Source organism: Triticum aestivum, chromosome 3B (genome assembly GCF_018294505.1).
Source record: "Triticum aestivum cultivar Chinese Spring chromosome 3B, IWGSC CS RefSeq v2.1, whole genome shotgun sequence".
Classification (NCBI taxonomy): domain Eukaryota; kingdom Viridiplantae; phylum Streptophyta; class Magnoliopsida; order Poales; family Poaceae; genus Triticum; species Triticum aestivum.
Window position 1 is genome coordinate 77,740,046 of NC_057801.1, and position 72,089 is coordinate 77,812,134.

Below are 72,089 nucleotides of genomic sequence, written 5' to 3' on the forward strand. Positions count from 1 at the left end.
TCTAACCATTTGTCGGAATTTGGGCCCACCATCGCTTCTCCATAGCTCGTAGGTTCATTGTTGTCTAGCAACATGACCTTCAAGACAGGATTACTGTGCCACTCTGAAGTGGTACGCATCCTTGTCACCCTACGAGGTACGGCAGTGACTTTATCCAAAACTTCATGATCACTATCATAAGCTTCTACTTCAATTGGTGTAGGTGCCACAGGAACAACTTCCTATGCCCTGCTACACACTAGTTGAAGTGACGGTTAAATAACCTCATCAAGTCTCCACCATCCTCCCATTCAATTCTTCGAGACAAACTTTTCCTCGAGAAAGGACCCGATTCAAGAAACAATCCCTATTGCTTTCGGATCTGAATTAGGAGGTATACCCAACTGTTTTGGGTGTCCTATGAAGATGCATTTTATCCGCTTTGGGTTCGAGCTTATCAACCTAAAACTTTTTCACATAAGCGTCGCAGCCCCACACTTTTAAGAAACGACAACTTAGGTTTCTCCAAACGGTGTCGTCTCAACGGAATTACGTGGTACCCTATTAAAGTGAGTGCGGTTGTCTCTAATGCCTAACCCATGAACGATAGTGGTAATTCGATAAGGGACATCATAGTACGCACCATATCCAATAGGGTGCAGCTATGATGTTCGGACACACCATCACACTATGGTGTTCCAGGCGGTATTAATTGTGAAATAATTTCCACAATGTCTTAATTGCGTGCCAAAGCTCGTAACTCAGATACTCATCTCTATGATCATATCATAGACATTTTATCCACTTGTCACGATGATCTTCAACTTCACTCTGAAATTACTTGAACCATTCAATAATTCAGACTTGTGTTTCATCAAGTAAATATACTCAACATCTACTCGAATCATCTGTGAAGTAAGAACATAACGATATTCACTACATGCCTCAGCACTCATTGGACTGCACACATCAAAATGTGTTACTTCCAACAAGTTGCTATCTTGTTCCATTTTACTGAAAAATGAGGCTTTTTAGTCATCTCACCCATGTGGTATGATTTGCATATCTCAAGTGATTCAAAATAAAGTGAGTCCAAAAGATCCATCTGCATGGAGTTTCTTCATGCGTATACACCAATAGACATGGTTCGCATGTCTCAAACTTTTCAAAAACGAGTGGGTCCAAAGATCCATCAACATGGAGCTTCTTCATGCGTTTTATTCCAATATGACTTACATGGCAGTGCCACAAGTAAGTGGTACTATCATTACTATCTTATATCTTTTGGCATGAAAATTTGTATCACTACTATTGAGATTCAATAAACCATTCCTTTAGGTGCAAGACCATTGAAGGTATTATTCAAATAAACAGAGTAACCATTATTCTCCTTAAATGAATAACTGTATTGCGATAGACATAATCCAATCATGTCTATGCTCAATGTAAACACCAAATGACAATTATTAAGGTTTAATACTAATCTTGATGGTAGAGGGAGCGTGCGATGTTTCATCACATCAAACTTGGAAACACTTCCAACACATATCGTCAGCTCACCTTTAGCTAGTCTCCGTTTATTCCGTAGCTTTTATTTCGAGTTACTAACACTTAGCAACTGAACCGGTATCTAATACCCTGGTGCTACTAGGAGTACTAGTAAAGTACACATTAACATAATGTATATCCAATATACTTCTATCGACTTTGCCAGCCTTCTCATCTACCAAGTATCTAGGGTAATTCTGCTCCGGTGGTTGTTCCCTTTATTACAGAAGCACTTAGTCTCGGGTTTGGGTTCAATCTTGGGTTTCTTCACTAGAGCAGCAGCTGATTTTTGCCGTTTCATGAAGTATCCCTTCTTGCCCTTGCCCTTCTTGAAACTAGTGGTTTCACCAACCATCAACAATTGATGCTCCTTCTTGATTTCTACTTTCACGGTGTCAAACATAGTGAATACCTCAAGGATCATCATATCTATCCTTGACTTTGGAGAAACATCACTATCTCATCTGGAAGATCAACTCCCACTCGATTCAAGTGATTGTTGCACTCAGACAATCTGATCACAAGCTCAACGATTGAGCTTTTCTCCCTTAGTTTGCAGGCTAAGAAAATTGTCGGAGGTCTTATACCTCTTGATGTGGGCACGAGCCTGAAATCCCAATTTCAGCCCTCGAAAACATCTCATATGTTCCGCGACGTTTCGAAAACGTCTTTGGTGCTTCAATTCTAAACCGTTTAACTAAACTATCACGTAGTTATCAAAACGTGTATGTCCGATGTTCGCAACATCCACAAACGACATTTGGGGTTCAGCACACTGAGCAGTGCATTAAGGACATAAGCTTTCTACTGTCCGCATAATCGCTACTGTCAACTTTCAACTATATTTTCTCTAGGAACATATCTAAACAGTGAAACTAAAGCGTGAGCTTACGACATAATTTGCAAAGATCTTTTTGACTATGTTCAGGATAATTAAGTTCATCTTATGAACTCCCACTCAGATAGACATCCCTCTAGTCATCTAAGTGATCACATGATCCGAGTCAACTAGGCCGTGTCCGATCATCACATGAGACGGACTAGTCATCATCGGTGAACATCTTCATGTTGATCGTATCTACTATACGACTCATGCTCGACCTTTCGGTCTCTGTGTTCCGAGGCCATGTCTGTACATGCTAGGCTCGTCAAGTTAACCCTAAGTGTTTCGCGTGTGTAAATCTGTCTTACACCCGTTGTATGTAAACGTAAGAATCCATCACACCCGATCATCACGTGGTGCTTAGAAGCGACGAACTTTAGCAACGGTGCACAGTTAGGGGAGAACACTTCTTGAAATTTTTGTAAGGGATCATCTTATTTACTACCGTCATTCTAAGTAAACAAGATGCATAAACATAATAAACATCACATGCAATTATATAGTAGTGACATGATATGGCCAATATCATATAGCTCCATTGATCTCCATCTTCGGGGCTCCATGATCATCTTGTCACCGGCATGACACCATGATCTCCATCATCATGATCTCCATCATCGTGTCTTCATGAAGTTGTCACGCCAACGACTACTTCTACTTCTATGGCTAACGCGTTTAGCAATAAAGTAAAGTAACTTACATGGCGTTCTTCAATGACACGCAGGTCATACAAAAATAAAGACAACTCCTATGGCTCCTGCCGGTTGTCATACTCATCGACATGCAAGTCATGATTCCTATTACAAGAACATGATCTCATACATCACATATCATTCATCACATTCTTCTTGGCCATATCACATCACATAGCAATTGCTGCAAAAACAAGTTAGACGTCCTCTAATTGTTGTTGCATCTTTTACGTGGCTGCAATTGGGTTCTAGCAAGAATGTTTTCTTACCTACGAATAACCACAACGTGATTTTTGTCAACTTCTATTTACCCTTCATAAGGACCCTTTTCATCGAATCCGCTCCAACTAAAGTGGGAGAGACAGACACCCGCCAGCCACCTTATGCAACTAGTGCATGTCAGTCGGTGGAACCGGTCTCACGTAAGCGTACGTGTAAGGTTGGTCCGGGCCGCTTCATCCCACAATACCGCTGAAGCAAGATAAGACTAGTAGCGGCAAGCAAGTTGACAAGATCTACGCCCACAACAAAATTGTGTTCTACTCATGCAATAGAGAACTACGCATAGACCTAGCTCATGATGCCACTGTTGGGGAACGTTGCAGAAAATTAAAAATTTTCCTATGGTTTCACCAAGGTCCATCTATGAGTTCATCTAAGCAACGAGTCAAGGGAGTGAGTTTGCATCTACATACCACTTGTAGATCGAGAGCGGAAGCATTCAAGGGGATGGTGATGATGGAGTCGTACTCGCCGTGATTCGGATCACCGATGACCAAGTGCTGAACGGACAGCACCTCCGCGTTCAACACACGTACGGGACGGGAGACGTCTCCTCCTTCTTGATCCAGCAAGGGGGAAGGAGATGTTGATGATGATCCAGCAGCACGACGGTGTGGTGGTGGATGCAGCAGAACTCCAGCAGGGCTTCGCCAAGCGACTACGGGAGGAGGACGAGGTGTAGTAGGGGGAGGGAGGCGCCAAGCACAAGGGTGCGGCTGCCCTCCCCCTTGCCCTCCTTTATATAGGCCCCCGGGGGGCGCCGGCCCTAGGAGATCTATTCTCCCAAGGGGGCGGCGGCCAGGGGGGTGGAGTGCCCCCCAAGGCATGTGGTGCGCCCCCTCCACCCTAGGGTTTCAACCCTAGGCGCAGGGGGTGGGCCTAGGGGGGCGCACCAGCCCACTATGGGCTGGTTCCCCTCCCACTTCAGCCCATGGGGCCCTCCAGGATGGGTGGCCCCACCCGGTGGACCCCCGGGACCCTTCCGGTGGTCCCGGTACAATACCGGGTGACCCCGAAACTTTCCCGATGGCCGAAATACCACTTCCTATATATAATTCTTTACCTCCGGACCATTCCGAAACTCCTCGTGGAGTCCGGGATCTCATCTGGGACTCCGAACAACATTCGGTATGCTGCATACTCATATTCATACAACCCTAGCGTCACCGAACCTTAAGTGTGTAGACCCTACGGGTTCGGGAGACATGCAGACATGACCGAGACGGCTCTCCGGTCTATAACCAACAGCGGGATCTGGATACCCATGTTGGCTCCCACATGCTCCTCGATGATGTCATCGGATGAACCACGATGTCAAGGACTCAATCAATCCCGTATACAATTCCCTTTGTCTAACGGTATTATACTTGCCCGAGATTCGATCGTCGATATACCGATACCTTGTTCAATCTCATTACCGGCAAGTCTCTTTACTCCTTCCGTAACACATCATCCCGTGATCAACCCCTTGGTCACATTGTGCACATTATGATGATGTCCTACCGAGTGGGCCCAGAGATACCTCTCCGTTTACACGGAGTGACAAATCCCAGTCTCGATTCGTGCCAACCCAACAGACACTTTCGGAGATACCTGTAGTGCACCTTTATAGCCACCCAGTTACGTTGTGACGTTTGGTACACCCAAAGCATTCCTACGGTATCCGGGAGTTGCACAATCTCATGGTCTAAGGAAAAGATACTTGACATTAGACAAGCTTTAGCATACGAACTACACGATCTCTATGCTAGGCTTAGGATTGGGTCTTGTCCATCACATCATTCTCCTAATGATGTGATCCCATTATCAATGACATCCAATGTCCATGGTCAGGAAACCGTAACCATCTATTGATCAACGAGCTAGTCAACTAGAGGCTTACTAGGGACATGGTGTTGTCTATGTATCCACACATGTATCTGAGTTTCCTATCAATACAATTATAGCATGGATAATAAATGATTATCATGAACAAGGAAATATAATAATAACTAATTTATTATTGCCTCTAGGGCCTATTTCCAACAGCTCCTAAGTCGGGGATGGCTCTGATTACCAACTTGTAACGCCCTCGATGCGGCTATATCTCCCACGTGTCGAAGCACGACTTAGAGGCATAACCGCATTGAAAGCAATGTCGCAAGTGAGGTAATCTTCGCACAACCCATGTAACACATAAGGGAAAAGATACATATTTGGCTTACAGTCGCCACTTCACACAATACATAAATAAACATCCATCATCCAGATTACACTCAAGGTCCGACTACGGAAAAAAAAAAGAAGACTACCCCAAATGCTACACAGATCCCCAATCGTCCCGACTGGGCACCTGTAACGCCCCGGATTCGATGCGCCAGGTATCCGCCAGTTTTTCGCCGTCGTTGCCATGTCATTTGTTTGCGTGTTGCATTTTGCCATGTCATCATCTGCATTTCATCTGCATGTTTTTCAAAACTTGCATCCGTTCAGGTTCCGCCGGTTCTCTCCGTTGGCTGTTCGGAGTCCAGACACACTCACACGCGCCCGCGGCACCTTCGAATATTAATTTTATAAGTGGCATAAAAATGTTCTCGGAATGGGGTGAAAGTTGGCGTGCGGTCTTATTATAGTGTAGACAGGCCGCCTGCCAAATTTCGTCGCGTTCGGAGTCCGTTTGACTGCCCAACCGTTAAACCTATAACCGCATTATAGTCGGTATATTCGTCGGGTGTTTTCGGTCTCCGAAAACCCGTTCCGGGCTGCTATCTCTTCTCTCCTTATAGCCTAGCCCATCTACACAGCCCACCAACCCCTCTTCTAGTCCCTCTCCGCTCCGGAGCCGTTCGATGGCGATCATACGCTCCGAAAAGCCCCCAAAACGCCCACAAACCCTCAAACCCTAGCTGTTTTGCTATTTATAGACCCCCCTCATGCCATTTTTGGCCTTCTCCCACCTTCCTCCTTGCTTTCCGCGCCCCAATCATCAGCGCCGTCGCCTCTGCCTCGTTTTCCGCACGGGCCAGACCCACCGCCGCCAAGTGGCGCGCCCCCACTGGCCGGCGCCGCCGCAGAAGCCTCTCTCGCCCTCTCCTCGCTCGCCACCTGTTCCCCCGCGCTCCCCCTCAGCGCCGCAGGGCCTGTTTGGCCCGAAGCCAGCCCGCCGAGCCCATCTGGGGCCCGGCCGGACCCGCGCGCACCGCCGCCCTCTGCGCGTCCCGCTTGCCGCCGCCGCTTGCCCGAGCGCCTCCCCGCGCGAGGCCCGTGCCGCCCCTCCACCGGACCTCGCCGCCCCGCCTCCGTGCCTTGACCCCGCCGCCGGCGAGTCGCGCTGCTGCCCCGCCAGGTCACGCGGCCACCCTGCCCTCCTTCTCTCCCTCTACTCTCCCTCTAATCCCTCTCTGCTGCAGGGATTCGTCACCACCGCCATGGATGACCGCCGCCGGTGTGGAGCTCTCCGTCGACCTCGCCTTCACGGGATCCACCGGATCCGTGCCTCCCCGACCTCCCCTCATCGACCCCACCTCATCGGAGTGCCGCGCCTCCATGGCCGGTCTCCTCGGCCTCCCTGTTCGTCTGCTCCTCTGTCCGCGCCGGACATGTCCGGAGGAGCCCGGACATGTCCGTCTAGCCAACCCCCCCTCGAGGTCTAAATTTTCCCTAAGTCCCTGTTTTCTAACATTATCATGCCATGTTCATCGCGTCGTATCTCTGCATGCGTAGCTCCGTTTTCTGCGCGTAATATGTCAAATTGTTCGTCTCAACAAGTACATCATTTCGTTCCATTGCATCATATTCATTTGAGCTCATCTTGATGCCCGAAATGCTGTGGGAAGAGTGCTAAGTGATGTTAATCTGCTGAAACTGTTATAACTTGCTCATTTGTCATTTTTGTCATGATTGATGTGTGCATCCTATGAGGTTGATGTCTACATGTGTTTTGATCTATGCCATGCCATCTTTCCAGAGATGCTATCCATGTATTTTTGTGATTTGTGTGCTGAGTGCATCGAGCTTGCTAAGTAGGGTACTTGCTGTTGCTGATTTTAGTCCCTGTTCTGTTGTTATTTTGATGCCATGTAAACTTGATGCTACAGAGAGATCCATGCATATTTTGAGATACTTCAGTAAGGGTGTTTTGAACATGTGGTTATGCTCTATCCATTCATGCCCTTTGTTGCAATTATGGAGTAGTCTAGCATGTCATTTTGGTGCTCTACTTTTGCTTCAAAATGTTTCCTGGCAGATTGTTTACATGTTATTCAATTTGGCCAAGCTTGCTATAGTTGATCCTTGCATGCTATGGACTTGTTCTTGACTTGGTTTGTTTAACAAACATGCCTTCTTGATGATGCTATGCTTATATTGTCATGCAATGACTTGTGGTGAGTGATTCAAGCTTGTTAAGTAGGGTTCATGATGTTGCTGTTTTGCTAGGCTGAATCTGTTATTTCGTGATGCTATATAAACATGTTGCTACTAGTCATTCTATGCATAATCTGGAGATGTTCTATAAATATGTTTTGATCTACATGTCATGTTCTATCCATCCATGCCCTTGGTTGCATTTATAGCTTGTTGTAGCTTATTGTTTTCATGCTCCAAAGTTGCTAAATAATGTTGCTGTCAGCCTGTTAACGTTAAGTTCACTTGTTCCCATGTGTTTTGTTAGTGATCCATGCACCCTATGAACTTGTTATTGCCATGCTTAACTTCACAAACATGCCTTCTTACTGTTGGGTGCCTTGCCATGCCATGTATTTCTCTGTAGTTAGTTGCACAAGCTCATCTACATGCCTTCATAATTCTGTTTCTGCCATGTATGAATCTGTCATATAACTTGATATGGTTACATGGATGCCATCATTTCTTCTGATCCTCTTTAGCTTATGGTTAGTAAGGGACTTTTGTTCTATGCAATTATTAGATTAATGCCATGCCTTTGTTTGCCATGTTAAGTTCCTATAACATGTTGTTTGATAGCTCTAAACATTGCAACCTGATGTTATTTTCTGCAAAGTCTGAACTGTTATTATTTGCAATCTTACCATGTGTGTTTGAGCATGTTCTAGTGATTTCTGGAGATAGCTCAGTGTTCATGTTTTGTTATGATTTACCATTACATCATGCCCATGCCTTTTGTTATTATGTTGAGGTCCTGTAGCATGTTGTTTTGATGCATGCAATATGCCTAGTTGCTGTTATGGACAGATTGTTGCTATGACTTGTATAGTGTGTGTGTGTGTTGAACCGTTGCTCCGTTTTGAGTGTGCTCAATATGAAACTTGCTTGATTTTGCATGTAGTTCCATATTATCATGTTGCATCCTTGTTTTGAGGTGTTTGCTTGATGTTTGGGTGCATTTTGCATCAATGCCATGTTTAACTTGTTTTGCTCATATCTTCTAGGCCGTAGCTCCGAACTAAATGAACTTTATATGTAACTTGACTAGAATCTCGTGTAGATCACCTTGGTGCATCTTAACTTGCTGTTTAACAACTCGAACATAAGGTTTATTCAGATCTGGGCCAATTTTGAAATTTGCATATGAGGACTTACCGGAGTTGTTATATGTTGTTCCCGGCCTCATTTAAACTTGCTTTGATGTGTTGTTCTTGTTTGCATCATCTCTTGCCATGAGTAGCTTCATATAGCCTTGTCATGCATCATACTTGTTTATGCATCATGTCTTGTTCTTGTGTGGTGTGTTTACTATGTTGTGTGCTTCTTCTTGATAGTTCCCGTTTCGTTGCGATCGTGAGGATTCTTTCGTCTTCGCTTGGTTCGTCTTCGTGGCTTCATCTTCTTCATGGACTCGTTCTTCTTCCTAGCGGGATTTCAGGCAAGATGACCGCTACCCTAGATCTCACTACTATCATTGCTATGCTAGTTGTTTCGTTCTATCGCTATGCTGTGCTACCTATCACCTATTTATCAAGCCTCCCATATTGCCATGAACCTCTAACCTTTGACACCTTTCCTATGCAAACCGTTGTTTGGCTATGTTACCGCTTTTGCTCAGCCCCTCTTATAGCGTTGCTAGTTGCAGGTGAAGTTGAAGATTTCTCCATGGTGGACAGGATTATGTTGGGATATCACAATATCTCTTATATTATTAATGCATCTATATATTTGGTAAAGGGTGGAAGGCTCGTCCTTTTGCCTGGTGTTTTGTTCCACTCTTGCTGCCCTAGTTTTCGTCATACCGGTGTTATGTTCCCGGATTTTGCTTTCCTTACGCGGTCGGGTGATTTATGGGACCCCCTTGACAGTTCACTTTGAATAAAACTCCTCCAGCAAGGCCCAACCTTGGTTTTACCATTTGCCTCACCACCACCTACCCTTTCCCTTGGGTCGGTCAACCCAAGGGTCATCTTTATTTTAGCCCCCCCGGGCCAGTGCTTGTCTAAGTGTTGGTCCGAACTAGAGCACCGTGCGTGGCCATCCCTTGGCAACTTGGGTTACGTCGGTTCCTGTACGCTTCGCTCATCCGGTGTTGCCCTGAGAACGAGATATGTGCAGCTCCTATCGGGATTGTCGGCGCATCGGGCGGCTTTGCTGGTCTTGTTTTACCATTGTCGAAATGTCTTGTAAACCGGGATTCCGAGTCTGATCCGGTCTTCTTGGGAGAAGGAATATCCTTCGTTGATCGCGAGAGCTTATCATGGGCTAAGTTGGGACACCCCTGCAGGGTTTAATCTTTCGAAAGCCGTGCCTGCGGATATTGGCAGATGGGAATTTGTTAATGTCCGGTTGTAGCTAACTTGACACCAGATCCGAATTAAAACGCATCAACCGCGTGTGTAGCCGTGATGGTCTCTTCTCGGCGGAGTCCTGGGAGTGAACACGGTTTCTGTGTTATGATTGATGTAAGTAGGTGTTCAGGATCACCTCTTGATCATTACTAGTTGACGACCGTTCCGCTTGATCTCTTCTCGCTCTTATTTGCGTATGTTAGCCACCATATCATGCTTAGTCGCTGTTGCAACCTCACCACTTTACCCCTTCCTTTCCTATTAAGCTTTGCTAGTCTTGATACCCATGGTAATGGGATTGCTGAGTCCTCGTGGCTCACAGATTCCTACAACAATAGTTGCAGGTAAAGGTTATGCGATGATCATGACGCGAGAGCGATGCTTGCTTGCGTTGAGTTCTTCTTCTGCTTCTTCGATCAGGGGATAGGTTCCAGGTCGGCAGCCTGGGCTAGCAGGGTGGATGTCGTTTGAGTTTCTGTTGGTGCTTCATCCGTAGTCGGATGTTGATCTTATGTATGATGTGATGTTGTATTCATGTGGCATTGTATGCCTCTTGTATGTATCCCCATCTATTATGTAATGTTGATGTAATGATATCCACCTTGCAAAAGCGTTTCCATATGCGGGTCTATCCTTGGTGGGACCTTAGAGTTCCTTTTGGATAGGATCGCATGTTGGGCGTGAGAAGTTGGTATCAGAGCCTCGACCGACCCTAGGAGCCCCCCTTGATTGATCGTGTAGTTTGGTCGTTGTTGAGTCTAGAAGAAAACTATTTTCGGAGTCTAGCTATATCGGAGAGTAGGAATTCTTTTTACTCCTCAGCTCCTTCGTCGCTCTGGTGAGGAATCTTGACGTAGGTGTTTTGAACTACTCCTCTTCCCTTTCAAATTTTTCTTTAGGTTCACGCGGTTAGTTTCATGAGTTGTCCATCCTCTTTTATCCGGTGCATTTCTCGTCAAGTTGACTCGAGCCTCTTCATCTTTGCGTTCAATCCTCAGTTGTTTTCTTTCCCACCCGCCCACCCTTCTTCTTCTCGAAGCCGGAGTCCGTAATCGAGTATGCTTTCTACTCGTGTGAAGTCTTTGCCTTCTTTCCTCAATGATTTCAACCGGTGTTTTCTCTTCAAGATATTCGTTGGTTCCCCTTCCAAGTTTCCTTTGTTTTTCCCGCCCTCCCACACCTTTTTCTTTCCGGAGCCTAAGTCTTTTTCGAGCATCAACTTCATTCGTGCGGAGCCTCATCAGTCTTTCGTTAATTATTTCAACCGGTGAATTCTCGTCTCGTTCGACATTCTTCATCTATTTTTTCTTCTCCGATGGACTCAATGCAAGTTTTTTTTCCGGTGTTGATCGTATTCTTTTCCTCGGCTCAAGTGTTATCCTTGCTCGTGTGCCTCTCGCCAGTTTATCCTTCCGGAGTGTTCAAGACATCTCAGGAGATTCGCCTGTGTTCGAATTAATTCGTGGTTGTCACCTCATTCAAATATTTCAATTGTTCCGGTGCTTCATTTATCTGTGCATCATCCTTTTCAACGGTGTTTTCTCTTCAGTGGGCCCTAACCCACAGGTCTTTTTCCAGGATCTTACCTGACTCTTCTAATTCCCCCGGAGTTATTCTCAAAATCTTTTCAAGTTTGACGTAAGGATGAATTTCATCGGTCAGATGCCTTTTCCAAGATCAATTTCAAATCATTTCATTGTTGGCTCAACCTCTCTGCTTTTTCATTATTCTGGAGTTTCTCAATAATTTTGGTGGTGTTTCTCGTCGTCATTTGAAGATCGAAGAAGAGTTTCCTCTAAATCATGTCCGTTCTTCCGAAGATTCATGGTTCTAGCTTCATGTTATCCTCGCGGATTATTCCATTTGTCAGATATTCTTTTCTTATCCATTCGGAGTTTGTCAGAAGTTGATTTCTGTTTCTTTTCACCGGAGGCCATCTTTCCATAAGAATTCTTCGTCCTCACATTTCAGTTACCGTTAATCAATTATCCCGGTGCTTCGTTCAAGTGTTCTTTAATCAGCTCATGATCTCTTTGTTCTTTTGTATCTAAATCCCCTCTAGCTTATTGGTTCTTCTAATACTTCCCGATGATTCTTTCTCTTTCATCAGTCATTTTCCAAATTCTTACGGTGGTTCATTCAGATTATTTTTCCTTTGTTATCATTTTAATCCATTCGTTCTTTCGAATCCTGCCGGTGGTTCATGAAGACCTTCTCAAGGTAGCGCTATATCTCTTCTCAATCATTTTTCAAGAAGAATAAGTAGTATGCGAAATCCATTGATTGTCATTAATTTAATTTGATGAAGGATAAGCATACAATAAATCTTATTCTCATTTCATCAGAGTGAGTAACCCCTTCCTTCGGAGTTTGTTCTTGTTGAATAAATTCTAGTTCCAAGTGTTTTCATCTTTTCTTTTCCGGAGTTCAATTTCCTCGGCCATCTCGTCGGAACCTCCATCTAAATCATCGCAAGTTTTAATCTTATTCTTTCATCCTTCATTTCTATCTCATCATCCTTTTGTTAACGGAGTTCTTCATGGTGGTTCTTCATGATTTAATTCATTCTTCAAGAGTTCATCAAGTATCATTCCATCCTCTCTAGCTCGTGTTCTAATCCTTCCATTTTCAGCCGGAGTGCTGCCTAATCCTTTCAGTCTTATTCGTTTCTTTTCTCATTCTAACCACTCCGGTTAGAACGAGTGGTTTCATAGTCTATCTGATTCCGTGAGCTTTCAATTCTCGTCATTCTCGTCGTTCCTCTCTTCTTCTCGTGTGCTCTCGATTCTTTGCTTCTTCTCTTGAGTTCTTGCTTCACCTCATCCCTTTTTCCCTTCCGTCTCGGTCCTAAGATCTCGGGACGAGATCTCTTGTTAGTGGAGGAGTGTTGTAACGCCCCGGATTCGATGCGCCAGGTGTCCGCCAGTTTTTCGCCATCGTTGCCATGTCATTTGTTTGCGTGTTGCATTTTGCCATGTCATCATCTGCATTTCATCTGCATGTTTTTCAAAACTTGCATCCGTTCAGGTTCCGCCGGTTCTCTCCGTTGGCTGTTCGGAGTCCAGACACACTCACACGCGCCCGCGGCACCTTCGAATATTAATTTTATAAGAGGCATAAAAATGTTCTCGGAATGGGGTGAAAGTTGGCGTGCGGTCTTATTATAGTGTAGACGGGCCGCCTGCCAAATTTCGTCGCGTTCGGAGTCCGTTTGACTGCCCAACCGTTAAACCTATAACCGCATTATAGTCGGTATATTCGTCGGGTGTTTTCGGTCTCCGAAAACCCGTGCCGGGCTGCTATCTCTTCTCTCCTTATAGCCTAGCCCATCTACACAGCCCACCAACCCCTCTTCTAGTCCCTCTCCGCTTCAGAGCCGTTCGATGGCGACCGTACGCTCCGAAAAGCCCCCAAAACGCCCCCAAACCCTCAAACCCTAGCTGTTTTGCTATTTATAGACCCCCCTCATGCCATTTTTGGCCTTCTCCCACCTTCCTACTTGCTTTCCGCGCCCCAATCATCAGCGCCGCTGCCTCTGCTTCATTTTCCGCACCGGCCAGACCCACCGCCGCCAAGTGGCGCGCCCCCACTGGCCGGCGCCGCCGCAGAAGCCTCTCTCGCCCTCTCCTCGCTCGCCACCTATTCCCCCGCGCTCCCCCTCAGTGCCGCAGGGCCCGTTTGGCCCGAAGCCAGCCCGCCGAGCCCATCTGGGGCCCGGCCGGACCCGCGCGCACCGCCGCCCTCTGCGCATCCCGCTTGCCCGAGCGCCTCCCCGCGCGAGGCCCGTGCCGCCCCTCCACCGGACCTCGCCACCCCGCCTCCGCGCCTTGACCCCGCCGCCGGCGAGTCGCGCTGCTGCCCCGCCAGGACACGCCGCCGCCCTGCCCTCCTTCTCTCCCTCTCCTCTCCCTCTAATCCCTCTCTTCTGCAGGGATCCGTCGCCGCCGCCATGGATGACCACCGCCGGCGTGGAGCTCTCCGTCGACCTCGCCTTCACGGGATCCACCGGACCCGTGCCTCCCCGATCTCCCCTCGTCGACCCCACCTCACCGGAGTGCCGCGTCGCCATGGCTGGTCTCCTCGGCCTCCCTGTTCGTCTGCTCCTCTGTCCACGTCGGACATGTCCGGAGGAGCCCGGACATGTCCGTCTAGCCAAACCCCCATCGACGTCTAAATTTGCCCTAAGTCCCTGTTTTCTAACATTATCATGCCATGTTCATCGCATCGTATCTCTGCATCTGTAGCTCCGTTTTGTGCGTGTAGTATGTCAAATTGTTCGTCTCAACGAGTACATCATTTCGTTCCATTGCATCATATTCATTTGAGCTCATATTTATGCCCGAAATGCTGTTGGAAGAGTGCTAAGTGATGTTAATCTGCTGAAACTGTTATAACTTGCTCATTTGTCATTTTTGTCATGATTGATGTGTGCATCCTATGAGGTTGATGTCTACATGTGTTTTGATCTATGCCATGCCATCTTTCCAGAGGTGATATCCATGTATTTTTATGATTTGTGTGCTGAGTGCATCGAGCTTGCTAAGTAGGGTACTTGCTTTTGCTGATTTTAGTCCCTGTTCTGCTGTTATTTTGATGCCATGTAAACTTGATGCTACAGAGAGATCCATGCATATTTTGAGATACTTCAGTAAGGGTGTTTTGAACATGTGGTTATGCTCTATCCATTCATGCCCTTTGTTGCAATTATGGAGTAGTCTAGCATGTCATTTTGGTGCTCTACTTTTGCTTCAAAATGTTTCCTGGCAGATTGTTTACATGTTATTCAATTTGGCCAAGCTTGCTATAGTTGATCCTTGCATGTTATGGACTTGTTCTTGACTTGGTTTGTTTAATAAACATGCCTTCTTGATGATGCTATGCTTATATTGTCATGCAATGACTTGTGGTGAGTGATTCAAGCTTGTTAAGTAGGGTTCATGATGTTGCTGTTTTGCTAGGCTGAATCTGTTATTTCGTGATGCTATATAAACATGTTGCTACTAGTCATTCTATGCATAATCTGGAGATGTTCTATAAATATGTTTTGATCTACATGTCATGTTATATCCATCCATGCCCTTGGTTGAATTTATAGCTTGCTGTAGCTTATTGTTTTCATGCTCCAAAGTTGCTAAATAATGTTGCTGTCAGCCTGTTAACGTTAAGTTCACTTGTTCCCATGTGTTTTGTTAGTGATCCATGCACCCTATGAACTTGTTATTGCCATGCTTAACTTCAAAAACATGCCTTTTTACTGTTGGGTGCCTTGCCATGCCATGTATTTCTCTGTAGTGAGTTGCACAAGCTCATCTACATGCCTTCATAATTCTGTTTCTGCCATGTATGAATCGGTCATATAACTTGCTATGGTTACATGGATGCCATCATTTCTTCTGATCCTCTTTAGCTTATGGTTAGTAAGGGACTTTTGTTCTATGCAATTATTAGATTAATGCCATGCCTTTGTTTGCCATGTTAAGTTCCTATAACATGTTGTTTGATAGCTCTAAACATTGCAACCTGATGTTATTTTCTGCAAAGTCTGAACTGTTATTATTTGCAATCTTACCATGTGTGTTTGAGCATGTTCTAGTGATTTCTGGAGATAGCTCAGTGTTCATGTTTTGTTATGCTTTACCATTACATCATGCCCATGCCTTTTGTTATTATGTTGAGGTCCTGTAGCATGTTGTTTTGATGCGTGCAATATGCCTAGTTGCTGTTATGGACAGATTGTTACTATGACTTGTATAGTGTGTGTGTGTTGAACCGTTGCTCCGTTTTGAGTGTGCTCAATATGAAACTTGCTTGATTTTGCATGTAGTTCCATATAACCATGTTGCATCCTTGTTTTGAGGTGTTTGCTTGATGTTTGGGTGCATTTTACATCAATGCCATGTTTAACATGTTTTGCTCATATCTTCTAGGCCGTAGCTCCGAACTAAATGAACTTTATATGTAACTTGACTAGAATCTCGTGTAGATCATCTTGGTGCATCTTAACTTGCTGTTTAACAACTCGAACATAAGGTTTATTCAGATCTGGGCCAAGTTTGAAATTTGCATATGAGGACTTATCGGAGTTGTTATATGTTGTTCCCGGCCTCATTTAAACTTGCTTTGATGTGTTGTTCTTGTTTGCATCATCTCTTGCCATGAGTAGCTTCATATAGCCTTGTCATGCATCATACTTGTTTGTGCATCATGTCTTGTTCTTGTGTGGTGTGTTTACTATGTTGTGTGCTTCTTCTCGATAGTTCCCGTTTCGTTGCGATCGTGAGGATTCTTTCGTCTTCGCTTGGTTCGTCTTCGTGGCTTCATCTTCTTCATGGACTCGTTCTTCTTCCTAGCAGGATTTCAGGCAAGATGACCGCTACCCTAGATCTCACTACTATCATTGCTATGCTAGTTGTTTCGTTCTATCGCTATGCTGCGCTACCTATCACCTATTTATCGAGCCTCCCATATTGCCATGAACCTCTAACCTTTGACACCTTTCCTATGCAAACCGTTGTTTGGCTATGTTACCGCTTTTGCTCAGCCCCTCTTATAGCGTTGCTAGTTGCAGGTGAAGTTGAAGATTTCTCCATGGTGGACAGGATTATGTTGGGATATCACAATATCTCTTATATTATTAATGCATCTATATATTTGGTAAAGGGTGGAAGGCTCGGCCTTTTGCCTGGTGTTTTGTTCCACTCTTGCTGCCCTAGTTTTCGTCATACCGGTGTTATGTTCCTGGATTTTGCGTTCCTTACGCGGTCGGGTGATTTATGGGACCCCCTTGACAGTTCGCTTTGAATAAAACTCCTCCAGCAAGGCCCAACCTTGGTTTTACCATTTGCCTCACCACCACCTACCCTTTCCCTTGGGTCGGCCAACCCAAGGGTCATCTTTATTTTAGCCCCCCCGGGCCAGTGCTTGTCTAAGTGTTGGTCCGAACTAGAGCACCGTGCGGGGCCATCCCTTGGCAACTTGGGTTACGTCGGTTCCTGTACGCTTCGCTCATCCGATGTTGCCCTGAGAACGAGATATGTGCAGCTCCTATCGGGATTGTCGGCGCATCGGGCGGCTTTGCTGGTCTTGTTTTACCATTGTCGAAATGTCTTGTAAACCGGGATTCCGAGTCTGATCGGGTCTTCTTGGGAGAAGGAATATCCTTCGTTGATCGCGAGAGCTTATCATGGGCTAAGTTGGGACACCCCTGCAGGGTTTAATCTTTCGAAAGCCGTGCCTGCGGATATTGGCAGATGGGAATTTGTTAATGTCCAGTTGTAGCTAACTTGACACCAGATCCGAATTAAAACGCATCAACCGCGTGTGTAGCCGTGATGGTCTCTTCTCGGCGGAGTCTGGGGAGTGAACACGGTTTCTGTGTTATGATTGATGTAAGTAGGTGTTCAGGATCACCTCTTGATCATTACTAGTTGACGACCGTTCCGCTTGCTCTCTTCTCGCTCTTATTTGCGTATGTTAGCCACCATATCATGCTTAGTCGCTGCTGCAACCTCACCACTTTACCCCTTCCTTTCCTATTAAGCTTTGCTAGTCTTGATACCCATGGTAATGGGATTGCTGAGTCCTCGTGGCTCACAGATTCCTACAACAACAGTTGCAGGTAAAGGTTATGCGATGATCATGACGCGAGAGCGATGCTTGCTTGCGTTGAGTTCTTCTTCTGCTTCTTCGATCAGGGGATAGGTTCCAGGTCGGCAGCCTGGGCTAGCAGGGTGGATGTCGTTTGAGTTTCTGTTGGTGCTTCATCCGTAGTCGGATGTTGATCTTATGTATGATGTGATGTTGTATTCATGTGGCATTGTATGCCTCTTGTATGTATCCCCATCTATTATGTAATGTTCATGTAATGATATCCACCTTGCAAAAGCGTTTCCATATGCGGGTCTATCCTTGGTGGGACCTTAGAGTTCATTTTGGATAGGGTCGCATGTTGGGCGTGAGAAGTTGGTATCAGAGCCTCGACCGACCCTAGGAGCCCCCCTTGATTGATCGTGTAGTTTGGCCATTGTTGAGTCTAGAAGAAAACTGTTTTTGGAGTCTAGCTATATCGGAGAGTAGGAATTCTTTTTACTCCTCAGCTCCTTCGTCGCTCTGGTGAGGAATCTTGACGTAGGTGTTTTGAACTACTCATCTTCCCTTTCAAATTTTTCTTTAGGTTCACGCGGTTAGTTTCATGAGTTGTCCATCCTCTTTTATCCGGTGCATTTCTCGTCAAGTTGACTCGAGCCTCTTCATCTTTGCGTTCAATCCTCAGTTGTTTTCTTTCCCACCCGCCCACCCTTCTTCTTCTCGAAGCCGGAGTCCGTAATCGAGTATGCTTTCTACTCGTGTGAAGTCTTTGCCTTCTTTCCTCAATGATTTCAACCGGTGTTTTCTCTTCAAGATATTCGTTGGTTCCCCTTCCAAGTTTCCTTTGTTTTTCCCGCCCTCCCACACCTTTTTCTTTCCGGAGCCTAAGTCTTTTTCGAGCATCAACTTCATTCGTGCGGAGCCTCTTCAGTCTTTCGTTAATTATTTCAACCGGTGAATTCTCGTCTCGTTCGACATTCTTCATCTATTTTTTCTTCTCCGATGGACTCAATGCAAGTTTTTTTTCGGTGTTGATCGTATTCTTTTCCTCGGCTCAAGTGTTATCCTTGCTCGTGTGCCTCTCGCCAGTTTATCCTTCCGGAGTGTTCAAGACATCTCAGGAGATTCGCCTGTGTTCGAATTAATTCGTGGTTGTCACCTCATTCAAATATTTCAATTGTTCCGGTGCTTCATTTATCTGTTCATCATCCTTTTCAATGGTGTTTTCTCTTCAGTGGGCCCTAACCCACAGGTCTTTTCCAGGATCTTACCTGACTCTTCTAATTCCCCCGGAGTTATTCTCAAAATCTTTTCAAGTTTGACGTAAGGATGAATTTCATCGGTCAGATGCCTTTTCCAAGATCAATTTCAAATCATTTCATTGTTGGCTCAACCTCTCTGCTTTTTCATTATTCCGGAGTTTCTCAATAATTTTGGTGCTGTTTCTCGTCGTCATTTGAAGATCGAAGAAGAGTTTCCTCTAAATCATGTCCATTCTTCCGAAGATTCATGGTTCTAGCTTCATGTTATCCTCGCGGATTATTCCATTTGTCAGATATTCTTTTCTTATCCATCCGGAGTTTGTCAGAAGTTGATTTCTGTTTCTTTTCACCGGAGGCCATCTTTCCATAAGAATTCTTCATCCTCACATTTCAGTTACCGTTAATCAATTATCCCGGTGCTTCGTTCAAGTGTTCTTTAATCAGCTCATGATCTCTTTGTTCTTTTGTATCTAAATCCCCTCTAGCTTATTGGTTCTTCTAATACTTCCCGATGATTCTTTCTCTTTCATCAGTCATTTTCCAAATTCTTACGGTGGTTCATTCAGATTATTTTTCCTTTGTTATCATTTTAATCCATTCATTCTTTCGAATCCTAACGGTGGTTCATGAAGACCTTCTCAAGGTGGCGCTATATCTCTTCTCAATCATTTTTCAAGAAGAATAAGTAGTATGCGAAATCCATTGATTGTCATTAATTTAATTTGATGAAGGATAAGCATACAATAAATCTTATTCTTATTTCATCAGAGTGAGTAATCCCTTCCTTCGGAGTTTGTTCTTGTTGAATAAATTCTAGTTCCAAGTGTTTTCATCTTTTCTTTTCCGGAGTTCAATTTCCTCGGCCATCTCGTCGGAACCTCCATCTAAATCATCGCAAGTTTTAATCTTATTCTTTCATCCTTCATTTCTATCTCATCATCCTTTTGTTAACGGAGTTCTTCATGGTGGTTCTTCATGATTTAATTCATTCTTCAAGAGTTCATCAAGTATCATTCCATCCTCTCTAGCTCGTGTTCTAATCCTTCCATTTTCAGCCGGAGTGCTGCCTAATCCTTTCAGTCTTATTCGTTCCTTTTCTCATTCTAACCACTCCGGGATCGCGAAAACCCAAGGGAAAAAGGCTTAGGTGGCAAATGGTAAAACCAAGGTTGGGCCTTGCTGGAGGAGTTTTATTCAAAGCGAACTGTCAAGGGGGTCCCATAAATCACCCAACCGCATAAGGAACGCAAAATCAAGGAACATAACACCGGTATAACGGAAACTAGGGCGGCAAGAGTGGAACAAATCACCAGGCATAAGGCCGAGCCTTCCACCCTTTACCAAATATATAAGGTGCTTTAGTTAAACAGGAGATATTGTGATATCCCAAAATATCCATGTTCCGCCCAGGAACAAACTTCATCTTCACCTGCAACTAGCAACGCTATAAGAGGCGCTGAGCAAAAGCGGTGACATGGCCAATCAACGGTTTGCTAGGACAGGATGGTTAGAGGTTTGACATGGCAATAGGGAGGCATGATAAACAAAGGCGGGTAGAGCTAACATAGCGAAAGAGCGAGCAGCTAGCAAAGCAAAGATAGAAGTGATATCGAAGGTATGGTCATCTTGCCTGCAAAGTTCTCAGAGTTGTCGAAGGCTTGATCCTCGTAAATGTTCTCAACAGGTTCCTCATTCACGTACTCGTCTCCCGGCTCTACCCAAAGCAAGAACACAAGCAAAGGAACCACAATAAATCACGGTGCAATGCACAAGCAACATGATGCAAAACATGACATGATATGCGAGATGTGATATGCAATGCATATGCGTGCTCCAAAAGGGAAATGATGAACAAGGCATCAACTTGGCAAACCAAGTATGTCGCTGGAAATATGAGATGATTTCGATCGAAACCGATATGAAGATCACCGGAAACGGATGCACGGTTTGCAAATGGCAAGCAAAACAATAAGGGCACAAATCTGCGATTAACAGCACGATGCTACTTAGCATGCAACAAGAAACTATGCTACAGCACCCCAACATACAAACAAAGCATATGGTAGTGATCTACAGGAGGTGCTTAACAAAATAGGAACACTGAGCTACGGCTAAATCACATAATAACAGGTCCAAACAAGCATGGTGAAAGTGCAAAAAATATCAGACTGGACATGGCATAAACAGCATCAGGAAGCAATGTTCAGAGCAAGTTATCAACAAGCTACAGGAACTTATAATGGCAAAACAAGACATGGCATGAATCTACTCAAAGCATAGATCAAAAGTTCCTTACTAACCATAAGAAAAAAAGGATCAGAAGAAATGATGGCATGCATGTAAACATAGTAAGTTTCGGTAACAGATTCAGCAAACAAAGCATGGCATTGACAGATTTACGAAGGCACCTTCGTGAGCTCGATGCACTCACTACAGAGCATCTCATGATAAACTAAGCATACATCCATCAAGAAGACATGGCATAGAAGCTATACATGGCAAGAACAACATCATAGCATACACGGATCAACTACAACAACCTCGTAAAAATTGAATATCATGTAAACAATCTGCCAGGAAACATTTTCTAGCAAAAGTAGAGCACGAAAATGGCATGCTAGACTACTCCATAATTCCAAACAAGGGCATGAATGGATAGAGCATAACCATATGTTCAAAACACCCTTACTGAAGTATCCCTAAATATGCATGGATCTCTCTGTAGCAACATGTTTACATGGCATCACAATAACAGCAGAACAGGGACCAAAATCAGCAATAACACGAAGCCTAGTTTGCATGCTTGTGCTAGTCACCACATTGATCACAAAAATACATGGCATACACCCCTGTAAAGCTGGCATGGCAGAGATCAAAACATATGTAGGGCTCAAGTTCATAAGATGCACACATTAATCATGGCAAAAATGACAAAAGTGCAAGTTCTGTTACGAAACAGAAACTAACATCACATAGCCCTCTTCCAACAGCAGTTCGGGCATCAAGATGAGCTCAAATGTAAATGATGCAATGGAATGAAATGATGTACTCTTCGAGAGGAACAATTTGGTATACTACATGCCTAAAACGGGGCCACGGGTGCAAAGATGTTATGCCATGAAGATGCAACAAAATATGACAGGAAAATGACTTAGACGATTTCGGGGGTCGGGGAAAGTCAACCTAGCGTTGGATCTGAGATCCGGAGGGTTTCGCCGGAGTTCCTGTACGCCGGAGGTGAGGGAGGAGGCCGGGGCACCGTGGGAGAGGCGGAGGCTCGCCGGGGCGCGGTCGCCGGCGGGGTTGAGGGAGAGGCGGCGGTGCTCGGCGTCGAGGGGCGGCGGCGGGCGCCGGGCGAGCGCGGCGGCGGGGCAGGAGCAGGCGGCGGCGGCGAGCACACGGGCCGGGCGGCGAGGCGCGGGCCGGGAGGACTGGCGGCGGCGAGCGCGCGGCGGCGGCAGGCGCGCGGCAGCGGCTGCAGCGGGCGCGCGGGCGAGCAGGCGCGCCACGGCGGCGAGCGCGCGGGCCGTGCGGGCCTCGCGCGGGCCTGGCGGGCCGGCGGCGCGGCCACGTGGCAGGCTCCGATTCGCCCGGGGCGCGGCGGCGGACGCGTCCGGCTCCGTTCGGACGTGTCCGGCGGCGCGGAGAGGAGCGGGGCTAGGGTTAGGGTGGTTTTGACCCGGGATTTCGGGGGAGAGGGTGTTTTTATAGGTAGAAGGAGCTAGGAAGCTCCAAATGAGGTGCGGTTTTCGCCCACACGATCGTGATCCGACGACGGAGAGCATGGAAATGACTTAGATGGGTTATTGGGCTGTTTTGGAGGGGTGTTGGGCTGCAACTTAAAAGAGGCCTTTGCGGATATGCGGATAACCGTTGGAGTACCAAATAAACTCCAAATGACCCGAAACTTGACATGTGGTCTACCGATGCTATACCAGGGCCAGTTGGCAAGGCTCGGTCCATTCCGAGAATGTTCAACACCCGCACACGAAAAGAGACAAGAGGGGTGCGCCGGTACATGTGGGAGTGTCGGATTGCGAAACGGACAACGGGGAAAATGCTCGGATGCATGAGACAAACACGAATGCAAAATGAAATGGACATGATGACATGATATGAGATGCATGACATGAACAAAATGCAAAAAGAAAAATAAACCCAACCACGGAGGGAATATCATAGCACGTAGCCGAAAATGGCAAGAGTTGGAGTTACAAAGATGGAAAGTTACATCCGGGGTGTTACATGGAAGGGCGGAGCGGGGGGAACGAGAGGGAGGGAAGGCGGAGCGCAGGGGGGAGGAGAACTCGGATCTGGCCCTCGCGGTAGCGAGGCCCGCCAGAACCGGCCGGGATCAGGCGGGGGAGCTGGCGGCGGCGGCGAGGGTTACGGGGTAGAGGGGGAGCCTGTTGTAGTTTTCTACTAGCCATACCCACGCGGCGGCACGCCGCGCCCCACCAATACGTTATGTATTGATACATTACCCTTGAGAAACATCTTTTTTTTTCTAACGTGGTAGTAGTGTCTGCTTATAGATGATAGTTTATGTTATTCTATATTTTATATATAGAGATATTTCTCTATTGATGTAGTGTCTTTGTTTATGTCTTAGACGATTCAGAAGGGGTTGGTTGGATGTATGGCATCGCACCTCCTGCTAATGCTGCGCCTGACCATGGTGCCATGCTCCTTGGACTAAACAATTCAAATGGGTAAATTTTTTGTTAAGAAAATCTGCAAATTTCTAAAATTTGCCACTGAAATCGTGCAAAACAATCTTGGCCACTATAATCTGCCAAACTGTTCACTTATGCTGTTCATTTCAGTTAGAAGCAAATTTCTGAAAATAAAAACTTCGCTAGTTGTATATCTTTTAAAGCATGAGCATTAATAATAATACCGTGTTCATTCAAAATATTCAAATAAAAATTTGATAATAAAACATTGCAAAACAGAAGGAATTTTCCAAGGAAAACTCATTGTCAATAAGACAAACAAAATATAGAACAATCATGAGATCTGAAGTCATAAAAGTAGCAAAGGCAAAAACAAGGAATATGTAGAGAATAGAAAATTTTACTGGGTGGTACTCGTTGATCCATGTTGAAAATGAAGACATGGGACCTTCGAGCTTCATGAAGAAATTGCAGATCATAAGATTGTGGATCAGTGAGCACTAACCATGAGTTCTTGTATAAAAAGGGCACTATCCCTGTAGCAAAAACAACTCAAACAAAGATCATATCAAAAGGGGAGGAGGACATCTTCTGAACGATGCAGCAAATGGAGAGGAGGATATTGAGGAGGTGCCCATGCCCGAATAAGCACTACTGCATATAAAAACAATAGCATCTAATATACTTTTTGCATACCATTTCATAACAGTCAAATCTCCAAACCAATATAATTTAGAGTATAATTTTCAAATTTACTATGGAATTTCAAAGAACATGTGACAATCTGGAAACCAAAATCTGCATTATGACTCGTATATATCGCTTCTGGCTTCACACAGTGTCTTATTTCACAAAAAGGTGTCTTCTGAAATACAATAAAATGACTTCACCATGCACACGAAATGAACATAAAAATATATAAAAAATGACTTCACTTGAACTTGCATCCCAATCAGAGAAGACATGAGTATCACACCTGATGTGAACATGTCCTCTACACATACAACCAAAAATATTGTTTGCACATACAATAATCAGGTGATTTCTGTTAATAATTATGTGAATTATTATTTTGTTACCGTGAATAGAAATAATATACAATATTTTATCTTATGCAGAATTGCCGGAGACCAGTACAAGCCTCGTGTTAAAATGAGAGATTATATCCATACATTGCACACATGTATATATATATATATAGATGCATGGCATATGTGTGAACATATACGTGCATGTGTACTACCATGGTGCAACCGAACACATCCATCATGCACCATGCATGCTATGGGGGCCCAAGCCCATGTGGTACAGAAATATAGTGCATGCGTACACACAAGTCCACGTACGAGGGAATCAAAGGAGGTGGGCCTCCGTATGTCTACGTCGGCACGCCGGCCAGGATTTGCAAGCCAGGAGACATCGGCGACACGTTCCTTTAATAAATAGACATCATCAACTTAGGGTTTAGACTCGGGTTTTATTGTATTGTCTAGCTTTCGCTACAATTCGCATCTACGAGACGTGTAGGACTACCGCCTTGTCAGATCCATAGTGGAACCCCAATTTTTCATCTAGTTCGTGTACACAATTTATCATCTGCAATTTCAGTTGCAATTCACCTTTGTTCTTGCTGGTTCTTCGGTTGCTTGCAGGAACTCGAACCTGGTTGTTTAGGTTGATCGTGCCTACGGCAAGGTCAATATATAACCATTGGAGATTGGTTTAGCGATTGTTGAGGCGCATCGTCGGGTACGGTATAGCCGGGTCGTCAAGGTCAAAATCCACCAAATCGATATTTATCCCCTCTCTCATCGAAAGATAGGGCCGACGTCACATCAAGTGGTATCAGTTTTCAGGTTAATCGGTGAGAAATTTACAGTTTTCATAGTTTAATTTATTTCTATGTCCTATAAACCCACGAAAAAGCCAAAAAATATAGATTAGTTCATCCATTACACTTACCTTTTTAGCCTTTAGCAATTTCAGCATCTAGTATTTGCGTAGTTGAATTTTTTTGTTGCATTCATCCTAGTATTAGTGCTGGTTTAGATTAGTTTGAAAAAAAATTGTCTACTAGATCGCACTTTATTTTGTCCACCATATTTTCTGCCGCCTGCTCGTTCCTGATCGGACAAAAAAAAAAGAACCAAGATTCGATCTTCTTCTGTTCGTATCTGCAAGACAATCTGTTTTCTGGACGTATTTATTTCCTTCCTGCGATTATCTTTGCACACTCCACCACAAAGATTGACACATATCCATCCGAGAGTCTTGCAGGTTTTACAGTACCTGAGACAGCGTCTCACGCTTTCGGGAGATCCCAAACGTCAGCCATCGGTGTCTGTCCCTCCGCGCCGCTCATTACACGCAGACGCGAGACACCAGACATCTAGCAGTCTGTGTCTGCCCCCACGTGCTATACAGATATAGTACACATCCAGCATCCCATCCATCCTGCATGCAACCACAATCACCGTGAGTAATTGTGCACTAGTACTAGCTATCTATCGTGGCAACTTGTCCAATAGTTCTGCCTCTTTCTTTTCTTGTCACATAAATTGTGTCCGTAACTTTTAATAGCAATCGGTCTGCAAAAAAAAGAGAGAGAGAAAAGAAAAAGGAAAAAGTGAAAAAAAACAGAGATAAAAAAGAAAAAAAAAGTGAAAAAATCACAGAAACAAAAGCAAAAAAAAGGAGGAAAAAAAAGGTTTTGCAAAGTTCTGGCCGGTTCACATCTTTTGAAATATCTCTTGTTGTTCAGAACTGTTGCTTTGTGCATATACGTGATAACTGTTGCACATCTTCTGCTCTTCGTCGCCATACGCTACCTTTATACCTCACTTATATCTAGCTATTTAGAGCTATTATATTTTTCATCGGTTTCCACTCACTTGTTTCAGTATCTGGGCTTAGATTGTTTTATCTCTTACTAGTCGACTGCCAGCACTAGTTAGGAGTTTGAGCAATTATTCAGCTTGCATTACTTTTTGCTTAATTGTGCCACATATTGTGAGTTGAGGAAACCTTCACCAAGCTCCACTTCCTATATTGTATCTTGTTCGGTCCCTTGGTAATCGCTATATCAATCTTTTGATAACTTTTGACATCGCCAACGGCCAACAACCACTGCAACACGGTAAGAACTGGTAAGAGCTTGGTAATTGCTCGAGAGTTGAGAGACATTTTCCATCGCCTCACCGTAGTACCATAGGAACATTATACTTGTGATTTTGTTTTTGTGTGGTACTAACCATGGCAGATTCTAGAACGGTCAACAGTCGGGTTGCGTCTATTGTGGGAGATGCTTTGCCACATTTTGATACAGATCACTTTTACCCACTACAGAAGGTACAACGACCGTCACATGATCTACATCATGGAAGAAACACACATCATCAGGTTATCTCTTTGCCAAATTTCGAGGGTAAATATGACCCTGATTCATATATTGATTGGGAAATTGAGGTAGAAGAAATATTTGGTAGCCATGATTTTTCTGAGCATAAGAAAATAAATGATGTCACTAAAAGTTTTTCGGTTTTGCTTTAGTTTGGTGGAGAAATTATTGCAAAGAAAATATTTATAATAGACCCACTACTTGGAAAGGTTTTAAACTTCTTATGCGAAACCGTTTTGTTCCTTCATATCATGCTAGTGCTTTGCTTAGAAAATTGCAAAGTTTAGCACAAGAAAATAACACTGTTCCAGAATATTATGATAATTTGTGTAATACTTTATTACGTTTTGGATTAGAAGAATGTGAAGAAGATTTTTTTAGCAGATTTTGGAAAGGTTTAAATCATGATATACAAGACATACTAATGCATGAAGAATTATATTCCGTCAACCATTTGTTTTGTCTTGCTTGTAAAGCTGAACAGAAAATAAGAAAACATGTATGCATGATGAACAAGCGTGCAGTGGAATTCCCATCACAAAAGGTTACTGCTCCCGTAACACCACCAACTATGATTACGACACTTGGAGCTTACTGTGCATCACCACTGTCCGTACTTACTTCATATGAGCCAGAACTACAAGGTAATAATACTGGTAATGATTTTCTTACTACACACAAAAATGATGAATGGCTTATTGGTTTAGATACACCATGTGTTGAGACAAGTGGAACTGCCAAAGATTTGATCATAACACCTATTTTAGATCACATGAAATTTGTTAAACATGCTGAAGTGTTAGCTAAAATTTCTCATGCCAATTATTTGTATTCTATTTTGATGGATCCACCTATGCCTTTGTCACATGCGAGAAATGAAATAGCTGAAATCACATGTTTGAGTTATATGAAAAGTGTTATTTTTAACTTGATTGGTGAAGATCGTGTAGACCATGAATTTTTCATGCATAGCATTTGCATCACGTGTGATGATATTGCTAGCTTCAAAGAGAATATTAATATGCCAATGCTTGATCATTATAATATGACATCCAACATCATTGTTGATTACATCTCGAATAGCATGTTGCATAATTACTTATCTGCACATGCTAAAGATAAGGATATATGCATCACTTATGTTTGCAAACTGGGTTGCAATATTTGTTTGAGAAATAAAACTCCTCTACTTTTGAGCTACCATGGGCATTGTTTTCCTGAAACATTGAATGTACAACAGCGGAGAGGGGTTAAAACAGATGATATATACATATACAACGCATACACTTTGTCTGTTTGCTAGTCAATTTTCAGATTAAGCAACGCCGAGGAAGGCTTTGTTTTCAAGAAAGGGAGGATGATGTGAACATGTCCTCTACAGATACAACGGAAAAAATTGTTTGCACATACAATAATCGGATGATTTCTGTTAATAATTATGTGAATTATTATTTTGTTATCGTGAATAAAAATACTTACAATTTTTTATCTTATGCAGAATTGCCGGAGACCAGTACAAGCCTCGTGTTAAAATGAGAGATTATATCCATACATTGCACACACACATGTGTGTGTGTCTATATATATATATATATATATATATATATATATATATATATATATATATATATATATATATATATATATATATATATATATATAGATGCATGGCATATGTGTGAACATATACGTGCATGTGTACTACCATGGTGCAACCGAACACATCCATCATGCACCATGCATGCTATGGAGGCCCAAGCCCATGTGGTACAGAAATATAGTGCATGCGTACACACAAGTCCACTTACGAGGGAATCAAAGGAGGTGGGCCTCCGTATGTTGTCTACGTCGGCACGCCGGCCAGGATTTGCAAGCCAGGAGACATCGGGCGACACGTTCCTTTAATAAATAGACATCATCAACTTAGGGTTTAGACTCGGATTTTATTGTATTGTCTAGCTTTCGCTACAATTCGCATCTACGAGACGTGTAGAACTACCGCCTTGTCAGATCCACAGTGAAACCTTAATTTTACATCTAGTTCGTGTACACAATTTATCATCCGCAATTTCAGTTGCAATTCACCTTTGTTCTTGCTGGTTCTTCGGTTGCTTGCAGGAACTCGAACCTCGTTGTTCAGGTTGATCGTGCCTACGGCAAGGTCAATAACCATCGGAGATTGGTTTAGCGATTGTCGAGGCATATCGTCGGGTACAGTATAGCCGGGTCGTCAAGGTCAAAATCCACCAAATCGATATTTATCCCCTCTCTCATCGAATGATCGGGCCGCTGTCACATCAACACCAACCTCCAATCCACATCTAAAAAATGTATCTAAATCCACAATAGTATTTCGCCTACTATGATCTAGAAACAACCTTGGCTTATCTAATCTGAAAATAGTGAAACCGCCTCTGGGGAGCAAGCAGTCCCTTGCACCTTAACTATCTTCTTTACTTTTTCTGCTAAAACCTTCTGTTTTTAGTTGATCATTAACAGGTGGAATATTAAGCATCTTCTTCGCTTTTTGTCTACTAACTTGAACAGTTTCTAGCTGATCATTAACTGATGTGAAGATGTTTAGTTCTTGTGTACATATTAACAAACAGATAGCGCCACCGCGTTCAACCTGAACTTCCGGATAACGGCTGCTACGAGTTTACGACCGTCTTCGTCTGGACGTAGGCCATCTCCTTCCCGAAGCATGCATGCGGCCTTGCGTGGCACACCGGGTACCGCGCCACAAACTTGCCGCCGTTACCGAGCGAGTGCTCCGGGCTGATATTCTCCATCCGCTTGTACGCCGAATAATTGGCAACCCTCCCATTGAAAGTAACCGACGGGCACAGGCACATCGCCTCGATGATAGCGGCGTGCAGGTACTGCATACTTTACACGTTGCCGTTCGGCGAACGCGAGACGTCGTAGTGGACACGCTGATCGCGCCGCTGGTTCGCGGTGATGATCCAGAAGAACCATGTCAGGGCCAAGGTCGTCGTATACTCACCGACCAGAATGAAGCTGACAACCACATCCCGCGGGAACCGGCGCTTTGCCTCCGGCATGGGGAACACGGCGGGGAGCTTGGTGCGGCCATCATCCTCGCCCATGCCCGCCATGAACCGTGAGAGCAAGCCTGGGCCCCCCTCGACGGGGTTGTTTCTCTGGCTCACCTCCTTGGCTTCGATGAAGTTGTCGACGGATGGTTTGGCCGGTGTACATTGGGAAAGAAACGGGAAAGAGGAGGAAGAGGAAAGGAGAGCCGTGTGCGAGGTTGTCTCACTTGGTCGTAAACGGGAACAAAGCTTACTCCTATTTATACACGCATGATTCGTCTAGAAAGTAAACACATGCAGTGATCGAGAAACTACAGATTAAGCGGCAACTTGGTAAAGCACACACGTAATACCATGATGTGTCGATGCCAACAATTACCAACCCATGCACGCATTAAAAAAGAAAAGAAAATGAAATCGCCTAGCTTAAGCGGCCGGAAAGAATCCTAGAAGATACTCCCTCCGTCCGGGTGTATAAGTCATTTGCGTAGTTCTAGGTCATCGATTTGAGGAATTAAATATGTGTTATATGCCATGAAAAGTATATCACTAGATTTCCACGCGGATGTAGTTTCTAAATATATATTTTTTGTCACATATAATACATATTTAGATAGTTAAATTATCGACCTAGAACTACGCGAATGACTTATACACCGGGACGGAGGTAGTACATGCATGTGGTCATGACATCCCTCGAAAACTGCGCCTTTCATGCACACATCAACAGCAAAAGCAAAACAACCAATCCCTGCTGCCCGACAGACAGTTGGTTGATAAAAAACAAACCAAATGTAGAAGCGGCAAAGCAAACAGCGGCAGAAGCAGCACCGCTGTCCCTGAAAATAGGACGGCAGCACCGAGACAAACGACGCCGATTAGCCCAATGGAAACTCAAGAAACACCGTTCGGCAGATAAACTCCTGTGCTATGAATTCACACATCGTTGCTGGCCCACACACCGCATAAAACGCTAGAGGAACCAAACAAGTACGCACACACGTTCAAAAAAATTTGAATACAAACTTAGAGTCACCACGGGTTTGCACACGGCCACATCCTAAGTTATTACATGTGCCATGAACCGGTTAAATGTAATGTCATTTTCAACCAAGTGGCAAAACATAGAAGCAAACAAGAAAAATAAGCACACCACCCTGCCCCACATTGAATGAAAAAATGCTAAACCAACCAAACTGAACGCCACACCAGTTCAAAAAATTTGAAACAAAACCCTGAATCCACAAAGCAGTTCTACACCACCAGGTACCAAACTAATAGCACGTGTCACATGCATAATTCACCATAGGTCTTTTTCACTCAAGTGCTAAACCTCACGGCAAAAACCTTGCCTGGAATAGATGCTTGGGTATTCTACATGTTTCTCGATCATCCAATTTTCGAGGTCACCTATGTGCTAAGAGAGCATGCTCGTTGATGGTGACAGGGAGTTTACTAGATTCTGTCCCTTCCTTCCTTCCTAAGCTAGCATCCTGATGGCTGACTGTACTAGGTCTGCGTTTGTTGAATAAAGATTTCCAATATTCCATGAAAAAATTGATTAGAGATTGATCTGATCCCTTTCCATATATTTATTATTGTGTTACTCACATAAGATTAACATGATGATTAGAGATTAATTTGCGACCGTGGTCAATTCTTTCCATAAATTTGTTATATAGTGTTACCAATTATAAGCAAGATTGCCTGATGATGATTAGAGGTTGATTTCCGGCTGATTATTTCCTTCCATAAATCTATTATTGTATTATACCAAATATACATAAGATTGGTCTGATTTGGCAGTGTACGTAAGAACTGTTTAAATATACTAGTGGAAGGATGCGGCAAATTAATCGGGGGGGGGGGGGGGGGGGGGTCATACGTGGGGAGGACGAACGAAGAAGTGATGGAAATAAAATTTTGACGGGCACAGCGTACGCCTGGAAAGCCGGTCGTACGTGGGAGAACGAACAAATAAGCTGAAACTTATATAAAATTTATTACTATAAGTTTACATTTAGATTGGGATCACTACCAAATGTTTTCCTCTTTCCCGCAATTTTTTTTTCTTCTTTCTTATGTTTTCCTCTTTCCCACAAAAAGAAAATTTCTTCTTTCTTATGAATTCAGACCTTCTTTTCGTAATAACAGAGAGTTGATACCTTCCTTGTTTATCTAATAATCCTAAGCCAGAAAAGTAATTAGTTATTGTTGCACTCCCCCGGTAGATGGAAGTTGGGCCTAGACTTATCGGTACAATAGTCGTAGGTCATGTACTTGCTCTTGGCGTTCTTGTACGCCGCCTCCTGCGCGGGGGTCAGGCTCCGGATCGCGTTTCACGACAGGCTCAGTGAGCCACAGGGCGCGCCTCCGGTGGCGGGGCAGCCATAGACGTCAAAACCCTGTAACACGGCGGTGAACGGCGCACGGTTATAGTCGACCCTGTATTTGCCATTGTCCGTCGCCCAGTCGGAGCCGTCCCAGAGGCTCCCCCGGATCTTCATCGGCCTCACCAGGAACTGGCCGGGCATGAGGTTCTTGAGCACCCGTATGGGCGTGTCGTCGACGAACATCCTGCGATCAATCAAGGTGCACATGATATATATACAGATATATGCATTGATCCGCAAGAGCAGATTTGAGGAGTAGCTAGGGGATGATTGATGGAGTTACACGAGCTGGTAGGGGTTCCAGAGTATCTTGTAGTCATGGAAATCGGCACCCGGGTCGAACCAAAGGTCGAACTTCTGCTCCCTCTCGCCTTTGCCGTTCAGAAAGATGTTGGTCTGGAGAGCGACCGGCTTTCCCTCCACGTTGCCCAAGAACTCGAAATCCACCTCGTCGTGGTCACCGTACTCGGGCTCCGACGTGAGCTACAAGATACGTATAGTACATCTCAGTTCTAGTTTTCATCAAACGGAATGAAATGGCTATACAAAATGTCGCAACACTCACATAGAAGGCCGTTACAACCCCTGCAGTGTACCCGGCGGGTATCTTGATCCTCATTTGGATCCACCCTGAACCGTACGCCACCTTGGAACTAAATCCAGCCCCTGCATCCAACGCAAACAAACAAATTTTGGGTCAAATTCAATCAAATTGCATCAACTTTTCCATACATCGCAATTTAATTTTGGGTCAAATTCAATCGAACTGCATGAACTTTTCCGTACATCGCAATTTATTTTTGGGCCACTTAATTTAGTCTACTTAAAACAACATGATTAGCATAATCTCCTGATTGTCAATGCGTAGGAGAAAAAGATGATACTTACCGGAGCTCCTATCCAAGACGAGGCGAACTGATGTCCCCTGATTAACTAGGTGATTAGCATCTGTACCCCCTACCGCCACGAAGTTGTCGTTGAACACCGCCGCAGGCGCTGCCGGGCTAAGCACCAAAGAGAGGAGGGGGAGGATGAGGAGAAGAAGCCATGGCTGCAAACTGGAAGCCATTGTTAGCTGCACTGGACAACAGATCGATCTACCTACGTGCGTGCTTCCTGCTTAACCAGGTTCTGAGCTCCTTCTCACAATGCTTCACTCACGCCATGACCCTTATATAAGGGTAGATGTGCCACCGTCACGCCATGGATGCATATTTGTACGCTATTTTGAAATTATTAATCGACTAAAAATGGTAGTAAATAAATACTCGGCAAAAATGCAAATTACCGGGCATTTAAAACGGTTAATTGCCACACACTAGAAAGTAATAGACGTATCTTATAGGATCCTTTTTTGCTAAAATTAGCATATTCTCGAACATTGCATTTTTGGCACGCAATAAATTAATGATATGCATTTTTTGATAGTTTCACAATTATTTTGCATGCACTTGTAAATTCCCAATAAGATTTCTTTGTTATATTTGGCATATTATCATTGATTTATTATGAATTGCTGCCTATAATTTTAATATCTGGACCATCCCTCTTAATTGCTCTTGTATGAAGTTGGAATTGAATTATAAAGAGGTAATATCATCGGTAATCATAGAACTTGTGCTTAATGTTCAGTTTGGTGCTAGAACTTTCAAAATCTGAAATTGCAGTCACTTAACTTGACTCAAGCGTGCACATACGGTCCAAAAGATATGTTGCGGGTGTATCCATACGTATGGGCCCACCTATCAATGACTGATGGCGCTCAGCCAACGCATATTTGCACAAAACACGCTTGTTTTTTTTATTCGCTGAAAAGACCGAGCGCCATAACGCATTTTTTCACTAAACCTCCTTGTATTACTTATTTGCAGAAAAACTAACCACCGTACACTGAGAAAATTAACGCCAAAAAGGACGTCATGTCTCGAAAACACGCCATGTTCAGCCATTCAGCCATTACAGCCACTCCACCCCATGCTGAGCTCGTGTCTACCAAGGATAACAAATTTAGATGTATGAACAGTAATGCATGTCAAGCTTAAATGGGCTGCAGATACTGCAGCCCAGTTTGCACGCGCCATTTTCAAAAAAATTATTTGCAAACGTAAGTAAAAAAGTTATGTCCAAATTGAGTGTTATAAATAATATACATATTGACAATGATTAGTAAATTTAAACTTGTGTATTATATAAAAAATATTAAGGAAAACGTAAGTAATTTTTTAATGATATTAGTAAAACGTAAGTAATAAAATTGTGTTCACATACTTGTGTGTTCAAAAATAGTGTAAATACAAAGATCATTAGTAAATAAATTTTTTTAAATATAAACCTCTGTATTATATAAAACATAATTAGTTAATATGTACATTGAAAATGCTTATGAAATAAATATAGTTAATGAATCCACACAAAATTATACACTCATGGTTTATATATAAATTATAGAAAATTATGAATACAAACATTTACTAAATTTTTATGAATATTAACGTCTGCATAATGTTTACGCAAGGCTTTTATTGAAGAAATTATATAATTTAAATTTTAGATACGATTGAGTATTCATATAAACAATTTAAATTTTTGTTTTTGAATATTTTTAGTTATAAAAAAATTTCTATAATTCATAAATATTATTTTAAATATATGAGTATTTTAAAATAATACATGAACAATTTTTAAAGTAGGTTATTTCGTTTGCATGTAAATATGTATAACATGAATATTTAAAGGTTATTTTTACGTAATTCTTACAAAAATAAATAGATGCAAACTGGGCTTTCAACTCCACGAGCGTGTTTGTTCTAGTAGATTAAGACTATATTTTTCTTGACATGAGATTAACACTCGTTATTCCTTTTTGTAATCTAAAAAAAAGTTATCCCTTTTAAAGTTGCATACAGGTGGATGTGGTAGTGGGCAGGTCTGTACTCGCGTGTTGTCTTGGGTTGGAGACCTGACGGCCTCAATACATTTAAACTTGTTATCTTTCATATATAAGAGAACCTGATGGGTGGATTGGCTTGGCTGACTAGCATGACAAATGCAGCCATGCAGGTTGTGTGTTTGATATTTGGCGTCCCGTTTTTAGGCGTTAATTTTTGCAGGTTGTGTGTTTGATACTTGGCATCCCGTTCTTTAGGCGCTGCAAATGAAAAAATGCGAGCATGCTTAGTGCAAAAAAGCGTCGCGGTGGTCCTTTTTTCTGAGAATAAAAAAATATAAGGGTGTTTTGTGCAAAGACGCGTCGAGTAGCATCATCAGTCCCTGACAGGTGGGCCCATATGTACGGATACGCCTGAAATGTATTTTATGACCATATGTGCACGCTTGAGTCAAGTTATGTGACTGCAACTCCGTATTTTTAAAGTTCTAGCACCAAACTGAACATTAAGCGCAAGTTCTAGGACTTTCATGTTTTCGTTGAAGTTGAGGCCGGCTAGCTGACCTAGCTTGGAGATTGTTCCATTCGAGTAGTTTGGGGCCAATTAGCACGGTCCTGAAGTGAATGTTCAATGGCCGGAGGTGTGACACCTAGCAATATTGTATGCTTGTAATTTTTTCAAACACCTCTCTAGGCACCTTGCAGTGTACATGGCCTTAGTTGTGTGACACCCAACCATACATTCTCCTATAACTGGGTTTTGGGCCTTTTGGTATACAACTATTTACCCCAAATGTACCACCTTTTTTTTAAATGACCCTAATGTACCACCACTGAAGTTCATGCTTTAGCTTTCGCCCAAAACTTTTAAACAGGGGGTAACTCGGCTTGCTCTCCATCTGGAAGAGTGTTTTCGAATGTAGGTACTCCAATCACTTAGCTTTTACCACATCTCATCTTCGGTGACCATTTTACAAAACCACTTGCTTCCAAGACTTATAAGTTGTGTATATCATTGCTATCCAAATCATGCCGAAGGTCCCCTTGGTCATGACAACTAAGACTGACATGAGTCGGCCCGAGCAGGCTCTGGCTCGCAGAAGGACATAGCAAAACATGCACAAAAATCTAGGTGATTATGACTTGATATACCAACATGAGACGAACAACATGGACGCGGCGGGCATCATCAAGGGCCGAGGAATACGACACCGGGTGTTGTGGCCACGACCAGAGATGTGCGGAGGTAGCGACGGCGAAACATTTTAGATGTGGGCAGCGAACCATAGCACTGTGCACTTGGGAGGAGAAGTACAGAAATCCAAGAGAGCGGAGAGAGGAAGTGTGAGCGGGACTAAGCAGTGGCACACATGTGTAATTTCTCGCATATATTGTATTCCACTAGATATTGGGCGAAGATTGGTTGTTAGATGCAATCGTTGGACGGTGCGGATTAGCGCTAAATGCGTTTAATGCTCAATGTTGCAGAAGCGACGCGGATCAAGGGAAGCCAAGATAGTTCCGTCTCCGCCCTTTGTGCTTTTATATATGCTAGTTTAGATTTAGAAATGTGTTTAGCACAAAACACATTTAGTGCTAAACATCAAAGTGACAGGATAATAACATCTGGACGGGTAAAATTGTTTGGATCCCCGTCTCTCTTACTTTTATAGATTATAGTTTAGATTTGGATCACTGGGAAATGTTTCTTCTTCCTTGCTGGGAGTATAAAATAAAATTGGGTCATCTGTTTCTTAGTGATAACAGAGAGTTGATAGTTTCCTTCTTATATCTTATATATGACTTATCCTCTATAATACTAAGTTTCCTAGTTTTTAAGGCCTTACAATCAATTGATCTCTTCAATTGCAATTGGTTCACCCGATTTTTACTGAGTCAACAATTTCTCAAAGCTCTCTCATTTAATTATTTTATACTATACACTATGCTTCCTAATTTTTAAGGTCTCAATATTAATTAAGGTCTTAACTAGCTCAACCGATTTTGACTGGGTCGATAATTTCTCAAGGAGTTCTCTCATTTAATTATTTTAATCACCTTGTTCCCTCATTTTGAAGCTCTTTCATTCGTTTGAGGCATTCAATTTTGGATTTGGTTTATGATTTTTATCGGGCCAATGTTTTTTCAAATCAGTCAGCAGCAACGGACCTATAAAAACATATCAACCCTGTGCACTCTTCCACCACCTAGAAAAAAGAAGTGTCACCATGTGATACTATAGCACCAATATAGTACATGCAGCCACATATGCAAAAAAATTCCCATATAAATATGGGTTGATTAGCGGATAATATAGAATCACACCGCGAAAGCCCACAAAATATCCACATTATAAATAAACATAAAACACACCGCATCATCTCCCTCATCTGCCAAACTAAATATTTCATCAGTTCCAATATATAAGGGTTATTAGTTTCTTGGAATGTCAAATTTCATTAACTTTGACCAAGTTCAGAGCCAAAAATATCGACATCCATGATATTAAACCAAAATAATAATATGGAAATTCATTTCATGATGAATCTAATAACACCGATTTGATATTATAGATTTTTCATATATTTCTCTACAAATTTGATCAAAGTTAAAGAGATTTAACTTTTCAAAAAAATAATACACCGTATATTTTGAAACAAAGTGAGTATTTTTTTAAGAATCCTAACAATAACAACGACGCAACAAAGTGCGCCCAACCCTTCTAGTATATATTTTTACTAATTGGAAGCACCTTTCGAGGCCCCACGTTAATCCTGCTTGAAAGAGTTGGAACTTCTTTTTCTAACTTGCAATTATAGAACTAATTTTTTCTAATTAATTTCTTGTTTAAAATTTGAAAATTCTTTCAATACAATGAAAAAATAATCCAAAAGGGTTTCTATTTAATGATGAAATTAAAATGAATAAATAGAAAAGGCTTTTTGGATTTTAAAGAAATTTCTAGAATGAAAGTCTTTATGCTCTTATTAATAAGATTTACTAACTTTATGATTTTGGAGAAGATAGGTGGAAGTTGTAAGTCCTAGAAAACATGTAATAGTAGTCGTTAGATAATAATCATGTGGTTAATATCTGATGATAGACAAAGAGTTTTATTTTCATACGTGTTGGGGAGTCCAAGAATTTTAAGCACTGTCTCTCCTTTTATTCCAGGGATGGTACGTCCCTCTATTCCAGGGTTGGTACATGTCTATAATAAAAACAGTGGAACGTGACCTTTCTAAAAAATAATTGTACGTGATCTTTTAAAAAAAACTGCTGTACGTGATATCCACAAGCTGCTCTATTCTTGTACATGCTGGAGAGTCCAAGTGGATGTAAGCACTATCTCTCCCTTTATTCTAGCGATGGTGTGTGTTCCAGAAAATAGTGAAACATGATTTTTCTAAAAAAACAGCGGGACATGATCTAAAAAAACCTTTACGCGCTGTCCAAGTGGATGTAAGCACTCCCTCTCTCCCTTTATTCTAGCGGTGGTGTGTGTTCCAAAAAAAAACAGTGAAACATGATCTTTTCTAAAAACAACAGTCATACATGATCTCAAAAAAAAAAGTATGCGCTGTCTGCCCAGCTCTCAACGCCCCTGCCTCTAGACATAGATGCGTGGATCCACAGACTTAGCTGTAACGACTTCCATCTGGACATATACAAGCTACCTATTGATCACCATGACTGACGACTAGGATGTGGGATGGCCATGGTACTCCAGTTCTTGGCCCGTCCAGTCTTACGTTTGTGCATCATTTACATAGCTTAATCCGATGTTTTTAATTTTGCATTGAGCAAACAGAAGTCCATGATAGAATTAATGGATGCATTCGTCCATAGTCAGGATGGTTGCTATCTGAACTGGTGTGCTTAGGTTGTGCCTATGTAAATACTCCTAGAATTTAGAGTTTATCTAAACATAAATGAAGCAACATGTAATGTTGGATCTTTAAACTAATTGATTTCTGCATGTATTATTTTCGCAATTCTAAATGTCAATCTCATTTCTACAGCCATAGTAAAGTTATTCACACAACCATTATGACAAAAATTATGTCAATATGCCAACATGTATCAAAGAAAATTTGGTTGGTATTTTTTCATGCCATTTATTATGATGGCTTCTGTACAAAACATAACAATATTAAATTTGAGATAGCCATTTTATATATGAGCATGAAAGCAAGTAGTGGAGAAATTAAACGATTACTAGCAAATTATGGTACGTTTCATGTTGAATGGCGTGCCAAAATTTCCATAACTTATAAGTTTGTAGATGACAACTAAAATCATTTTCTGAATGTATATATTTTCCAAATATATATAGTTATATGTACAACACTACAAGAATAATAAACACATGCGTGCTTTCAAAGAAATGCTTAAATTTTGCATGAGAAAACACATGAACTTCAAAAGTTTGTGCTGCCTGGAGAAAGAGAGAAGAGAGAAAAATAGAAATAATATCCACGATCTTAGAGAAAACAATTTGTAGGATGTGATGCTCCTTTGGTGAAAAGAAATTTCCTATTGCATCCACCATTTTACATATAAAAACTTTTATTCTGAAGAGGGCCTTGAGGTTTCCAGTATTCCTAATTATCAGTTTCTTACAAGAAAAAAAATCATCTAATTATTGAAATTGCTAGCCCGTGCTGTAGCAAGGGTCGGTGACTAGTAGTGTATCTAATCTGAAACCAGAACAAATGCTAATTAGTTGTTGTTGCACTCTCCCGGCAGCTGGGCGCACGCCCTGTCCTTATTGGTACAGTAGTCATAGGTCATGTGCTTGCTCTTGGCGTCCTTGTACGCCTCCCACTGCGCGGGCGTCAGGCTCTGGATCGTGTTCCACGACAGGCTCGGCGAGCCACACGGCGCGCCTCCGGTGGCGGGGCAGCCATCGACGTCGAAATCCTGCAACACGGTGATGAACGGCGCACGGTTATAGTCGACCCTGTATTTGCCATTGTCCGTCGCCCAGTCGGAGCCGTCCCAGATGCTCGCCCGGATCTTGAACGGCCTCACCGGGAACTGGCTGGGCGCGAGGTTCTTCAGCACCCGTATCGGCGTGTCATCGACGAACACCCTGCGATCAATTGGGGTACACGTGATATATCATTGATCCACCCAGCACATGGCAAAGTTAGGGACTAGCTAGGGGATGATTGACGGACTTACACGAGCTGGTAGGGGTTCCAGAGTATCTTGTAGTCATGGAAATCGGCTCCCGCGTCGAACCAAAGCTCGTACCTCTGCTCCCTGTCGCCTTTGCCGTTTAGGAAGATGTTGGTCTGGAGAATGACCGGCTTGCCGTCCACGTTGCCCAGGAACTCCAAATCCACCTCGTCGTGGTCACCTTGCTCGGGTTCCGTCGTGAGCTAGACGTACGTGCACGAATAAATTTATATCTGACTTCTAGTATTCATCATTAAACTAAAGGAAATGGCTAGCACATAACATATGCAACATGTAGAAACCACATGTTGGAATACTCACATAGAAGGCCGTTACGACTCCGGCACTGTACCCGGGCGGTGTCTTGATCCTCATGTGGAAGAACCCTGAACCATATGCCTCCTTGGAACTAAATCCAGCCCCTGCATCGCAAAGAAACAAATTTTGGGTCAATTTCAATCAAATTTTTTTTTTGTCCAATTCAATCAATCAAATACAATAGATAGTTGGGGGGAAAAGATGATATGTACCGGAGCTCTTGTCCAAGACGAGACGAACTGCTGTCCCCTGATCAACTAGGTGATTACTATCTGTACCCCCTACTGCCACGAAGTTATCGTTGAACACTGCCGCAAGTGCTGCCGGGCTAAGCACCAAAGAGAGTAGGGGGAAGATGAGGAGGAGAACCCATGGCTGCAAACTGGAAACCATTGCAAGCTGCATTGGACTAGAGAGCTATCTACGTGTGTGCTTCCTACTCTATTTTTTGATGCCTCAACACATTAGACCACGACCCTTATATAAGCTAGATGTGGCACATTCATGTTTGTACAAACTAGGGGCTATTCAAATTTTAATCGACCAGAAATAGTAGTAATTGATGAGCAAAAAAATAGTGGTAGTTATTTATAAACAACTGTTTGGCAAAAAGTAAATTATTGGAATTAGAAAACATTTACTAGAAAATACTCTTAGGCATTGCATTTTTGGCACGCAATTAATTAATTAATTATGTGTATTATTTGATAGTTTTAAAGATTTAGATTCACAATACTATATTAGGTATATTATCATTAACATATTGTGAATGTTTGCCTATTATTTAACATTTGGCCCATCACTCTTAATTGCTCTTGTATGAAGTTGGAACTGAATTAATTATTCCCAAAAAGGAAATATTTATCTTCTCTCTTCATCTCAAAACCATAATGCACTTAAAAAAATCATTTCATCCATAACTTGAAACTTCTTAAATTGTAAATTTCATTTGTTCCCACTAGTAGAAAAGGGGGCAATGGTCCAGGCCGGGCCAGCCCATTAGTCCCGGTTCAATCCAGAACCGGGACCAATGGGGGCATTGGACCCGGTTCGTGAGCCACGGGGGCCGGCCGGGCCACGTGGGCCATTGGTCCCGGTTCGTTTGGACCTTTTGGTCCCGGTTGGTGGGACGAACCGGGACCAATGGGCCTCGCTCCTGGCCCACCACCATTGGTCCCGGTTTGTGGCTTTAACCGGGACCAAAGGCTGCCCTTTAGTCCCGGTTCTTGCCACGAACCGGGACCAATTAGTTGCCTATATATACCCTCGCCCGCGAGCAGAGCACTCCCACTGCTCTGTTTTTCGTGGCCGGCGAGGGGAGAGCTTTGTGGTGCTCTAGCTCACCTCCTATGCACACGAGGTGTTCGATGGAATGCCCGAGCCATACTACTTAAGCTTTCTCCTCTCCAAGCTCGACCTCCAAACTCCATTTTCCTTAATATTTGTCTAGGTTTAGCGGTCCGTCACGTCCCGTCCCCGTCTTCACCGCCGTCGATCGCCCGCGCCGATCTCGTCGCCGGCACCACCGTGGTGAGCCTCTTGTTCTTATCTTCTTTCTGAAAGGAAAAATATATTCTTACTTGTATGTTTATATAGATACTTGTATAATTTTATTACTTTTATTATTGCATCTTATATATTTTGCATCTTATATATTATCTTTTCATAACTATTGGTTCATTTATTGTTTATGACAATTATGCTAACCAACGTGACATAGATTTTATTTATCTAGGAGGTTGTTGAACTGGAAATTCCAACCGATCCTATTGTCGAGAGGTTAAATTTAGTTGAAGAAGAAAACAATTTGTTGAAGGAAAAAAATAGAAAAATTGAGGAGGAGAAGATGATATTGGAGTTGCATGTTGCGGATGTCGTCGATGATCACAAGATCAAGATGGATGCAATGCACTTGAAGATTAGAAAGATTAGAAAATATGCCATTCATACCGAGGCTTGATATCATTATGCCGTTGGATCAGTTGTTACATTGGTTGCGATTATGATCGCATTTGTTTTCGCATTGAAATGTTTTACATAGTTTCAGTGTATGGTTTAATTAATTTAGATGCTCTGCAGAGCTTTATGTTGTTAGATGAGAACTATGTATGTACTTTGGTTTTAATGTGATGATGAACTTCTATTAATTTGGTCACTTAATTATCTATTCATGATGTTCTGTAATGATTTTTGACACACTTAATTATATATAATGCGCGCAGATGAACCGGCAATCGATGTACGGTTCAAGACACACCTCCGAGTACATTAAGGGTGTGCATGATTTTCTCGAAGTGGCTGAGGCAAACAAGCAGAATGGTTTTATGTGTTGTCCATGCCCTATATGTGGGAATACGAAGTCTTACTCTGACCGGAAAATCCTCCACACCCACCTGCTTTACAAGGGTTTCATGCCACGCTATAATGTTTGGATGAGGCACGGAGAAATAGGGGTTATGATGGAAGACGGCGAAGAAGAAGAGTACGATGACAACTATATGCCCCCTGAATACGGTGATGCTACTGAACATCAAGAGGAACCAGACGATGTGCATGATGATGCTGCAACAAGCGAAGCTGCTGAAGATCAAGAGGAACCAGACGATGTGCCCGATGATGATGATCTCCGCCGGGTCATTGTCGATGCAAGGACGCAATGTTAAAGTCAAAAGGAGAAGCTGAAGTTCGATCGCATGTTAGAGGACCACAAAAAAGGGCTATACCCCAATTGCGAAGATGGCAACACAAAGCTCGGTACCGTACTGGAATTGCTGCAGTGGAAGGCAGAGAATGCTGTGCCTGACAAAGGATTTGAGAAGCTACTGAAAATATTGAAGAAGAAGCTTCCAAAGGATAACGAATTGCCCGACAGTACATACGCAGCAAAGAAGGTCGTATGCCCTCTAGGATTGGAGGTGCAGAAAATACATGCATGCCCTAATGACTGCATCCTCTACCGCGGTGCGTACAAGGATCTGAATGCATGCCCGGTATGCGGTGCAATACGGTATAAGATCAGACGAGATGACCCTGGTGATATTGACGGCGAGCCCCCCAGGAAGAGGGTTCCTGCGAAGGTTATGTGGTATGCTCCTATAATACCGCGGTTGAAACATCTGTTCAGAAACGGAGAGCATGCCAAGTTGATGCGATGGCACAGTGAGGACCGTAAGAAAGACGGGAAGTTGAGAGCACCCGCTGACGGGTTGCAGTGGAGAAGAATCGAGAGAAAGTACTGGGATGAGTTTGCAAGTGAGCCAAGGAACGTATGGTTTGCTTTAAGCGCGGATGGCAGTAATCCTTTCGGGGAGCAGAGCAGCAATCACAGCACCTGGCCCGTGACTCTATGTATGTATAACCTTCCTCCTTGGATGTGCATGAAGCGGAAGTTCATTATGATGCCAGTTCTCATCCAAGTCCCTAAGCAACCCGGCAACGACATTGATGTGTACCTAAGGCCATTAGTTGAAGAACTTTTACAGCTGTGGAATGGAAACGGTGTACGTACGTGGGATGAGCACAAACAGGAGGAATTTAACCTAAAGGCATTACTGTTCGTAACCATCAACGATTGGCCCGCTCTCAGTAACCTTTCAGGACAGACAAACAAGGGATACCACGCATGCACGCACTATTTACTTGACACCGGTAGTATATACCTAGCAAGCTGCAGGAAGAATGTGTACCTGGGCCATCGTCGATTTCTTCCGACCAACCATCAATGTCGAAAGAAAGGCAAGCATTTCAAAGGCAAGGCAGATCACTGGAAGAAGCCCGCCATGCGTACCGGTGATCACGTACTTGCTATGATCAATTATTTACACGTAATCTTTGGAAAGGGTCCCGACGGACTAGCTGTTCCGAGTGACGCTGGGGGACACGCACCCATGTGGAAGAAGAAATATATATTTTGGGACCTACCCTACTGGAAAGACCTAGAGGTCCGCTCTTCGATCGACGTGATGCACGTGACGAAGAACCTTTGCGTGAACCTGCTAGGCTTCTTGGGCGTGTATGTGAAGACAAAAGATACAGCTGAGGCACGGGAGGACCTGCAACGTTTGCACGAAAAAGACGGCATGCCTCCAAAGCAGTATGAAGGTCCTGCCAGCTATGCTCTTACCAAAGAAGAGAAGGAAATCTTCTTTGAATGCCTACTTAGTATGAAGGTCCCGACTGGCTTCTCGTCGAATATAAAAGGAATAATAAATATGGCAGAGAAAAAGTTTTAGAACCTAAAGTCTCATGACTGCCACGTGATTATGACACATCTGCTTCCGGTTGCATCGAGGGGGCTTCTACCGGAAAACGTCCGATTAGCCATTGTGAAGCTATGTGCATTCCTTAATGCAATCTCTCAGAAGGTGAACGATCCATAAATCATACCAAGGCTAAGGAGTGATGTGGTGCAATGTCTTGTCAGTTTCGAGCTGGTGTTCCCACCATCCTTCTTCAATATCATGACACACGTCCTAGTTCATCTAGTTGACGAGATTGTCATTCTGGGCCCCATATTTCTACACAATATGTACCCCTTTGAGAGGTTCATGGGAGTCCTAAAGAAATATGTCCGTAACCACGCTAGGCCAGAAGGAAGCATCTCCATGGGCCATCAAACAGAGGATGTCATCGGGTTTTGTGTTGACTTCATTCCTGGCCTTAAGAAGATAGGTCTCCCTAAATCGTGGTATGAGGGGAGACTGACTGGAAAAGGCATGCTTGGAAGGGACTCAATAATATGCAGGGAAGGATATTCTTGGTCTCAAGCAGACTACACAATTCTACAGAACTCTACCTTGGTGACCCCGTATGTCGATGAACACAAGAACAGTCTGCGCTCCAAACACCCGGAGCAGTGCGACGACTGGATTACATGTGAACACATCAGGACTTTTAGCAGTTGGTTGGAAGCACGTCTCAGAGGTGACAACACTGTTTGTGATGAGCTGTATTTGTTGTCCAGGGGACCATCTTTGACTGTATTGATTTGGAAAGGATATGAGATAAATGGGAATACATTTTACACGGTTGACCAAGATCAAAAGAGCACCAACGAAAACAGCGGTGTCCGCTTTGATGCAACAACCGAGAGGGGAAAGGACACATATTATGGTTACATAGTGGACATATGGGAACTTGACTACGGACATGATTTTAAGGTCCCTTTGTTTAAGTGCAAATGGGTCAATCTGTCAGGAGGCGGGGTACAGGTAGACCCACAGTACGGAATGACAATAGTGGATCTGAAAAATCTTGGGTACACTGACGAACCGTTCGTCCTAGCCAATGATGTGGCACAGGTTATCTATGTGAAGGACATGTCTACCAGACCGAGAAAGAGAAAAGACAAGGAAGCGAATACATCATACGATGAGCCAAAGCGCCACATAGTTCTTTCAGGAAAAAGGGACATCGTGGGACTGGAGGGCAAGACAGACATGTCTGAAAATTATGAAAAGTTTCATGAAATTCCTCCCTTCAAAGTCAAGGCTGACCCACGCATCCTGATAAACAATGAAGATTATCCATGGTTACGGCGCAATAAGCAAATGACACAAGCGAAGAAAAAATGAAGACTTTCTCCCGCAACTATTATGATGATACCATGCCAACTTTGTAACTGACGATTATGATACCATTGTCCGTTTTGTACATACACATGCTATGTGGGTCAATTTATGATACCATGCCAACTTTCAACTTTTTCAGAGTTCATTTGAAATGCTTTAATGTCTTATGGTTCGGCCCTCGTAATAATTAAAAATAGCAACAATAAGTATTTTGTTGTAAGTAGAAACAAAATAAAATAAATAAAGCAAGAAAGAAAACAAAAAAACAAAAAAAGTGTTTTCAAATTTGAAAACTAATGGCACTAACAGAAAGTTTATAATTTTCCTAAAACTAAAAGCAAAAAAGAATTAAAAAATAAAGCAAAAAACAAAAGAAAATAAATAATGCAGAAAACAAAACAAAAAAACTGGAAAAAATAAAAATAGCAACAATAAGTAAAGAAAACAAAAAAACAAAAAAATGCCTCCTACTGGGCCCCCACGGCCTGAATACGACTAGAAACCATACTATGGGCCAGGATTCAGGCCCGCAGTAGGCCCAGAAGGCACATCAGGCAAAGCAATAGCAAGTAGTCCCGAAAGCCTGCGGTGGAGAGGAGCTCAAGAGGGGTGCGGCAGTGGGGCTTATAAACCACTGCGCGCCCCTCTCAACTAGCGAGGTGGGCAACACAGGGGCCTTTGGTCCCGGTTGGTGGCACCAACCGGGACTAAAGGGGGGGCATTGGTCCCGGTTGGTGGCACCAACCGGTACCAAAGGCCGCCGCTTCCCGCCCTTTGGGCTGCCAAAAAAAGAGGCCTTTGGTCCCGGTTGGTGGCACCAACCGGGACTAAAGGGTGCATTAGTCCCGGTTGGTTTCACAAACCGGGACCAATGGCTTTGCTATATAAGCAAACACTTTGCAAAATTTCAGAATTTCATTGCCAGTTGCCCCCGACGACGCCGACCTCCTCGACGCCGCCAGGCTGCTCCACCTCGCCGTCGCCGCCGCCGCCGCCAAGGCCGTCGCCTCCCCGACACTACTAGGGAAAAGCCTATACACAGAATCTTACCAGCAGCGCTCTTCAAAATAACACGCTACTGCTACTTAGCAGCAGCGCGTTTCGTCAAAATGCGCTACTGACAGGGAAATAGCAGTAGCGCGTCCACCGCATACAGCGCTACTGCTATAGTTTCCATGACCTCGCCCCCCCCGCTAGCTATAGCAGTAGCGCACTTTACTAAACAACACTACTGCTATTCAGGTTAGCTGTAGCGTGTTTTGGCAAACGCGCTACAACTATCCCTACCTTATCCCCACGCGCATGACCGGCCCTCTCACTCACACTCTCACTCTCGCCCGCGTAACCGTCGTCGTGCGTCGCCGCCGCCGCCGCCTTCGTCCGTCCGCCGCCGAGGTACTCTCCTCCTTCCGTCCCTCCTCCATCCTCCTCGCACATCCTCCCTCCGCCTGCGGCCGCCCCTCCCTCCTCCGCCGCCGCCCTCCTCCCTCCGCCTGTGGCCTCCCCTCCTCCCTCCTCCGCCGGCAGCCCTCCTCCCACCGCCCTCAACCTCGCTGCCCCTAGCTACCTCTCCGTCGCCCCCCACCCCCTGCCACTAGTTAGTACTAGATTTAGTAGTAGTAGATGTTAATTTAGGGTTAGCTAGTACTAGATGTTGCTTAGTTAGTACTAGATTTTTAGTAGTAGTAGTGGTAGTTGAACTACTTTAGTTGTAGTTGAACTAGTTTAGTAAGTAAATTAATAAACTAGTTGAACTAGTTGAATTAACAGAACTAATCTATTTTTAGTAAGATAATTAATATAACTAGTTGAACTACTTTATTTTTAGAAAGAACTAGTTTTTTTTCTATTTATAGTAAGTTTATATTTAGTAAGAACTAGCTGAATTAATAAAACTAGTTGAACATGGCATATTTGTTGTTTTTTTAGTTTAAGCAATTATTCGGGATGTATTAGTGATAACTTATATGGTTTCAGGTGACCTCCTCGTCCCCATCACCGACCCCCTCCGACATCCCCGCCGTCGTCCCAGTCACCGACCCCCTCCGACATCGAGGTGAGACCAGCCAAATATCCTTGTATATCTTGTGTTGTTGCTCAAATAGGATATGTGGTTGCCCAAGTGGCCGTTCATGTTCAGTTTACATCTCCGAGTGGCCTATGTTTTGCCGGAGTGTTGATTAATTTCCGTTCCGGGAAATTTCAGGCGCTCGATATGTCCTTTTTTAGCAAAGGTCATGCCGGATTTTGTCGTGAATTCTGGCATGACTTGTGCTAGAATATGTACAGGTTTAATCTTTGAATTATGATTGTAGGAAATGTCGTACTCGGACGACGACGGTCTCCCGGGGGAGTGTAGCTGGTGCCACGATGATCGAGGTATGTGCGACAGGTTCGTTCGGCTGGACGAAGATCGGCGCTTCAGCATTAAGCTCGAGGAGACCTTCGATTGTGAAACGGTACGCAACAACGACAAGTGTTTTTTTCGTAATTAAGCATGACTTCAACTATTTCAACGTCTAATTTTCATATTTTACAATTCGACTAGCTTATCCCATGCCATGCAAGACGCTATGTCTTGGAGAGGATGGGTTTTGAAGACCATGAAAATTTCGAAACAAAGAAAATACACCTAAGGACCCATCATGATATGGATTTTGAAGTAAATCTGTGCAATGCTCAGAGCGTAACCCATTTTGGTTGCCAAAATTGGGAAGCACTTTGCAAAATGTATGGTTTTTATGAGGGTATGATTGTCACCATGGATCTTGGTGATCCTGACAGCGAGGAAGACAATATGGACATTTGGGTCCTTGTTGATACGCTTCCGATTGTACCGCTATGTGAGTTTCTCAAACATAGTTATTAACTAATTTATATTGTTTATTTCAAAATAGTTGATAGCTTATTTCCATTGACAGCTTATTTTGATTCTTCAAAGACTGTGCGGAAGATGGTAGATAAAACCCACTACACCGATGGCACCGAATTAACGTATAAGGAGAAAAATCATCTGATCGCATTTTGTACTCTTCTTGAGAATTACAATGACTATTATCGAACTCCTCCAAATTATGGTGAATACGTGCCACTAGTGCATGTGTTGAACCACGATAACTTCTCTGGAGATACCCTGGTAAGATTTTTTACTATTACGACATCCGTGCATCTTTTGCATACTTCTAAAACTAGTACATCATTGCTAACTACGAAGTTATTATTATGTTTTTCAACAGAAACTCCCGATGGATTGTGTGCCTCATCTGATGTCTCTGCATGGTCGCCTCTCAGTTCTGAACATACTGCCAGGTAAATCTACGGAGCTCACCTGTGCATATCGGATTTCTAAAACCCGTGAACACATGATCATCAGAGAATGGAAGAAATGTATGGACATTCGCAAGGAGGTTCTTGGAAGTAACATTCAGCGAAAGGCAAGAATTGGAGACAGGCTAATCTCCATTCTCCATAATGGAGAGTCAGGGGCTATCTTGTTTTTTGCTATTTTACCTTAGAAAATGTAGTAGGTCTTAATCGAATGTAATAGGTCCTATGAGGTACAATATGTTTATTATGTGGTAATGTGTTAGAGTTGATAATGATGATCTTGAGGAGGTGTTATGTGATGTCAATGATGAAAACGATGATCTTGAGGAGGTGTTATATGACAATGATGTATTATGATGCTAAGTTGTTAATGATGATGATGATGATGATATTATTATATCATTGGGTGAAAGAACCGCGGATTAGTTTCAAGTGGATGTCCATCCACTTGAAACTAGTCGACGGTTCTTTCACCCCATGATGTAATAACTCATTATGATGTAAAAACAATCTCTAAATTCCTGTTGTATGAAAACTTGTGTAAAGGTGTATGAATACAACATGAAAAAGAAAAGAAATAGAATACTAAATAATAGTAGTAGCGCGGGTAAGGAGAAGCGCTACTACTAATTACCAGTAGCGATGTTCTGAAGAAGCGCTGCTACACTAAGTCAATTTAGCAGTAGCGTGGGTCAAGACGCGCTATTGCTAAGCATTAGTTGCAGCGCCTTATCAGTAGCGCTCCTGCCCGCGCTACTGATAGGCCTAAAACCCGCGCTGCTGCTAGCCTTTTCCCTAGTAGTGCGAGCCCGCGCCGTCCTCGTCGCCGGCCTCCCCGAGCCCGCGCCCCGTCTCGCCCCCGCGCGCCGCCCCGAGCCCCTGCCCCGTCCCACCCCCGCGCGTCGGTGCCCTCGTCGCCCCCACCGTCGCCATCGTCATCTAGCCGCCCCCGCTGTGAGCCGCCGCGCCGCACCAGCTCTGTTTTCTTTTCATTTTTATTAGTTTAATTTTTTTGTTCGATGTATATGTGTATGTATGTTGCTATATATGCGGCTCTATTTTTTTCATTTTTATTAGTTTAGTTTTTTTGTTCATATATATATAATGTATATGTGTATGTATGTGGCTATGTGTATGTAGATGTTCAAAATGTATAAAAAAATTGTTCAGAGCATGTTTTTGTTCATATATGTATTTTTTGTTCATATGTGTATTAATGTTTTCATATATGCAAAAGATAGATTTTTAGAAAAGTTAGGATTTTTTTCTGTTCATAGATTTTTTTGGTGATATTAATTATTGTAGAATATGCAAATGTTTGTATATTCATATGAACAATGCATTAGGCAAAACCTTTGTTTTTTCCGAAATTTTCTATTTGAACATTTTTTTAAAACAAGCAATACTAAAAGAATGAGAGGAAAAAGGAAAATAAGAAGAGGAAGAAAGGAGAAGAAGAGGAGAGGAAGAAGAGGAGAAATAAATAAGAAGAGGAAAAAAGAAGAAAAAGAAGAGGAGAAGAAGAAAGGAATAGAGGAGAAGAAGAAAAATAAAAAATTTCTACTTTTCTTCTTCTCCTCTATTCCTTTCTTCTTCTCCTCTTTTTTTCTTCTTTTTTTTCTTCTTTTTTTTTCTTATTCTTCTTCCTTATTCCTTCTTCCTCTTTTCTTCCTTTTCCTTATTTTCCTTTCTCGAGGGAGAAGAAGAAAAAGAAGAGGAGAAGAAGAAGAAAGGAATAGAGGAGAAAGAAGAAACTTCAACACGAGGGGGGGTACCGATACCCCCTCCCCGATAACATTATTTTCCCATGTATATATGTATGTCGCGTCGTTGTCGATATAACCCCCTCGAGATAACTTCGACATGAGGGGCGGTCGATATATATACCCCCTCTCGACCGTGATAACTTATACAACGGCAGCACCCCCCTCGGCCCTCTCGCTCGACCAAAACTCTCGAGGACACCCAAACCCTAGAGAGAAAACGATGTTGGTCTCCTACCCCCCTCCCGCCGCGCCCCTACCCGACAAATTAACTCTCTCGAGGCCACCCAAATTTACCAAGTTAAAAGAGCGTTGTCGTCGAGGCCACCCCAAACCCAGCATTGTGTCGAGGCGACCCCAAACCCTAGAGAAGCAGCGTCGAGGCCACTAACATGATTCCTTATTGTGATTAGCTAGCTAGTTCTACGTTTGCCACTAATATATATATATATATATATATATATATATATATATATATATCCATCTGTACCATGTTTGAATAATAATTGACATGTTGTAAATATTTGAAGAAACTATGGAGCACTCCCGAGACAAAGAAACAGAAGCGATGTTGGGGGACATAATCGCACAAGGAAGTGATGAAGTTGCGTCATTTCTCAACGACACCGATGGTCAGGAAGGACTGGGTGAAGAAGAGGGCTATGTTCATGATGGCTTCGGCGCATTAATGTCGATACAAGAAGAGGACTATGTTCATGATGGCTCCGATGACACAATGGAGGTACAAGAAGGAGACCGTGCTGATTGCTCCGGTGACCAAACCGAGTCCGGCCAGGTATATATATATTAGTTAAGCCCGCGCTGACTAGTTAATTGATGCATCCATTGTTTTGGTATATGTACACATATTAATTACTCTCGTCTTTCTTCCTTATAATTTCTAGCCCTCCGGATCGAGCACAACTTCGGTAAGGACATGAGGCCGAAGAAAAAGTTGAGCTCGAATGAAAAGTTTGAGATCATAGAAATCGCGCCCGACGGCGAACCGATTGAACCCATCCGGACAAAGCGCGCATTTACTGCTCAGTGCGGGGTTCTTGTTAGGGACAAGATCCCGATCAGCATCCAACAATGGTATAAGCCTAAGGAGGAATACCTTGAGGTGTCTTATGTCAATGATATGCAGAAAGAAGATCTTTGGACTGAGCTGAAGGCAAATTTCACCCTACCGCCAGAGGAGGATCCGGAGAAGCCAGTTAAAGAGCAATTAATCAAGTCTTGTGCTCTTAAGAAGATGGCAACCCTATTCAGGAGGTGGAGGAAAGAGCTGAACAAGTTTGTCGACAAAAAAAAGACACCAGAATTCATTGGCAAATATGAGAAGATCAAAGATCACTTGCCCACATTTGTGGCCCACAAGACATCAGAAAAGAGTAAGAAGATGTCGGCGACAAACAAGCAAAATGCTGCGAAGAAGATGCTTCACCATCGCACAGGGTCAGGTGGCTACCTTAAAGCCCGGCCTAAGTGGTCAAAGGCTGAGCATGATCTGCTTGAAAAAGGGATCAAACCAGAGACAATGCACTGGCCAGACCATTGCCGGACTTGGTTCTTCGGGGCTGGCGGAACCTTGGACCCTGTTGTTGGGGAACGTAGCAGAAATTCAAAATTTTCCTATGTGTCACCAAGATCTATCTATGGAGAAACCAGCAACGAGGGGAAGGAGAGTGCATCTACATACCCTTGTAGATCGCCTAGCGGAAGCGTTCAAGAGAACGGGGTTGAAGGAGTCGTACTCGCCGTGATCCAAATCACCAGAGATCCTAGTGCCGAACGGACGGCACCTCCGCGTTCAACACACGTACAGCCCGGTGACGTCTCCCACGCCTTGATCCAGCAAGGAGAGAGGGAGAGGTTGAGGAAGACTCCATCCAGCAGCAGCACAACGGCGTGGTGGTGATGGAGGAGCGTGGTAGTCTAGCAGGGCTTCGCTAAGCACCGCGAGATATGAGGAGAAGGGAGAGAGGTAGGGCTGCGCCAAGAGGAGAAGGGAGAGATTCTCGTGTGTTGGGCAGCCCCCCAGACCTCAAGTATTTATAGGGGGAGGGGAGGGGGCTGCGCCCCCTCTAGGGTTCCTCCCCAGGGGTGGCGGCAGCCCCCAGATCCCATCTGGGTGGCGGCCAGAGGGGGAGAGAGGGGAGGCGCTCCTGGGGTGGGCCTTAGGGCCCATCTGCCCTAGGGTTTGCCCCCTCCCACTCTCCCCTGTGCCTTGGGCCCCTTGTGGGGGGCGCACCAGCCCACCTGGGGCTGGTTCCCTCCCACACATGGCCCATGCAGCCCTCCGGGGTTGGTGGCCCCACTTGGTGGACCCCCGGGACCCTCCCGGTGGACCCGGTACGTTACCGATAAAACCCGAAACTTTTCCGGTGACCAAAATAGGACTTCCCATATATAAATCTTTACCTCCGGACCATTCCGGAACTCCTCGTGACATCCGGGATCTCATACGGGAATCCGAACAACATTCGGTAACCACATACAAACTTCCTTTATAACCCTAGCGTCATCGAACCTTAAGTGTGTAGACCCTACGGGTTCGGGAGACATGTAGACATGACCGAGACGTTCTCCGGTCAATAACCAACAGCGGGATCTGGATACCCATGTTGGCTCCCACATGTTCCATGATGATCTCATCGGATGAACCACGATGTCAAGGACTCAGTCGATCCCGTATACAATTCCCTTTGTCTAGCGGTATTTTACTTGCCCGAGATTCGATCGTCGGTATACCGATACCTTGTTCAATCTCGTTACCGGCAAGTCTCTTTACTCGTTCCGTAACACATCATCCCGTGATCAACCCCTTGGTCACATTGTGCACATTATGATGATGTCCTACCGAGTGGGCCCAGAGATACCTCTCCGTTTACACGGAGTGACAAATCCCAGTCTCGATCCGTGTCAACCCAACAGACACTTTCGGAGATACCTGTAGTGCACCTTTATAGTCACCCAGTTACGTTGTGACGTTTGATACACCCAAAGCACTCCTACGGTATCCGGGAGTTACACGATCTCATGGTCTAAGGAAGGGATACTTTACATTGGAAAAGCTCTAGCAAACAAACTACACGATCTTTGTGCTATGCTTAGGATTGGGTCTTGTCCATCACATCATTCTCCTAATGATGTGATCCCGTTATCAACGACATCCAATGTCCATAGCCAGGAAACCATGACTATCTGTTGATCACAACGAGCTAGTCAACTAGAGGCTCACTAGGGACATATTGTGGTCTATGTATTCACACGTGTATTACGATTTCCGGATAATACAGTTATAGCATGAATAAAAGACAATTATCATGAACAAGGAGATATAATAATACTTTTATTATTGCCTCTAGGGAATATTTCCAACACCTGTATCAGGGAAGTGCCATTGGACGGACGAGCAACTGCAAATACCAGTCAAGAACCTTCGGCACTATATCGATGCAGCGCAGCGAGGGACGTTCGTTCCAGACAGGGAGAAGGACGAGCTCACAATGGCCCTCGGGAATCCTGAGCACCCTGGACGGACACAAGGCACGCTAGGCTCCATTCCGTGGAAGGTTGGTTTTCCAGACGCAGGGGGTTACAAAACCCATGAGAGGAGGAAGAAATTGGAGCAGGGCCAACTGCAGGCGCTGCACGAAAGGGTAATGTGGCTAGAGGAATGAGAAGCAGCAGATCACAGCAAACGACCTGTCGAAGCTTCCCCCGAAGCTACCTCGCCATCTCAGCGGAGAAGCAGCGTGGCTTCCACCGAGCTGCTTCAGCCGGAGCATGTCTTGACGGCTCCTGCCAGCTATCCCGTGGATGATATCACGGAGTCTCAAAATTGCCACATTATGGCGCGATGGATGAATTTGAAGGTCAAGGCGACTGTTGGCCAAGTTTATCCTAGTGGACCCGGCACAACTTATCACTGCCAGCTGATTCCAGAAGGATATGCTAAGGTGATGGTGGATGAAATAACGGAGGGATTTGAGGACCTCCTGCTTGACCACCCTACCGGTGAAGGGGAGACTAGGCTGGGTTCTGCTCTGAAGACTCCATGCCTATGGCGGAAGGAGCTCATCAACCTTCCGAACTGTACGCCTCCGCCTCCTCCTCCTCCTCCTCCTCCGGCGAGTCAAGGCACTCCACCTCCTCCACCGCCTCCTCCTCCGGCGAGTGACGATCAGGGCACGCGTGGCGGCACTCCGCCTCCTTCTTCGGCGCGTGGCCGCACTCCACCTCCTTCTCCACCTGCGCCGGCGCTCCCGAGTGTAAGTGCATCTAGTGCCCCTTAGTGATTTTGGTGTATTGAAGACTTATAGGTTAAGTAACTGATGCGTTTGTGAGTGTACACAGGTCTATAAGTCTATGAGGAGTTTGATATTTATAGAGAAAGTCGACCCCTAAAAATGAAGTTCTTCAACTGAAGACTTTGATATTCTGAAGACTTTCTGAAGACTTTGAAAGTGAAGAAATTGGTGTAACCTTGAAGACTTGATATTCATTCGAGGAATATGAAGCGTGAAGACTTTTGTTTTTGTAGTTTAATTTTCTCTTTCTTGAGTCATAGGAAACACCGTACTGTTAAAGGGGGTCGAGGAAATACTAAGGAAAAATTTCCATGTGATGCTCAACTCAAAATCCTACACCTACCAATCCCTTCGAGTGAAGCCATTGGAAATCTCATACAGTTCAGTCAAATTCTTCAGTGACAGAGACGCAGTTCTTCTGGTCACTGAGGACTTTGCTCTGACTGAGGAGTTAGGAATTCGCCAGTGCGAATTGCCTACACAGTGAGGAACATGATAGCCCTGAGGAATTTGAGAGTCAAATTTCCGACCGTTGCTGTGCTGCGCGCCGGCTGTCCAAAATATCTTATCCACCTAACGGTCATATCATTGAAGGGCATTTATGTCTTATCATGTCGGGCTGCTCCCTAGGCTATAAATAGCCGCCCCCTACAACCACTAGTTGGTTGGCTGCTCCGAGAGAACTTGACACTTGTCATCTGAGAGCAACCCATCCTCCGAGGACTTTGAGCGAAAATCATCGAGTGAGGAAAATCCCAAAACCAAACCCCCACAAACCCAAAGTGATTGAGCATCACTGAAGAAATTGATCCTGCGTGGATCCGACGCTTGTTACCTTTGAAGACTGTGCTTCTTCCAGACGGTTAGGCGTCAAGGTCTAGAGCATCCAAGAGGAATTGTGGATCGCCGAGTGACCAAGTCTGTGAAGGTTTGGAAGTCACCTGAAGACTTACCACGAGTGATTGGACGAGGCCTGCGTGGTCTTAGTTCAAGGAGAATACGGTGAGGACTGGGTGTCCTGAGTTGCGGCTCAGAGACTGGGTGTCCGGGACTGTGTGTCCTCGAGTTTAAATACTCAGCCGCTCCAACCAGACGTACAACTGAGACAGCAGTTGGAACTGGTTTACCAAATCATTGTCTTCACCAACTAACTGGTTCTATTTCCTCAACTCTTTCATTTCCTCATTACTGTGTTGAATGTTGTTCATATCTGTGCTTGAAGACTTTGACTGAAGACTTTCACAAATTCCTCAGTTCAATTTCTTCAGTCTGTTTGTCTTCATCTTGTTATCCTGTGTTTACGCTTTCCGTACTCTGTGCTTAGTCTTCATTTCATCATGATGACTATGTTTGTATCCTGTTATGTTTACTTCTGAGTACATATTCCGCTGCAAGTAGTTCTTCGCTAAGGAATTTCCTCACCAGCAAATTCCTCAGTGAAGAATTCATAAAAATCGCCTATTCACCCCCCTCTAGTCGATATAACGCACTTTCAATTGGTATCAGAGCAAGGTACTCCCTTGTTCTGTGTGATTTTGGTTTAACCGCCTGGAGTTTTAGTTATGTCGACCGCAGGTATGATCAAGGTCTCGGCTGGGTGTCCTACCTTTGATGGAACGGACTACCCCTACTGGAAGAACAAGATGCGAATGCATCTTGAGGCAATTGACAATGATCTCTGGTATGTTGTGGAAAATGGTGTCCCCTCTGTCACTCCCACACTGAACGCTACCGATGTGAAGAGATTCAAACAACTCGATTCTCAAGCGAAGAATATCATATGTGGTCATCTGAGCAAAGGACAGTATGGAAGAGTGAGTGCTTTGGAAACTGCTAAGCTTATCTGGGATAGGCTGTCCAAAGTAAATGAAGGAGTTTCAACTCAGCGTGACTCTCGAGTCGATGTTCTTCGGAATCTCTTCAACCGCTTCAAAAGACTCGACAATGAGAATGTCCAACAAACCTTTGATCGCCTCACTGACATCTCAAATGAGCTTCAAGCCCTCGGTGCCACTGACATCACTGATCATGAAGTTGTGAAGAAACTGCTGAGATCGCTTGATTCCTCATTTGATACTCTGGGACTGATGATACAAGAACGTGCTGACTACAAGTCGCTTGATCCTGCTGATATCCTCGAAAGGCTAAACACTCACAAGTTCCAGCTTGCTGAAAAGAGAGATCTCTATGGCTCAAACTATGGCAAACCACGTGCCCTGAAGGCTAAGGTTGTGTCTGACTCTGAATGTGAGGATTCTGGTAGTAGCCTTGGTGATCCTGAAGAACTGAGCCAGGATCTAGCACTGCTTGTGAAGAAATTCCAGAAGTTCACAAGACGTGGTCGCTTTGGAAAATCCTCAAGAGGAAATGATTCCTCATCCAGTGACTATAAGAGAAGACTTTGCCACAAATGCAAGAAGCCTGGTCACTATATTCAAGATTGTCCTTAGTGGGAAAAGGAAATGAAGAAGAATAAATACAAGGATTACAGTTCTGATGATGCGAAGAAGAAGAAGAAATCGTCAAAATCTTCGTCATCAAAATCCTCGAAGTCTTCATCTCACAAGAAGGGCAGCTCCAAGAAGGCTCGGGCATTCATTGGCAAGGAAATGGACTCTGAAGCTGAATCTGAGGAAAATGATGAAGAGGAGGAGTCTGAAGAATCTGAGTCTGGTGTGGCGAGTCTGGCCGTTGCTACTGCTTCGTCAGCAAGTCCATCTTCAACACTGAAGAAACTGACTCCACCGACAAGCCTGATGAAGATAATGATGGCTACGCTCCCACCTATTGCTTCATGGCAAAAGGAGCTAAGGTACTCAAATACAACTCCTCTGACTCTAGTGAAAATGAATCTGATGAGGATCTCAAGCCCAGCTACTCTAAACTTGCTAAAATTGCTGTGAAACAACAACGGGCTCTTGAAAAGGTTCAAAACATGCTAGATAAAAGTGATGATATGTTGGGTGAAGAAATGGATCGCACTAAAGCCTTGACTGAAAATCTTCAGAGACTTCAGTCTAGGTATGATAACCTTCAAGGTCATCATAACTCTCTCTTGTCTGATCATGAGAAACTTTCTTATGAATTTCTTCAAGAAAAGCAAGATCATGAGAAGCTTTCTCTTGAAGCTCTTCAAAGAAAGGAAGATCTTGAAAAGCTAAGAGTGTGTTATGAAGATCTTCAGAAGGAGCGCGATTCATTACTAGCTCAACAAATCAGCGCTTCTCAGGAAGAATTTGTTCCTCCATGCTTAAAGTGCATTGAACGTGAATCTGCTAATTCTTCACCTGAATGTTCAAATGCTTCAAATGTTACAAATTCTTCATCTGCCTCTGCTATCACTAATTCCTCATCTGAGGACATTGCTAGTATCACTGACAATGCAGGGCTGAAGGAATTGTACATGACAGGCATGTACAAAAGCCTCAAAGGGCATCAGACACTTTGTGATGTGCTCAAAAAGCAGATCCTCAACAGAAACCCTAGGAAAGAGGGTATTGCCTTTGAGAGGAAACTCAATGCCGATGGAACATATTGGAAACCTGAGCAGTACCCCAAAACCTCATGGGTTGCTGCAAAGGGACCTCCAGTTGATCCATCGAACTTATCTGGCTTTACATGTGAATCTCCTCATTCTTCTGATGAGTCATTTGACTCCAACTATAAACTGTTCAAAAATCAGAATGGTGAAGTATTTGCTAGATATGTTGGCACTAACTGCAGGAATGGTTCCCCCATGAAGAAAATCTGGGTTCCCAGAAGCTGTGTTGAAAGTCTTCAAGTGAATGTCCTCATGACACCACCAATGAAGAACAGGAACCCCGGGTCAAATTCTTCACATAGATCAAATTCCTCAACTGGATCAAAGTCCTCATATGATTATCATCGTGCTAACAACTCTTTCTCGCAGGGTAGAGCTAAGGGCTATGAATATGTGCATTATTCTTCAAACCATTATGTTCATAAGTCCTCGAAGAATTACTCTGCTTATTCATATGCTTACCCTAACCCCTCCTATGCTAAGCGAAATGGTTTGGCATCTTTGCCACCCTTCTCACATGGTGCTCGCAGAATGATGAACTCTTTGCCACCCCTCCAGATGTGGGTGGTGAAGAAAAGGAACTAATCTCTTCTGCAGGGTCAAGTCTCCAGACGTGCCTTAACGTCTGAAGAATTTGCTGGGGACCTGACAAAAATGCCTGAAAGGACGCAGGCGAATCATGATGAAATGAACTTTCATTTCACATGTCCTCATACTGCTATATCTGTTTACTGCTTGATGAAATTCATCTGATGAACTGGATATCATATTCTTCACTGATGAAGCATATGATATTGTAAGCTATACTAATTCATTTGCAGGATGATCAACCCAAAACCACTGAATGGGTCCTCGATAGTGGATGCACAAATCACATGACTGGTGACAAGAATCTATTGATGGATGCTCCCTTATCACCGTCACCTCTGAAGCATATCATTTTTGCTGACAAAGGCAAAAGTCAGGTATTGGGTCTTGGTAAGGTTGCTATCTCTAAGGATAAGCACATGGACAAAGTCATGCTTGTTGAGTCCTTAGGATACAATCTCATGTCAGTCTCAATGCTTTGTGATCTTGATATGGTTGTTGTCTTCGGCAAATATCGCTGTGTTGTGATTATGGAAGCTGACAATTCCAAAGTCTTCGAAGGCTTTAGGAGAGGAGATCTGTATATTGTTGATTTCTCTACAGGACCACAACCAGCCGTGTGTCTACTTGCAAAAGCTTCAGAAGGCTGGCTATGGCATCGACGACTTGGTCATGCAGGCATGAGGAATTTGAACACGCTTGCGAAGAAGAAGCATGTCATTGGCATTGAGAATGTCAAATTCCTCAAGGATCACTTATGCGGAGCATGTGAAGCCGGAAAAATGACCAAGGCCAAGCATCCAGCGAAGACTATCATGACCACTACCCGTCCATTCGAATTGCTTCACATGGACCTCTTCGGACCTAATCATTATTCAGCAGTCACTAATGATGCATCTTTATATGGTTTTGTCATTGTTGATGATTATTCTCGATATACATGGGTACACATTGTTACTTACAAACATGAAGTGCAGGAAGTCTTCAAACGATTTTCCTCGAGGGCTTCAACCAACTTTGGTGTGAAGATCAAGCATATCAGAAGTGACAATGGAACTGAGTTCAAGAATTCCGGTCTTGATGCTATCTTGATGAACTTGGTATTACTCATGAGTTATCTGCTCCCTATACTCCTCAGCAGAATGGCGTCGTGGAGCGCAAGAACAGAACTCTTGTTGAGATGGCTCGCACTATGCTTGATGAATACAAAACGCCTCAGCGTTTTTGGATTGATGCAATTGATACTGCCTGCCACATCATCAACAGAGTATATCTTCACAAATTCTTCAAGAAGACTGCCTATGAACTCCTCACTGACAAGAAACCCAATGTGAGTTATTTCAAAGTCTTCGGTGCTAAATGTTGGATTAGAGATCCTCACCACAACTCTAAATTTGCACCGAAAGCACATGAAGGTTTTATGCTTGGTTACGGAAAGGACTCGCACACCTACAGAGTCTTCAACATTGTTCTTCACAAGATTGTTGACACTGTAGATGTGCGGTTCGATGAAACTAATGGCTCGCAAAGAGAGCACCTACCTTCTGTGTTAGATGAACCAGCACCTGAGGATGCTATCAAGCTCAAGGCAACTGAGGATGTCATTCCTACTGAAGAATCTGCTGAAGAATTCATTCCTGTTCATGAAGAACGTCGAGCTGATGCACCTGAAGAACATGATGAGGAAAATGGTGCTGAAGAAAATGCTGATCAAAATCCTCAGCGACAACCAACTCATCCACGCGTTGCAAAAGAAGTGCAAGTGGAGAAGATCATCGATGACATTAGCGCACCAGGTCCTCTCACACGCTCAAAAGCCTCACATTTATCTAACTTTTGTGGGCACTATGCTTTTGTCTCTATCACAGAGCCCACTAAGGTAGATGAAGCATTTCTGGAGCCGGAGTGGATTCAGGCTATGCAAGAAGAATTACATCAGTTCGAGCTGAACAATGTCTGGGAATTGGTCAATCGCCCAGATCCTCGCAAGCATAATATCATTGGCACAAAGTGGATCTACCGCAACAAGCAAGATGAAAATGGCCTTGTGGTGAGGAATAAGGCACGACTAGTAGCTCAAGGCTACACACAGGTTGAAGGAATTGATTTCGATGAAACTTTTGCACCTGTTGCTAGACTTGAGGCTATTCGCATTTTACTTGCCTATGCTAACCATCATGATATCATCTTATATCAAATGGATGTGAAAAGTGCATTCCTCAATGGTAAGCTTGAGGAAGAAGTATATGTTGCTCAACCCCCAGGTTTTGAAGATCCAAAGAATCCTGACAAAGTCTTCAGACTCAATAAGGCCCTCTATGGCCTCAAGCAAGCCCCTCGGGCGTGGTATGATACATTGAAGGAATTCTTCGTGAAGAATGGCTTCACACCCGGTTCACTCGACCCTACTCTTTTACTAAATCATATGATGGTGAACTGTTTGTGTGCCAAATATATGTTGATGATATTATCTTTGGCTGTACTAACCAACGTTATAGTGATGAATTTGCCTATATGATGAGTGAAGAATATCAAATGTCTATGATGGGAGAGTTGAAATTCTTCTTAGGTCTTCAAATTCGTCAGCAGCGCAATGGCATATTCATATCTCAGGAGAAATACCTCAAAGATGTACTGAGGAAATTCGGCATGCAAGATTGCAAAGGCGTCAAAATTCCTATGCCCACAAATGGCCATCTATGCACTGATGAAAATGGTATTGACTTCGATCACAAGGTATACCGCTCCATGATTGGTTCTTTATTGTACTTATGTGCATCTAGGCCAGATATAATGCTTAGTGTTTGCATGTGTGCCCGATTTCAAGCTGCACCGAAGGAATCACACCATAAGGCTGTGAAGCATATTCTTCGATATCTAGCTCACACACCAACACTAGGATTATGGTACCCCAAGGGCTCTGCTTTTGATCTCATTGGATATTCTGACTCTGACTATGCTGGTGATCGTGTGGACCGCAAGTCAACATCTGGCACTTGTCATTTCCTCGGACGATCTTTGGTCTGTTGGTCCTCGAAGAAACAGAACTGCGTATCACTGTCTACTGCTGAAGCTGAATACATTGCTGCTGGCTCATGCTGTGCTCAACTGCTTTGGATGAAGCAAACCCTCAAGGACTATGGCGTCAACGTGAAGAATGTGCCTCTCCTCTGCGACAATGAGAGTGCCATCAAGATTGCTCACAACCCAGTTCAGCACTCGAAGACTAAGCACATCCAGATTCGTCATCATTTTCTTCGTGATCATGTGTTGAAGGGCGACATCTCCATCGAGCATGTGAAGACTGAAGAACAGCTAGCTGATATCTTCACTAAGCCCTTGGATGAGAAGAGATTTAGCAAGTTGCGATGTGAGCTAAATATCTTAGAATCTTCGAATGTTCTTTGAAAAAGACACACATCCTAACCCTTATGCAGAATTGATCACTTAGATGTGCAACACATGAAGAAACGTTTTTCTTCAATCAATGAAGAATAACATTCTAAGTGTGAAGAAATTAATGAAGAATTTGATTCTCAGAACCCTACGACAATTGTACGCGGTGTCTGAAATCATCATTCTTATACGGTGGGCTACGCCACCACAAAAGTTGAAAATCTTCAATTTGAGTTTTTCCTCATTTTTAAAATTCTTCAGTTTTACAAATTCTTCAACTTGCAAAATCTTCACTGTTTCCGTCGTTTTTCTTCATTGGCTATATATATATGTGAGTTTATGTCCTCTACAGCATTCACTTATTGCTATTTCTTCAAGTTGCGATTTCTGCTAAGTGAATGTGATCGGACCCTTCCCCTCTATGCTATACTCAATCCAATCTATTCACAAATTCTTCATGTGCATTCTGATTGAAACTCGTTCAAAGTCTTCACTGTGTCCTTGTCAGCTGAAGAAATTGCGAACGAAATTTAAAAAAAACAAATCTTATCCAGATTTTCAGTTTTACCGCTTAAACCGTTTCGCATCCCACGATGCATTAGTTTATTCACCCACGATCTTACACGATCTCATCTGCACAGTACATGGGTGACACATGTCGCGTGAAGAAGAAAGGGCAGGGGCATGTTCGTCCCAAAATCTTCGGGCGAACAGTTTTTACCGTGGCTATAAATACCCCTCTCCCTTCCTTACTTCATTTACTCCGCTCGGTCGCTGTCTCTCGCTCGAGCTCTCCTCAAACCCTAGCGCCGCTGCTACTCCATCGCTGTCGGTGAGGAAGAGCTTCACTGCCTCGACCTCGTCGCCGTCGTACTCGCGCCGGCTGCGGAAATCTTCACTCCGCCGCCGCCGTAGCTGTCTCCCTCTGCCAAGTTAGGGCGTGGGAGATCTAACTTGACGAACTTCACCACTGTTCATCTCTGTTCGTCGTGTTCTTCAGTTCGGGTAATTAAAAGTCACTTTTATTACTCGCTTTGATTCTCAAACTTTTCTGAAAATCTTCAAAGGTGTTTTATTCTTCAAATCTTCACATATGAACACCTCACACACTGTATGCTCTTGATCCATCTCTCTAAGCACTCATTTCTTCAAGATTCCTCAATTGTGCGGATTTTCAATCTGTACAACTCTGGAACCTAAGACAAGAACGCTTAGTGAAATTCCTCAAGGCTCAACTGGTCAAATTCCTCAAAACTTGTCTTTTTCGAAAAATCTTCTGAGAACGCATATGACCTCTCCAAATTCCTCGCACCTACACTCTGTTCACAGGTACTCATGTCCGCTGCTGAATCACTAGGTTCTCATCAACTTAACTCATTTGCAGCGTTCCTCGAAGAAAAACTGCATACTTCTTCAGAGTGTTCTATTGTTCAAATTCCTCATCTGAAGAAAATGGCAGAAGGCAAGAGACCGCAGAAAGGAGGAAAGAAACCGGAGGTCATGACTGCCTTCGAGATCCCTGATGAAATATACAAAGATTATTGCACACCTGATGAAGCCAAGTTTGGCAAAGAGAACAAGAATCAGCGCAAAGTGCGCATTCAGAGGATAGAACGAAGATGGGCACGAGAATGGAGGGAATATCGCTATGTTACTCCAAAGTACATGAAGAAATTCGCCTTAAACCCTCAATGCCCAAGAGCTCCATTGGCACCTGGCCAAGTCGCTGATCCCACCAGCATCAAGCGTGGTGAGACTTTCCTGAAGAATGGTCTAGGCGCCAAGCAAAATTGGCAAGACAAGCCAAGGAGGCAGTGAGGAAATTCAATGAGGATTCTGCTACTGCTGCTGCTGCTGCTGAGACCTCAGTCAAGCCGAGGAAATCAATGCCGAAGAAGCTTGCTCGCAAGCCAAGTGCTTCACCATCAGCGCCCTCATGGCCCAGTTCCTCAGCCGCGCCCTCACGGCAAATTCCTCAGACTGCTGCTGCTCCCTCAAAATCCTCAACAGCTCCCTCCAAATCCTCAACTCTAGTGCATCTGGCTACCTGTCAAAGCACTCAGGGTTTCTCGATTGCTTCTGGTGTCTCAGCAAGTTCCTCAGCTGCACCAATGTCCTCATCAGGCCCCACTCTGCTGAAGACAAAAGCAACAGCTGGACACGCTCCTCGGCCAAGTCCAAGAAAGAAACAGGTTGCCTTCAACGTGCCCTCTGATGACGAAGCCTCAGATGAAGAACTTGCAGAAATCATCAGAGACAGACTAACCAAGGCCGCTAGAGCCAAAGGAACAATTGTGCCTCTGCTTTTGGATCCGAAGAAGATCCTTGACTTCATCGACCTATGGCGTCAGGATCCAAACACTCCCATGTCTGATCTGCCTCTGACTCCTGGTCAAAGTCATATGCTGAACCATTTCATCGCTGAAGAGAAATGGAAATTTGAAAAGGCTCGTGAGATAAAGAGAGCACAAGCTAGAAAGGAGAAGCTTCTGAAGAAGAACATCGTCAGACTGACTCCTGAAGAACTTCTCAAGGCTCAATCTGAGATCCAAGCCCTCAGCAAGGATTTCGATGCATACAATGCTGATTGGCAAGGAGCCAAAGTGAGATTCGTCAATTTGACGAAGAAAATGACAACTGTTGCAGCCCCATCGCAACAAGAAAATCCTCAGGCTGCAGACTCTGCTCAGCCTGCTGAAGAACATGCCAGCACTGCTGATGACTTTCAGCCTGCTGATGAGAATACAAGTTCCAGGGCTGATGACTCCATTCCAGCCGCTGAAGAAATTCCCAGGGCATCCACTAGTGTGCGCCTGAAGAAACTGAAGAGATCAGGGCAACTGCACCAGTTGCGCCTGAAGAAAATGAACCACAGTCCTCAGCTCCTCCTGCGCCAACACCAACTCCAATTCTTCCTTCTGCTTATGAAGTGAAGAAGACCAAGGCTGCAGAGCGAGCTGCAGTGAAGAAAAGGAAGGCATCAGCTGCGTCAAATTCTTCGGCCGCGAAGAAAATGAAGCCAATGACCAGCTCGCTTGAAAATCCCATTGATGCCGTTCCCATTTCCTCCATGTCGTCTAAGGAAATTGTTCCTTATGAAGACTACAAGATCCCAAGCGGATCTGATGAAGAAAATCATTCTGTTGCTACCTCAGAACAGTTTGATGAAGAAATTAAAGTGGAAGCATTCCCTTCAACGCCAGTCGTTTCCTCACCTATGCCTCAGTTCACAGCTGAAGAGGCTGGTGTTGAGGAAATTGAAAAAGAAGAAGAAGACGTGGATATTGGATGCACTACACCAGTGATGAACGATGACTTTTGGGAAAGTCAGCATCCCAATACTCCTCTCTTCACTCCTATTCAACAAATTCCTCAGTCCCCGGCTACAACTGTTCAAATGGGCTCTGAAGAAACTCATCCCACATCGTCTGTTCATGAAGAAATTCCAGCCGCTAGTGCTGAAGAACCTGCTGCTGATCCCCAAACTGCACAAGAAGAGGAACCAGAAATTCCTCAGCCTGAAGCACTTGAGATCGCGATTCCTGAGGTTGTGCTACAAATCACTGACACTCCTCTGCCCAAACCGAAGAATCCGTTCTCGAGCAAGCAAAAATTCAAGGCTGAAGACTTCTTTTCTGAGCATGTGTTCTTCACTGATTACAATCCATATGACTCTGCTCGCATAAGGAAAAGACGTTTCTGGACTGCTACTCAAGCCAACTTCTATTGCTCAGTGCTCTTTGACAAGGACAAAATCTTCGATCATGAGCATATTCCTCATGTGGATATGGAATCTCTGCCGTGCTTCGAGCCAGTTCTCCGAGTTATTCACGATGTAGGATTACTGAATTTCTGCACTGATATCTGTGATTGGAATGAAGAACTCATTCTTCAGTTCTATGCCACTTTGCATATCACCGGAGATGCTGAAGATGTCAATTCATGGGTGCTGGATTGGATGACAGAAAACACTCACTACAAGGCACCAACAACTGAATTGCTTCGTGTCCTTCCTCTTGATCCTCCCCATGACAGTGCACGTTGCATCTACAATGACCGCGAACTGACAGATCATTATATGCAAGTGCTCATGAAGCCTTTGAAGCCAGGGCAGGCCCCTCGAACCAAATTCCTCGTCAAGGAATTGCTGTATGTGCCTCGGACTGTCTATCGAATCCTGACGAAGACAATGAGTCCTATCAAAGGCCACGACTCAAATGATGAAGATGTCGTTGGCATCATGAAGAACATGCTTTTCAACATCATTCATGGCGTTCCCGTCAACTTCCATGATTTCTTCATGAGGACTCTGGCTAATGTTGCAATGTCACCTTTTGAGCTGAAGCCCTATGCGCCTTGGATTATGAGATTCATAAGGGCAAGATCTTCACTGAATTACAAGGCTGACACTCTGAACCATGGTAGCTACTTGCCGCCCATTGAAGTCCTCAAGCGACCAGTTTTATCATCTGATGATAAGGGCAAGGCAGCTGCTGTGATCGATGAAGGCACTCGTCCATTGGATGGTCAATTCCGTCTGGCTACATCTTACTCCACCAATGACGATTCTGCAACACATGACACTGCCGCAAATACCTCAGCTAAGCAAAAGCCTCAAGCAACAGCACCCAGGGTGATGACTGACCGTGAGTTACTCCTCAATCTTCATCAGAAGGTTGATCGCAATCACAAATGGGTGAAGCGTCAATTTGCTGCAATTCTTCACGACATGACCTCAACCCATAATGCAGTGAAGAAAAATCAGTATCACCTTCATGAAACCCTCAACCGCACCTGGGCTGTTCTCACTCATGTATATTCCGCGGAAGAACCAAAGACTATGGGTCTCCAGGAAGCATTTGACTGGTCTGCACCACCTCCGAAGAAATTCAAGAGAGTCAAAGTTCCTGATCTGGTGGCCAGTTCTTATTCTTCATCACGTGAAACTGATGAACATGAAGATTTGAACGACACTGCGGCAGGCCCTACTTCAACAACCAACCCTGACAACGCTGGCGCTCCTCCATCGACTTGAAATTCTTCAGGGGCGTTAGTCCTCAGTTTCGACCCTTTTGGTCATTTGATGACAAAGGGGGAGAAATCTGAGTTAGTCTTCAAGCGGCTTTATATTATGGGCGTTTTGTTAAGTTACAACTCTCGTTCTTCCAAAACTTTTTATTGCATCGAGTTGTAATCTTAAATCTGATGGTGCCTTGATACTTTTGGTCGTGCTCTGATGCTTTTGATGCACTGAGCTCTGATACTTTTCATGTGCTATTCTGCATGCTTATTCCTTGTTAATATTATTGCACGCATGCTGAATCTCATCAGGCACCATATTTCATCATGCATTTCAAATTCTTCATATTATATATCAAATGCGTGTATGAATTACAAGATATAGGGGGAGATCTCCATGATTCAATTCTTCAAATGTGCATTGCCTCAAAAGCAAATTCCTCACTATGCACATATTCAGGGGGAGTTCTTCTATATCTTGCAATCAAATTCCTCAATTTCAGTATTTACACTTCATATGTTTATCCCCGTTGAAAACTTAACCTATGTTGTCATCAATCACCAAAAAGGGGGAGATTGTAAGTGCATCTAGTGCCCCTTAGTGATTTTGGTGTATTGAAGACTTATAGGTTAAGTAACTGATGCGTTTGTGAGTGTACACAGGTCTATAAGTCTATGAGGAGTTTGATATTTACAGAGAAAGTCGACCCCTAAAAATGAAGTTCTTCGACTGAAGACTTTGATATTCTGAAGACTTTCTGAAGACTTTGAAAGTGAAGAAATTGGTGTGACCTTGAAGACTTGGTATTCATTCGAGGAATATGAAGCGTGAAGACTTTTGTTTTCGTAGTTTCATTTTCTCTTTCTTGAGTCATAGGAAACACCGTACTGTTAAAGGGGGTCGAGGAAATACTAAGGAAAAATTTCCATGTGATGCTCAACTCAAAATCCTACACCTACCAATCCCTTCGAGTGAAGCCATTGGAAATCTCATACAGTTCAGTCAATTCTTCAGTGACAGAGACGCAGTTCTTCTGGTCACTGAGGACTTTGCTCTGACTGAGGAGTTAGGAATTCGCCAGTGCGAATTGCCTACACAGTGAGGAACATGATAGCCCTGAGGAATTTGAGAGTCAAATTTCCGACCGTTGCTGTGCTGCGCGCCGGCTGTCCAAAATATCTTATCCACCTAACGGTCATATCATTGAAGGGCATTTATGTCTTATCATGTCGGGCTGCTCCCTAGGCTATAAATAGCCGCCCCCTACAACCACTAGTTGGTTGGCTGCTCCGAGAGAACTTGACACTTGTCATCTGAGAGCAACCCATCCTCCGAGGACTTTGAGCGAAAATCATCAAGTGAGGAAAATCCCAAAACCAAACCCCCACAAACCCAAGTGATTGAGCATCACTGAAGAAATTGATCCTGCGTGGATCCGACGCTTGTTACCTTTGAAGACTGTGCTTCTTCCAGACGGTTAGGCGTCAAGGTCTAGAGCATCCAAGAGGAATTGTGGATCGCCGAGTGACCAAGTCTGTGAAGGTTTGGAAGTCACCTGAAGACTTACCACGAGTGATTGGGCGAGGCCTGCATGGTCTTAGTTCAAGGAGAATACGGTGAGGACTAGGTGTCCTGAGTTGCGGCTCAGAGACTGGGTGTCCGGGACTGTGTGTCCTCAAGTTTAAATACTCAGCCGCTCCAATCAGACGTACAATTGAGACAGCAGTTGGAACTGGTTTACCAAATCATTGTCTTCACCAACTGACTGGTTCTATTTCCTCAACTCTTTCATTTCCTCATTACTGTGTTGAATGTTGTTCATATCTGTGCTTGAAGACTTTGACTGAAGACTTTCACAAATTCCTCAGTTCAATTTCTTCAGTCTGTTTGTCTTCATCTTGCTATCCTATGTTTACGCTTTCCATACTCTGTGTTAGTCTTCATTTCATCATGATGACTATGTTTGTATCCTGTTATGTTTACTTCTGAGTACATATTCCGCTGCAAGTAGTTCTTCGCTAAGGAATTTCCTCACTAGCAAATTCCTCAGTGAAGAATTCATAAAAATCGCCTATTCACCCCCCTCTAGTCGATATAATGCACTTTCACCGAGCAGCCAGCAGCCTCCTCCTTCTCCGCCTCGCCGACAAGGGCGGAAGAGACCCGCCGCCGCCCCGGCTGCTCCGGCGCGTCGTAGTCCTTCTCCTCCGCCTCGTAAGCAAGCACGAAAGAAGACAGACACCGCAGCCGCTCCGTCTGCTCCGGCGTCTAGCAGCACAACCAGAGGCGGGAGGCAATACAGATACGGTCCACCTCTAAAGCCTCTAGAGAAGTTACCGTACGAGAGGACCGAGGAGGAAAACTATACGATCGTGCAGACCCACGTGAAGGAGTTCCTTGAAGGGGTGAAAGCAAAGAGACATCCACCTCCGGAGGAGAAGGTAGATCCGGTGAAAGCAAAGCGCACTCTCGATGCCCTGAGGAAACCGGGAAAGTCTCCGCCGAGAACCAACTATGAGCGCATTACTGAATAGACATATCTCCAAGCGGAGCGGTCGGGAAGTACTGTCAGACATCAAAGAGCAAGAGAATGAGCAGCTGTGAAAAAAATTGACCAGCTCGGCGAACAAGCAAACCAATCGTGCCCCCCACTCAATGTGTCTAGCGGCAACATCGTTGCTAATGTTCCGGGGATGGTGGACGATGGCAATCTACAAGATTACCTGCCTGATGATGCACTTCCTGATTTCATGGAGGTGGAAGAACACAGATACGAGTACGGGAAGCCTCTCGTCAAAGATGAAAAATCTCTAACAGCGATGATGCGAAGATTCCATACTTGGTACATGAAAACCTGCAGAGAGTCTGGGGGGAGGAATACTTTGTATCTGAGAATTAAAGAGGAGCATGACCTCGTTGGAAATGATCTGTTGCCTGTTCCATTTTAGGAGTTCTTCGAGTTCTTTAATCAAAACGCCCTCGATAAATTAATGGTCTTTTGCTACCGCCTGTAAGTACTATTTCTATCATTAAGTCTCTATATATAGCTTGGCTCTTTCATTGCATGTATTTATAATTAATTATCCTCAATATATTATGCAGATTGAAGATCGTCGAGTGCAAAAAACAAGAAATTTATGATACTGGGTTCATTAACACAAATATCATAGATCAATTTCTCGTTGAAAAGGACGTCAAAGAGGCCGAGGACAACTTGCTACAATCGTTGATCAAAAATCAAAACAAAGATACCATACTCTTTCCTTACAACGACAAGTGAGTGTTACTGTCGTGTGCATATTCGGTTTCCCTTATTACTCGAGCGAGGTTATAGTAATGTAATTGATGAGTTATGCATGTGTGCGCAGGTACCACTATATTCTTCTGCAGATTAAGCTTGAGTGTGGACTAGTAACCGTCTTAGACTCGAGACAGAAAAATCCCAAAACCTATGCGGACATGACTGAAATGCTCAGCAAGTAAGTTCAATCGATCATTATCGCACCATATCGGCAACTTTTTGTTCATTTCCTGATATCTCAAGTAATAATAATTATTTTCTTTGTCTTGCAGGGTTTGGAAACAGTTCACCGCAGAAGCTCCGGGACTGCCGATGGAGCTGCGGTATACATACCCGAAAGTAAGTACTACTGGCTAGCTAGTTGCGCGCATCTCATGTTGATTCTATAT

General features: G+C 43.9%; 1 protein-coding gene, 1 non-coding gene and 1 pseudogene across 2 annotated transcripts; 1 reads left to right on the forward strand and 2 right to left on the reverse strand.

The window, feature by feature from the left end:
- The first annotated feature begins 29,448 nt into the window (after window positions 1–29,448).
- LOC123073174 (small nucleolar RNA snoR99) lies at window positions 29,449–29,550 on the forward strand. The gene has a single exon (XR_006435627.1). It is a non-coding gene; the product is annotated as a small nucleolar RNA snoR99 (small nucleolar RNA).
- A 2,750-nt stretch (window positions 29,551–32,300) lies between these two features.
- On the reverse strand, window positions 32,301–33,558 carry LOC123064859 (putative xyloglucan endotransglucosylase/hydrolase protein 1; annotated as a pseudogene).
- Window positions 33,559–40,098: 6,540 nt separating this feature from the next.
- On the reverse strand, window positions 40,099–41,271 carry LOC123064860 (xyloglucan endotransglucosylase/hydrolase protein 3-like). The gene is made up of 4 exons (XM_044488264.1): window positions 41,091–41,271; window positions 40,882–40,982; window positions 40,564–40,763; window positions 40,099–40,471 (listed from the first exon to the last, which is right to left on the reverse strand). The coding sequence occupies exons 1-4, from the start codon at window positions 41,269–41,271 to the stop codon at window positions 40,099–40,101; spliced, it is 855 nt and encodes a 284-aa protein (XP_044344199.1).
- Window positions 41,272–72,089: the final 30,818 nt, after the last annotated feature.

Excerpts from the sequence above, each read along its gene's own strand:
- LOC123064860 (XM_044488264.1), bottom strand. The coding sequence starts at position 41,271 with ATGGTTTCCAGTTTGCAGCCATGGGTTCTCCTCCTCATCTTCCCCCTA. Across the intron at positions 40,983-41,090 it reads CGTCTTGGACAAGAGCTCCG|GGGCTGGATTTAGTTCCAAG; the intron begins GTACATATCATC and ends TTTGCGATGCAG. Across the intron at positions 40,472-40,563 it reads TGGAACCCCTACCAGCTCGT|GGTGTTCGTCGATGACACGC; the intron begins GTAAGTCCGTCA and ends AATTGATCGCAG.